Consider the following 72,089-nt stretch of genomic DNA (forward strand, 5'->3'; position numbering starts at 1 on the left):
AGGAGCATGCGGGGGTCCCCTGGAGTATGGGAGATCTGTACAGGCAGGGGAAAGGCGTTCAGAATTCACAGGAGTGCCAAAGGCAAGAAGCAATTTGTTCTAACACATCTGAGGGTGGCCATTAGGATGAGCTCAGGACAGGTGGGGTGGAGAGTTTTAGATACACACACAGTCCCATACTCCCCCATCACACTCCCCCTGCCATACACACCTTCCCATATTTCCCCCACCCCACTGCTCTGCCAACAGCAAGCAGGAGAACCAGTGAGGAAAGAGGCAGGACAAATGCAGAGATGTCCACCTGCTCTTTTTCTTTTGGTTCTCTGAGCCTGTGATGCTGAGGAGGGAAAGTCTGCCTTTGTGGGAACTTTTTAATCTTTTCTAATGATTAGTCTGAAGTGTTCAATCCATGAAGATGAGAGTGGTTCTTGGTGATTAGGAGAGACCATACAGCTATGAAAAATACAACATTCTTCCACTATTTCAGTCCAAGTCCAGTTGGTTCAATAAGAGCTGCACAGTGCATATGGGTGAGTGGTTGACAGAGTGTGTGTGGGTGGACCCGATATGGTCACAAGAGCAAGCTGCTGCTTGACCCCTCCCAAGCACACCTGTGGCTTTACCTCCAGGCTCATGCCAGGATATAGCTGTGTATCTCCCTACTGCCCGAGGGTGTTTAACAAGGATCAAAAAATACCAGATCTGTTCCCACAGGTACCTAAGATCTGTGTCCTTGCACCATCAAGGAAACCCTACACAAGCATGTGGACCTAGCATCTGTCCTTTGTGGCCCCCATGAAGAGAAAGAACAGATTAGATGGAACACAGCCCTCAACAAAGGATGTGTCATTTGATCACATGTCACTGGGGCAAAGTGAATTCTTTCTTGGGGAGACTGGATCTTCAAATTACCCTCCATGAAAAACTCAGTGTTTTTTTTTTCTTTTCTTAAATTTGTATTTGTTTGTTTTAATGTGTATGGTGTTTTGTCTACATTTATGTCTATATACCACATGCATACCCCATACCCAGTGCCTGAAGAGACCAGAAGGGAGCATCAAATTCCATAGGGTTTTATAGACAATTGTTAATTGACATGTGGGTGCTGGGAATCAAACCCAGGTCCTCTGGAAGAGCAATCAGTGAGCACTCTTAGTGACTGAGTCATCTCTCCAGCTTCTCAGTATGGATTTACACTTCTCTAGCGACTCATGGTATTGGGAATCTTTCCACATGCCCATTTGTATGTCTTTTTTGGAGAAATGTCTATTCAAGTCCTGTGACCATTTCCTAACCAAGTTATTCAGTTATTGTTCTTGCTGAGTTACTGAAGATATTTATACATTTTGAACAGTAACTTCTTACCAAGCACCCAATTAGCAAATTCTCTCTCCCATTCTGTGGATTGCCTCTTTTTGCAGTATTTTTTCCCCTTAGATTCACAGACATTTTAAATTTTTTGATGTAATCCAATTTTATTTATTTTTTTTCTTTTATTGCTTATAAGAAACAATACTTCAAGCCAATTCTATGACTCTTCTCAAAGATGCTTCTGCAAGAAAAGAGCAATAAAGTTCTGTCAAGATTATCATGATTGGTGTGCCTCAGTTTCTCAGCCTTGTTCTCACTCACTGAGCATTCCCCAGCAGGCTAGGAGTTAGCCCTCTATCCAGTCACTTGCCTTGGCAGAATCAGTACATGGGGTTAACAGAAATCCTTTCTTTGCATACTCATGCTAAAGAAAGGGTTCTTTCTATTCTTTTATCTATTGTTTTATTGTTGTTGGTTGGGTTTTATTTTGGTGGTGGTCATTTTGCTTTGTTTGTTTGTTTGGTATTTGTTTGTTTATATGGTATTTCAAGTCATATAGTCAGAAACCTTGAAAAATTAACTTCACATAAAATATCTCAGATTAACCAATGAGTGTTCCCACCTGTCCACGTCCTGTCTGTCCATTGGCTGAAACAGCTTAATTCATTAGCCAGTAAGAGAAACATATTCACGGCATACAGAAGGGCCTCTCCCATCAAATGAGCCACTTATTCAGAAGAAAGCATCCCAGCTTTACCAGACACCTCAGACTTTGATTCCTTGAATAAGAAAAGATCTTCCTAAAAAGTGAATAACTGGACTGAGGAATGAGCCAAAGCGAACACTTGGCTCCTTTTATAGACAAGCAGGTGCAAGCACCCTGTAAGTGCCAGCATCCAGGGTACCAACTGTTTTATGAGCCTTAGTTCTGATCCAGTGTCATCCACTGAGTCTTCTGCCAAAGACACACTGAGAAACCAACATTTCCCTAATCTCATTGGTAAATCAGCCACTGATGGACATTGTGAAGAAGACTGATCTTTAGAGGTCCAAATCTACTGAGTGAACTCACCGTTTTCCTTTTGTAATGGAAAAACAGATCCAGTCTAACAGAAGATGACATCAGCCACAGATTTCAGACACTGGGATGTGAGGAAGTGCTCCCAGGCAGGTACAGAAAAGCTACTGGATGCTGTCCAGGTTCCCCACCCTTCAGTGAAATTTTCCCTTCCACTGAGGCCTCACCAATGCTATGGTCCAAAAGCACTCTGAGATCCACTAGCTTCAACCCATTCCTTTGGGGGTGATAGTGCTATATTTAGTATGTTATAATTGTGGTGCCTACAAACAAGCCAAGTTAATTACAAGTTATGTAGAAACAAGGGTGACCAATGCATGGGAGACTTAGTACCACACAATTTTGTACCCCAAGTAAGGTAAGTGGTCCCAGGGGAAGTGTCTACAAGGAGGAAAGACTCAAGGCAGCCAGACTATAGAGAGACACCAACACAAAGCAAGGAACTTAGATCTAATGCCTACACACACTGACACAGATACTCATCAACAGCCCCAACATACACATACACATACACACGCACACGCACACACACACACACACACACACACAGAGAGAGAGAGAGAGAGAGAGAGAGAGAGAGAGAGAGAGAGAGAGAGAGAGAGACTGTGCTAGCTAGTTTTACACCAATTGGCACAAGCTAGAGTCTTTGGGGAAGACGGACTCTCAAATGAGAAAATGCTGCCACAAGACAGGCCTATTGGAAAAATCTGTAGTGCTTGAAGAAGAAGAAGAAGAAGAAGAAGAAGAAGAAGAAGAAGAAGAAGAAGAAGAAGAAGAAGAAGAAGAAGAAGAAGTGATGGCTGTGGGTGTGGTGCTTCCCATGAGCTGGTGGTGCTGGGTACCTGGAAAAGCAGGCTGACTGAGTAGGACAGAACAATTCAGTAAACAATGGTCCTCCATGGTCTCTGCTCTTTTCCTGCCTGCAGGTTCCTGCCCTGGAATCTGTCAGTGATAGAAGCTGGGTGAAATAAACCCTTTCCTTCCCAAGTTACTTTTGGTCATGGTGTCTTATCACAGCAAAAGAAACCTTAGACACACACAACACACTCACACCCTGATACCAATACATACACACACAGACACACAAACCCTGATAGTACCACCCACTGACCCACATTCACACACATGCCTTGATCACACACACACCCTATAGTACCACCCACCACCCACCCCCACACATGCCCGATCTCTCTCTCTCTCTCTCTCTCTCTCTCTCTCTCTCTCTCTTTCTCTTTCTCTCTCTCTCTCTCAGACACACACACACACACACACACACACACACACACACACACACACACGAATTCCACCCACTCATAATAACAAGAGACTCATTCTTCCTACCCCAGTTTAGGTTTTTGTTTTGTTTTGTTTTGTCTTGAAACATTCTCTGCCTTAAAAAAATAAAAATGAGAAATGAGGCAAAATCCCAAGTCTCCCTGAAGAATTTAGCGGTCAGCTGCTGAATTTATGATATACCACCCTCTTTGTCCCATTACAAACAAGTTTCACGTGCACCATGCAAGCAAATGCTCCCTGAGTCCCCAGGAGGAAACCTGTGCTCACTGGAGACGCTGACGGAATCTCCGTTGCAGAGCTGCCAAGCTGTGTTTGTTGCAGAATCCGAGTGCCCCCAAGACTTACGTTCATTCCCAAGAGTGGATCTGGGTCTTCCTTCTTCATGTTCCCTGGCTCATTTTCAGCACAGGTCAAGTTCAAATGCTTCCTACAGCATGGACAATGACAGGGCCATGAAGAATACCAGGTGGTTCTGATTTAGGTCTCCTCCAACAGAGAACCCAATCAATTCCAAGGTCGGAGTTCCTGTCCCTGCCTGCCAGGCCCAAGTTCCAATACCAGTGGAATGCAACTGCCCTGGTTGGGAAGCAAAATCTTGATTTCTTCTTCCCACCTACCCTTCCATAAAAAGTCACCAAGAAAAAAAATAAGCTGGCTTGAAAAAGAGACCCCAGAGATTAGTTTGGACATCGCCACCGTCTGTAAATCAGCATTTTAATGAGTTAAGTGCACATGAATCAGAAACACAAGGGTCACATTTCCTCTCAAATACTTGGGGTTGGGGGTGTACAATACACTCCCAATTTGGCCTAATCCAAAATCAGGAAGCAGGCCAGACCCTTGTCAAGCCTCCCTTGTCCTGATGTTTGAAAGCTCAACAACCAGAAACGGTTCTCCCCACAGCTCTTAGCCCTACAATAATGCAGGGAGATGGTGCACATGGCAAACCCCAGTAGCCCAAATCAATCCAGAGCAAGGATATTGATGGACAGACAGAATTGGGGGCAAACAAAAAATGAGGGCGATGAAAGGGTCTGATACGAAAACTTGAGTAAGAAACAGGCATTTACAGGAGAGCAAACATTCCAAACACCAGTTACTCACAAGCATGCCAACAGGTGACAGTGGGTCAGGGTAGCAGAGATTTAAAAGCTAGAGCAGCTTTTTCTCTGAGGACAAGATGGGTGGGAGGTTCTGGGGTCATAGCTATGACCCTGTCTCTAAGCCCAAGTGTGACTGGGTGTGTGTTTTTCTTGACTTGATTTTAGAAGCTGAATCTATTCCCTGCAGCTGAATCTTCTCCTCTTGCACAAACTCCTTTCCATCCACCAGGCAGGGAGGGAGGACTAGATGTCAAACAAGGAATCATGCCTTCTCTGAATCTGCTGGAGGGGTCAACCTGAGGACCACAGACACATTCAGGTTGGGAGAGAAGTGCCCCGGGCCAGACCTCTGTCCTCTAACTCAGGACAAAGAAGTCACAGTGAAGAAGGTCTTGATGGAAGGTTCCTGCTAGAAGCCAGACTGTCTGCAGCCCACAAGCCGCCCTTTTCCTTCATGGAGTCATGGCACAGCCAGGCTAATGCTAGTCCCTTGCCTGGAAAGATGCATTCTTTCCCTCCAGCTACCTAATGGAAACAAACACAGATGTCTTGTCCTGATGAGCATCCGACAGGACCAATATTTAGTCTCCACCAGGGAACGTTGTCCTCACCCGTTTGCAACCTCCTTCTCATGTATAACTGCCAGTTCTGGCACTGGGGAGAAAGGTAGCCGAAGAGAATCCTGGGAGGCTGCAGTGCCTGCAGGACTGGCTGAGCTGCCCTACAGGGATGGCCTAGTTGGAGACAGGCCTAAGACAGTCAGCTTTGTGCTGACCTGAACGGCGGTTTCTTCACTGGTGCTTATTTTTCTCTCTAGCCAACAACTCATCACCTTTTCCTCTCCCCCCATCTCCCACCCCTCCTCAGGAGCCTTGGAGCCTCCCCTAAGCCTGACTCAAGTCAAAAGCTGATTTGCTGCAGCTGTAGCCATTGCATATCTTAGAATGGAAGTTGCCAAACTAGGATTCTAATAGGTCCAGGTGCCAGCCTCGGTTGGGGGGAGGGTGATGGGGGTGGGGGTGGGGGTAATGTCCTTACCCCTGAGGAATCTCATATGTATATTATATGGTACTCACCTTACTTGTCCCTGGGTCACACTGTGAAACAGTCCCTTGGGTTAGGGCATGCAATGCTCCCTTCATTCAGATAATAGACTTATCATCCAGGCAAAGGGGCAAAATTACCCGTATCTGTGTAGTGTCTTTGGACACTGAGGCAGCAAAATGGAAAGTGAGGCCCTTAAGCCATAGTCTCCCTTCTCACCATCTTTCCCCAGGTCTGGATAGTGACAGTGGGCCTCTGTGCACACCATCAAACAGGTGCAGCAGAAATGGGATGATGTACAAACGCCTCCATGAGATCTGCTCTTTCTGTCTTTGGGAAGAAGAAAATCGAGTGTGTGGCTTTACGTTTTGGATTGTTGTCTCTAAGTCCTGATTACCCAGGGATTCTCAGAGACGCTCTGGCCTTGAGTTCCACCGACACTCAAAATGTAGGCTTCCTGACAGAATAGACACCAAGGCTCCTGACTCAGGCATTTGCAGGGACTGAGGCAGAAACTTCCCCAGAGTTCCCCTGAAATCCCAAGGACCAGGCCATGTGAATTCAGATACTTTCCCAGCATCCAGGCTGGATAGTTTGGGTGCTCAGGTGATGGGAAGGCCATCCTAATTAAAGCCACATGGTGGGGGTTACTGTTTAAACCTGCTGGCTCCTTTCTACTACGTCCCACCTCCTCTCTCTCCTTAAACACACACATGCAACGCTCCCTCCCTCCATTTAAGCAAACAACCCTCTCCGTGATTAAGTGCAGCCCCTTCTTATCTAAATACCACACAGATGTATGAAGACATGGGAGCCTGCTGCTCTTCCAGAGAGCTTGCCCTGATATCTTCTCCAAGGCTGCACAAAGCAGCCTTCCTTGGCCTTTGCTGACAGAAATTCAAATGCCTGCACCCTAGTAAATCAGCCCTGCTTGGCAGGCTGTCCCCCATTTGTCAGAGATAGGATTTTCCCTCCAAAGACTTCAGTCGCCCTTCCCATCTTGGCTTCCCCCACAGCAAGCATTTGAAACTGCCCAGATGTGAACAAATGGAACACAGAAAGTCCCACCTCTGTTGGCAACTTCCTGTCTTACTTCAGCTGTCCAGATAACACCTTCAGTTGGTTAGCTACAACAGCCGCTACAGTAGGAACTAGCACTCTGTTAAGGGACACAGCTTGAAATGGTAATAGAGCATTGTGCCTAGGGGGCAATGAAAGATGGGACCTTTGAGTGTCCCCAGAAGCAGACAGGAGTATATATACTCCAAGGGGATGGCAGTTTAGGGCTAGGAGTGTAGCGCCAAAGTGGACAGTTTGCCTCCTCTATGCCTCCTCCTGTTTATAGGTCTAGCTCCCAGCACTGTAAACAATTTTTTTAAAAAGTAGTGAATGATTGAAGATTAGCCCTAGATAATCTGGGTTTATAATCAGTTCTCACTCCAGTTGGTTTTGTTCTCAATTCAAAGTACAGATCATAACTTGAGTCTAGAAGAGATGGCTCCTCATAAAGATTCCCAAGACAGATTGTTCCAATGGGAGCCTCTGAGAGTTTCCCTGCCCAAAGAGTGCTTGATAGACCCAGCTCCCACTGTCCTTAGAGGTATGACGTCCATAGGTGGTGGATCACTCCTTTAATCCCAGCACTCAGGAGGCAGAGGCAGGCAGATCTCTGTAAATTCAAGGACAGCCTGGTCTACAGAGTGAGTTACACAGAGAAACCCTGTCTTGAAACTCGAGGGGGGGGGGAGGGGATGACTCCATCTTAGATCCACAGAATCAGAACCTGCACTTGTTCTCTGTGGCTTGTACTTATTAAATCTTAGTAGCGCTCTTTGAAGATCCAGATGTATCCCACTATAAAGGATAAAGCCAAGTCTCATCCCCTCTCTCTGAACCACTTTATTAACTAATATCAAAGTGGCCCATAGTACTTCAAGAGATCTTGCAGCAATGTGTGTGGAAGAGAAAAGAAGTCCCAAATAAATACCTGCTTCTCATTCCCAAGCCATGTTTGGGCTATTAGAAGGTTTTGCAAAGATGTAATGAACCAGTGTCTTGAAACAGCCAGCAAACTTACAAATTCTAAATCTGGTGTTATCTAGATTGTCAACTTCATTCAACTGTAATATGCCCAGGAGAGATAATTAGATCATGAAGAATCTGACCCAAGTAATAGTTCAATCCTTCGATGAATTAAAAATTTGAACGAGCTGTTGGGAGGGAAACTGCAGGTGGGATTCCGGTAGAAGTATGTAGGTCACTGCAGAAGTGTTCCTGGGGCTACTTCTTGCCCTGACTCCTTGTTAAGACCATTCTGTTTCCTGTGTGTTGTGAGCATTTGTTTCAGTGAAGGGGAGGTAAACTAACATATGAGACCCCATTACCACCCTTCATAATCAAAATTTCTGAGGGTAGAAGCCAGGAACTGGACGTGAGCATGCCACTCTTGGTGACCACCACACAGGTTTACAGGGAAATACATTCCCCTTCTCTCCTGTGACTTTCATCAGGCGACAGGTCCCAGTTTTTTCTTCCTCAGAAGCCAATGTGGATTTGCTGGCATGTCTGGATCCTATGTGGGAAGACAGCAAAGCCAACCTAACTTGGACCCATCTCTTGTTTCCCTTTGATAAAGAGGTCTAGCTGGTTCCTTGAAGAGAAGTGTATGCTATGCCGAATGACGTCAAGCAAGCCTGTAGTTCTTAGATTACCTAACATGCCTAAGCAGGCCCACACTCTCAGCGCTGGGGATCCTGAATGCCCCAGCACCCCCTGAAACCAAAGTATACTTCTGCACACCTGTCATCATCTCTGTGCTAATTTGTTAGAAAGAGGACAATTTGAAATGTCATGAGATGTTATGGGTCATGGAAGTTTGGATTCTGTAGGGGTGGTACCAAGCCTAAAGGAAATTCTCTCCTTAAATCACAGGAGAACCAAGAGGAAGTGCCAATATTCTACCTAGCAGTGTTTGCACTTCGGTACTTCACCAGTTAGATGAGTATGTGAAAACCCTCATTCCTCGCTTTAAAGATAGTGATGCTGTGCTTGAATAGGTGATGTTTTGATGCACATTTGAAAAAAACATTACTAGTTGTTCCAGTGTGGAGGAGCTTTTTAACCAGGGTGTACCATCCAATGGAGCTATCACTACAATAGAAGAATTCTGTAGGCAAGAGGCCCAACCCCAAAATAAACAACCGGGGATCAGCAAAGTGTGTCACTCTGGGTACAAACGCAGACCCAGCAGATAATTCAGCCTACACAGCTGGGACTCAGGGATTGTGGGTTCTAATTCTAGCCACGCCAGTGACCCAGCCATGTCACATCTTAGCCACTTCATCTGCAAAATCCCAAATGAGATCACAGCACCAGATACAAACCATTTCTTAAGTTCTAGCTGGAAATTGGAATGTGAATACTAAAATGGAAGGGGGGACGGGGCAGGCCCGGAAAGGGCATCTGAAACATGGGGCCAAAATCTTGGCAGAGCTGAAACCCACACAGCCAGCCAGACAACAGGCTGTTATAGAGAAATGGTTAGTGGGGAAGGATGGTGGGGAGATTCATGGTCCTTCCCAGGTTGCTTCCACTCTACCACACCCAGGTACCACTTAAAGGTGATGGATGATCTAGGAGCAGGAAACAACACAAGGGAATATGCAGAGTGGGAGAGTGTGGAGTGCTGGATGACAGGGAGTCGGGTAAATCACAACTCACGTTGTTATTGATTGAGTGATTTTAGTGAATACATGGCAGGAAAAGCATGGAAACAAAACACATATGGGAATTACTATTAACATATGTGATAACATCAAAACATCTGGTCAGATGTAGTTAAAAAACAACACAAATGAAATGGAATGTAAAACATCTTCACAGTATTCAAAGCTTTTTTATAAAACTTTTAGACTCTAAAAGTGGAGTCCTCACACAGGAACTAGGGCCAACAGGAATTCCATCCATGTGCTTAGGACCTGCACTGCCAGGTCAGAGCAGCCAGCATGCCAGCATCCAGATGTGGTCTCAGGTTTGCTTCTGAAACACATCTTGAAACGCTCCAGCTATGAAGGTACAACAGACCATGTAGTTACACAGAGTCTAACAAGGAAAACAGGTTCTAACTTTGGGAAATGAGATTCCTGTGATTTACACATTCATAGGAGGCCTAGAACTCTGCTTAGATCCTGCCCTTGGGAGAACATAATGCTAACCCCACCAACCATGAGAGCTGAGTGTTAATTCAGAATGCTTTAAAAGTAAAATACAATTCTTGCCTCCAAGTCTACCTTCTACGGTAACTACCGATAGTGTGCAATGGTTCAGCAGGTCTGGCCTCCTCCTCTCCCAAATGACTTTCTGAAAGCTTTCCAAGTCTGCCCCTTTCACAGGCAACAATGGTCTGAACACACAAGGCCCTCCACTATTGGAGACCAGTGAAATGAATCTGCACATCGGTTTGTTGTACCTTTTGTCGAAAAGAACAAAGGTTGGTGATCACGCAGCTTTGGGTGCATAGATAGCCTCCCTTGTTGTCCTGAACTGCTGACGTCGTGCAAACAAAACTGCTCTGTATGTGTCTAAAATCCTCACAGGTCCACAATGGAACTCTAAAGCCAGGGATTCTGAAGCTGGGGAACAGCCACTGCAGTCCACATGTCCGTTTCTGGTGAATTCTTTCTGACAGCATTGCCTCGTACCTGAGGACTCCTAACCCAGAGCTTCCCAGCACGACCCCTAGCTTGCTTTCCGTGAAACTGCTAACACACTCAGGTAAATTCATGTAGGAAATCCTCTGTCACTTGGGAGAGGGCCCTGCTGCATAGCACACTTTGCCAAAATGAGCAGACCTTCAGTGAGCCCTGAAATAGTAACTCGAGGCCCAGCTAGCTCTACACACTCATGAAATGTTTGCATTTCAGTTGGGCAATGAGAAAGTGGACTATTTCTAATCACTAATATGCATATGCATTTTTAAATCATCCAAAATTATAGACAAATCACTTAAGGTCTCTAATAATTTTATGATTAAGGTTGAAAGAATTTTTAAAAGTGTTATGATAATGGGATTACTAAACAAGAGGTTAATTAGGTCAGTATCCTACTCGGGTAGGTAACTAGATTGGCTCGCTGATTTCCAGGCTACAGTCTTCCAGAAGTTTGCAGAATTTTCCTGTTTCTGTGACAATCCAAGGCCACTAGATGACTAGTGTGACTCCTCACAATCTATGCTGCATCTGGAATTCGTATGCCAGGGGTCCTTGAGATGTGGTGGGGGAATGAACAGTCAGACTTTGGTGGAAGAAATTAACGTTCATTTCTTTTCTCTTTAGAACTACCCGGACAACAAGAGTAAGGCTGCCTAAGAGAACTGGCTTATTTACATCACTTATTAAGCATACCAACTTTGAGGAATGCCTTCGGGCACTTGGGAAACTGCCAATGGTTAACTTTGAAACCATCTCCTTGGATAGGACACTTACCCTCAAAAAAAACACTAGTGGGGGGGGTACAAAAGTAAAAGTGGAGGGGTCAGGCAGGCAGCAATTTCGAATTTCTTTTAACTATACACAATCATGTTTGAAGAAATGGATCTCCCTGGAGAAAAGCAGTCTGGGGAGCGCTGTGGATTCCATAGCTGTGCGGGATCCAGGACAGCAGAGCACTGTGGTGGTGCCAGACCCACCTCCACAGCACATGCGCAGACAGAGACACCTTCCACAGCACATGTGCCGCCAGCCCGAGGGCAGCCACCAGCTGTCTAAGAGCGTGGTCTTGGTTATCTTTCAAATGCTCAGCGTGGATTTTTCTCCATGCCTTGAAGGGTGTGTGGGGTTTTGTCACTGTTTATGTTGCTGTTGTTCTTTTGAAATGTGACAGATGAAATCACAATGTAAGGTTCCCTGTCCACCCCAACTCGTGCCCAACTGATGCACTACATTTGCTTTTTTTCCTTTCACTGTATTTTTGAAAACCGGTAATCATTGGCTTCTCAGCCTGAAATGCCTCATGTCTCTGCATGTCCTCCTCATACAAAAGCAGGCCTTTGTCACCATTGTGTCCCAAGGGACCGATAGAAATGGCCATCTGAGACCAACAGTCTCCTATAAAAGGTTGGTTGGTGCAAAAGCTGAGGATAGAACAGGCAGTGGCCTCCCATCCAGCCCCCTGTCTATCCCATTCTGTACTGGAATACCCCAGCTACTGACAGAGAGAGAGAGAGAGGAGAGAGAGAGAGAGAGAGAGAGAGAGAGAGAGAGTGTTGGGGTGGTGGTGCTCTTGTTTCTATCTAATACAGAAAAGGGGGGATTACTACCAAACCGAAAGCATCCTGGCTTGCCAATGGTCAAAATTTTCTGCCTGCAAAGGCTTAGATTACCTGAAGACTCCACAAGCAACTCCTAATGATGTCCAGAATGTACGACTTCAGCCAGCTGCTCTCGTGCACTTCTTTGCAATCCTTTTTTTTTTTTTTTTTAATTTTCTTTTTCCAAACTGGCAAACTTGTGTGCCTGTGTGTGCCTGAGACTCAGTGAAAGGATTCTGCCCTTCCTTTTGCACAGTGACTGCTGGCCCTGTTGCAGCCCTTAAAAAGCCTTCCTAATCTAAAGAGCCCTGGACATAGCTGGCTATGGCTATGTAAGGAGAAGGGAGTGGGGTCGCTGTAGGGATGGAGCCAGCTGCAATGCAAAAGCCACAACTGTAATGGGCAAGAGCAATATGTGAACCCCAAGAGCCAGGGCCATCCACTCGCCCCCACCCTCACCCCAGGTCACACTCCCTCCCCAGTCCACCCCACTATCACTTAAAAACAGACTGGAAGGTGGGGCACTCATGGGTTTTCATTTTCTTCATGAAGTTTTTGAATTCCTTGTTTTTCTTGTCCCACTTGTGAATGGCGGTCAGCAGGTACTGGCTCTTCACCTTGCGGCCCATGATGAGGAATTGGTGGCTGAGGTTGTCCAGCTGGTGGCAGGGACAGTCAGCACCATTCTTGAGGAACAGCACAAGCCGCTTCAGCTCCTTCTTCTTAATGGGCCCCAGTTTCAGGGGCTTCTTCTTCTTGGGGACGATCTTCTTGTCACCATTTTCCTTCTTCACTTCTTTGATTTTCATCCTCAGAGCTAGGATGAGGAGGGGAGGCAAAGAGAGAAGGGGAGAGGGTGAGGAAGAGAAAGTATTTAGAACAATGCCCCACCCAGTCCTACACAAAAGGAAAACAGCTGGTCACTGTGCTACCGAGCTGCAAGTGTCCCCAGGGATTGCTGCAGGACATCAAGAGGGTCTCAAATCAATTTTAGGTTTCATCATGTGAAGTGAAATAATTTTGAATTGGAAAGATAAATCTTGTCATGTTTTTCTCTCGTGTGCAGAATAGAGGTGCGAGAGAGAGAGAGAGAGAGAGAGAGAGAGAGAGAGAGAGAGAGAGAGAGATGAGGTAAGGGGGAAAGGCAGATAGCAGGGGAAAGGAAGAATAAGAGAGAATAATGGGAAGGGATATGAGCAAAGTGTAATAATACACATGCATGAACAGATCATAAAGAAGCCAATTCTTTCGTATGTCAAAAACCATAAAAGAGCGGTTGTCAAATTAATCTATACAATCTCATGTTATTGCCCCCAAACATTTAAAGAAAACAAATTGTCCTAATTTTTTATTAAAAGAAAGTTAGTGGTTTTGTTTTTATATCATCCAAAACAAGGCAGACAGAATCTGAGTGCATATTCAGCAAGGGAAATGCAGGGAGCCCTTCACACTGTATACCAGGGTGTGCTCAATATCAATGTCCAGCTTTAGCACAGGTGAAGTCGGAGTTCCTCTAACTGTCTGTCTGGGGAAGTTTGGTGTCAGGTAAGTCCCACAGATCAATCAGCCATGGACAGGTACCTCCTAGGTCTTATCAACTGAAAAGACCCATACAGAATTAAACTCCACCTTGACTCCCTAACAGCTCAGAGACAGTTTTAATGGGCACATCCAAGTGATGACCACTCCTCACATCTAATATGGTAGGAGAGTTTCTTTTATTGTCAGAACAAAGAGAAAGAAAAAAAAAAAAAAAAAAACACCTCCAACAAACCTCCCTCTTCTTTGCTCTGTGTCCATGGATTCTGTGTTACTTTTTGTTCCCCCAATATGGGTTATGGAACACAGGGCCCCACTGTATGATAGGCAAGCATCCGGCCCTGATGGACTACATCCCGGCCCTGAATAGTATTTTGAACCTATGCCCAGCTCCTTTAGTGGTAGCCACAAAGGGCTCAACGGTCAAAGACATTGGCTAAGCACACATTGCCATGCTCCTTTAAAAGCTGCCAACACCAGATATTAGATATTGAAAACGGTCTTCCGGATATCAGTTACCAGATAACCTGCACATCCTGGGAATTCTTTGGAGTGACAAGTCACTGGGCCCTCCACCATTTTTAAGTAGCTCAAGACTTGCACTGTGCTCCATGAAGAAAGCCCTGTTTCTGAAACATGCTTAGTAGCTACTGGTTCTCAAAGAGTGTGCTGTTTTGCTTTTATTCCTTTAATGGATGGATTCTAGTAACTCCATGAAGAAAAGACAATTATCTTCCCCATCAAAGAGATAAGAAAACTGACATGTGGCCAGTCAATTGGCTTGCTCGTTTGTTAGTTTAAAATTCCAACCCGTGTGCATTAATTAACCGTCCGTTATTTCAACAAATACCTAAGCTAAATCAACTGATAAGCAGGACAGGTTTGTTTTGGTTGACCTCCAGTTTTCAATCCATCACTACTGTCCCCATGGGCATGTGGCAAAATAGCACATCATATCCAGGGCACACAGCAGGAAAAAGCTGCTAGCCGCATGGCAGTATTGAAAAAAGAAAGAAAAGAACGGTGGTCTGGGGTCCCTCAAGACATGCCCAAAATAACTCATTTCTACTAGGTTCTATCCCAGAGTGACACAGGGGGTCTGGGGACCAAGCCTGCAGCATATAGGCCTGGGGGTGCAAAGGGGCTATATCCAAACCACAGTGTCATGACTAACGCACAATTGCTGGGCTGTGCCTGCTGCCTCTGTGATTTCAAAACACTTTATAATGAACCCAAAAATGTAGAATCCTCATTAACTAGATCAAGAAAATAAAGGGCTCAGATGGGCTTCTAATCCCACTTCCATTTTAGAACGGCCTATCTCAGGAAACAGCACAAGAGTCCCTCTAGCTCAGAGACTGTGCTAGTAGAAGTCACCACAGAATGTTTTGCTGGCTACAAGGCCAAACCTTTGCTCCCTTACAAGTGAATAGGAAGGGCAAAAGGAAGAGTCTAGAGAGTCTAAGTCTGTGAATTTAAAATACTCCCCCTGTTTTCTTTTTCTGATGAAAAGACATCTAGACCTTGAGACTGACTTAACTCAAGTCCCGCATAACACCCCAAGTCTGAGAAATGCTTCATGCCAAGGCTGGCAGAAAGGTCACAAGTAGATAGATCCTTGTGAGCAGACATCCCTAGCTATTGACCACCTAGCTTTCTTGGAATCCCCAGTACCCAGAACAGTAAATTGAGCCATAGCTCCCCCAGGGAATTCAAAGTATCAGCACCCCCACCCCAGTGGACCACTGCCCACTGCTTGAATCTCACACACACACACACACACCACCACCCCACCCACCCCCACCCCCCGTGAACAAAGCAACTGGAAGCCAGCAGGTGGGCGTTTGATGAATAGACATGGAGACTGCCCCTCCAAGGCCTCACCCAGACAGGCCCAAACTGGCCCACACTTACCTCAGCTCCCACTGTTGGCTTACAGACCTGGGAGTTCACTTAGGAAAAATAAAAAAGAGATTTCACTTGTTCCAGTGTAAAACTTGATGAATGAGAGAAGTTCTCAATAGGGTTGAGTGAGGGGAGCAGCCAGAAGAGACTCACCACCTGGGCCAAAGCCAAGTGAATCTCATCTCTGCCCGCCTCTGCCAAACAGGGCCAATGGGAATGGAAAATAAACCTTTCCTGTTGTTTTCATCTTAGTGTCCTTTCGAGACCTATGGATAAAAGCTTAGTCCTTAGTGGAACTATTAGGAAGTAGTGGAATGTTCATAAGGCCACGGTGAGGGGACTTGAGGTCACTAATGTATGCCTTTTGACCCAGATGGCAGGAACCCCCAAGTCTTTGGGGGCTTTCTGGTCATGAAGTCCAAGATGTGTCCTACACACAATGTGGTGCCTCACATAAGGCAACAGGCTAACTGATCAGGCACTAGCTGCCAAAACCGTTAGGCAGAAGAATCCTTTCCTGTATAAGCTGGTTGTATGAAGTATTTGCTGTGGCAACAGGAAGCTAACCCACTACTTGTTAAAGATAGGCTGCAAAGCAGTGAGACAACTCTGGTCCTTTCACAAGGTAGATGATGCCCAAGTCTAACGTAGAACCTAACTATGCCTTAAAAGTGGTCAAGTCTAATTTGCATCACCATGAGAGAGTAATACACGTACCAGCAAACAACAGGGTCTTTACTACAATAAGTGTGTCATTTACTGAATACCTACCATGTGCTGTGCTTGAGAGATAAACACAGGCCAAGTGTTCCATCTATTACAGTGGTTCTCAATCTGTGGGTCACAACCCCCCCCCATGGGGTGGGGTTTGCATATCAGATGTTTACCTTACAATTCATAACTGTAGCACAATTACAATTATGAAGTAGCAAGGAAATAATCTTATGGTTGGGGGTTACCAAGACATGAGGAACTGTATTAAAGGGTTGCAGCACTGGGAAGGCTGAGACCTGCTGATCTCCTAACTCTCGTTTACGATTCACAGTGACAGTCAAGCAGGCATTTTGAGTGTTGTATTACAGTCAAGAAGAACCAGGGCCACACAATGACAGCATAAGGCTGCAATTTGTAGGAGATGCAATCAGGATTAGAACTCATAGCCAAGCCCACAGACTGGTCTCTCTCTCTCTCTCTCTCTCTCTCTCTCTCTCTCTCTCTCTCTCTCCACCCACTTTGAGTTTAAAATGTTGTTGCTTCAGTGGAAACTATTTCTTGATTGTGCTGCTTTTAATCACAACTCAAAAAAAAAAAAATAATGTTCCTTTGTCATGACCATGTAAAGGAATTTAGTTTACATAGGTGGGGGACGGTGAAGGGAGGAGGGAAACTGATGATGGAAATGTGGTATGCATTAGGCTCTCCAGTTCTTGGCTGTTTGGCTCACTTTCTTTTTCAAGGTGGAGAAAGTAGGGAAGAAGGCACATATGGCCAGAATTGCTAACATCTTTCCACCTTCCCAGGGTTTGCTTTAAGCATGTGGATTACTTGTAATGTTTGATAGGCAATTACCTGTCCAAAGTTAATTTCTTCACATCTGTGGGTGCCTAGGCTAACTACCACTACCACCACCATGCCATGCCTGTGGCACTGAGGCAGAAGTTGGTACAAGCCCAGAATAGCCAGGAATCAATCGCCATTGCTCTCTCTCTAATCCTACCATGCTTGCTGCCAGGACACTAGAAAATTCACCCGTGGATGAGTTTACAATGCAAATGGTGGTGGCATCAAAGACCCAGGGGACAGCTGCTGGGACAGCAGCCACAGGACACAATACTATATGCACTGTCTCAGTGTTCTTATCTGTAAGATACAAGGCATAGCCTAGCTGTTGGCATGGCTTATGTCATCCCCAGCACTCCATTTACCTGTCCTGTTCGATAAACACTACATTGAAACTAACTAACTTTTGGGCTCCAGATTGCAGCCACCTTAAAACAAAGGAAGAAAAAAAAAATAAAGGAAAGCAAAACTATTCTCTTTTTTTCTTAGCAACAATTTAACATCCCCTAAGGGGAAAACATTACTCTTATCTATGCATTACTGCCAGCCCAGTAATTCAGACACTCAGAAACTTTGAAAAACTCCTAACTTGAGGTTGCAATTTGTTCTTGTTGGGTCTTTCTCAGAAATCTTAAAGCAAAACATCTCTTGGGTTTGAGTACCTCTGAGTACATTTCAGTAGACCATGAAAGCCTCATTCCACTTTCAGTCACTCAAACCATATTTTCTGCACACAAATTATCCTTCCTTGACAGCCTCCCCACAAGGCTCAGCCATATTTCTGAGGCTAAAAGGAGAATCAGAAAAGTCCTAACAATCACCCCAAGCCTGCACTTCCTTCCAAACTGCCTCTTCCTCTTGATATCCCTAGTCCACTAATAGTGTCCTTCTATACCCCTGCCCCCCACCCCACGGCCAGGTACAGCCACCAGATAGATACAAGGCAGCCACCAGCCCAGGGTCATCCAGTTAAACAGCCAATAATCTATGATTGTTGTAGGTATCTAAGAGGGAAAAGAATAAGCTGGGAAAGGTAGGAGTGTGGCTGAGTCAGAAAACACGCTTGAAACTCAACGGATTACAGGTAACAGGTGACAGACAGGTACAATGAGGGTAAAGTATAGAGGAAAGAAGAAAAAGGAGCGTCCCAAAGAAGTGCCTTTGCTGGAAATGAGGGGAAAGAGGAAAGTTGTTAGAAAAGCACCCGAGGCAAAGATGAAAAATAAACAAAATAACCCAGGCAGCTGTTTCAAATGGAGGGGACACCTCCCTATCCCAAGCGCTGAAGAATGTGTCTAAAACTGGACCGCCTAGTGATGCAGGTCACTGACATCTGTGCGAGGCCAGAATCTGAGCCAGCAGAGGTTATTCCAGAGAGCTGACAGCCAATGGGAAGGAGAGACAAAAGCATTCCCCGAAGACAGGCCCTGAATTCCTGGAATGTCTCAAAGAACGGCACCCACTGACGACTTCATGCCAAACACACTAGATGGGGGACACACACAAGTGCTCTACTCCTTCCTGTGGTCAACTGAAAATTAGTTAAAACAAAAACAAAAAAAGAAAAACACAGGGCTGAAGAGGTGGCTCGGTGGTCAAGAGCACTTGTTGCTCTTGCAGAGGACCTAGGTTTGATTCCCAGCACCCACACAATGGGTGTAACTATTGTCACAACTATCTGTAACTACAATTTCAGGGGACCCAACATCCCCTTCTGACCTCTGTGGACACTAGGCATGCACCTGGTGCCTATATGCATAAAAATTAACAAGTCTAAAAACATTAACAATAAACCAAACACATGCAAGGAAATGGTAAAGACAACAAAAGCATGCCAAGAGCATTCTGGATAGCAGAAAACAAATAGGTCAGACTGGCCTTGACAGAGAAGACAAGCTGAAACCAGCTGCTAATGGGGAGAGATGCCTGATGCTGGTAGGAGCAAGCTGGTCCCCTTAGCAGGGCCCACAGATGCTAATGGGCTGGTCTCCACGATGCAACTGTGAATTCAAGGGACTAACCTCACCACCAACCTCAGCAGCAGCCACAAGGTTTATTCTATATGGCAGGTTTGAATCAGATAGGAGGAAGTAGGCGATGTGCTGGAGATTTCACAGCGTCAAGGAGAGACTTCAAGGTAAGATGTAGGACCCTGGGGCTTGGAACACCAAATTTTGGGGCTGGTGAGATGGCTCAGCAGGGAGACAGGCTCTAATAACCCGAGTTCAATCCCTGGAGCCCATGTGGTGAAAGGAGGGAGCTGACTCCCATGAGTTGTCCTCTGACACCCTACACACACATACACATGTGACTCACACAAATAAATGCATAAATAAATAAAATGTCATAAAGATGCCTAAAAGGACACTGATCTCTGCCTCCAAGACAGAGAGTTGAATAGTTTCTCTATCTTTGAAAAATCCAGTAGCTCCAAAGAAAAGGCCATGGGGTTTTTTGACTCAAGAATCCCCACAACTGGTGCCCCAAGTGGAATGAGTTCCCACAATGGTTTTTGTTTTTGTTTTTTTCCCCTCCTTCAAAATCTCAAATGAGCTGGGCGGCGGTGACACATGCCTTTGGTACCAGCACTTGGGAGGCAGAGGCAGGTGGATCTTTGTGAGTTCAAGGCCAGCCTGGTCTACAGAGTGAGTTCCAGGACAGCCAGGGCCACAGAGAGAAACCCTATCAAAAAAAAAAAAAAAAAAAAACTCAAATGAGAGTCAACAAATCACCGGTTTAATACACAAAAAGCTTTCAACTCTATGTGTCTCAAATTCAAATGTCCGGGCAAGGATTGACAAGATTTTAAGGTAAGTCTAAATGTGAATGATAGAGGCCAAAAACATAAGAAATAAATGAGGGGGGGGGGGTCCCAGAGATAACAGAGACAAAGTAAAAAAGCATAAGAAATCTTTAAAATGTGATCATATTGGTTAAATTACCATATCATATAACGAGAACAGAAAGCTATTAAAGGAAACCTTGGCAGGACAGGACTGTGTTCAATACACGTGTTTTAAGACAGGTTTAAAGACATTTCCTGAAATCATAAACAAAGTGACAGGGAGAGAGAAGACAGGAAAAACATACAAGTAGACTGTGGACCTCAGTCTCTACTTCTGAATAAAGGGAATTACAGAAAACCTAACAAAATGGGGGTGGGGAATCAAGGAAATAATATGTCAATTTTCAGAGATGAAGAACACAAACTCTCAGGTTACACAGCACCCAGCTCAAAGGTTCAGGACACTTAGAAACATAAGGAACCAAAAGACACTGTGAGATACAGAGAGAAGAAGATCCTCCTAAGACAAAGGATCCGACATCAGGGTGGTACTGGATTCTGCAATTGCAACCCTAGGAGCCTTCGAGACAATGAAGGAAAGCCTTTAAAATCCCCAAATAGGATACTGAGCCAAACCACCAGCCAGTGCTTGAGAACAGGATATAGACATCTTCAGACATTAATGGGTTAAATACTAATCTTTCATGAGGATTCTTTTTTTTAAATGTAGAAGTTAATGAAAAGAAGTATAGGATTCAGGAAAATGAAGAGCTAACGCCAAGAAACCCCAAAGAAGGCTTTCAACATCTTCTCCATTACACTTGGCACAGTGGCATGGTTTCAGACTGAGCAGGAGGCAGGAGATAGTGCAGGAGACATATTGCTCTATAGCTAAAAGAAAGGGGGGCTGGGTTCATAACAGGAAATGAGGAACAAAGGGAATAAAACGAGGCAATTACTGTCTCACAAGAAAATGAGAGGGGATAAATGAGAGGAGACACGGTGGTGGTGCACTTTATTGCTGGGCTGCAAATAACGTTGACATAACACCAAGATATTAAACTTCATACAAGCAAAGCCAAGAGTGCTGTGTGGCTGCATTAGGAAGATGATGTAAAAGAGACTGTCTTTGGCTTTAATTGTCGAGGCATCAATAAAAAGTCTGAACAAGGAGACAAAGAAATCAACCCCTGTAGATCCTGTGCTTGCTGTAGTCTGCTAACCATCTCCAGAAATTCTACCACGAGAAAATTATCATTTCTAATTTTGTGAGACTGGGGTGGGAGGGCATTGAGGGAGAAAACTGCAGTTTTATCTCCTTATGGTCTTCTTTTTATTTTTTATTTTATTTTACGTGCATTGGTGATTTGCCTGCATATATGTCTGTGTGAGGGGATCAGATCTTAGAGTTACAGACAGTTGTGAGCTGCCATGTGGGTGCTGGGAATTGAACCTGGGTCCTCTGGAAGAGCAGTTGGTGCTCTCTTAACTGCTGTGCCATCTCTCCAGACTGTTTTGTTTTTAATTTTTTTAAAAAAGCAACTCTTTCATCCCTATTTGATTTTTAGACTATATTTTAGACACAAAATATGTACATTTTTAGAAAGCTTATGGTCTCAAGCAGAACATGAATGAGTTACAAAATGAGAGATCATAAAGGAAACAAATTATACATTTCCAATTTAAATGAAGCAACAGTTTTAGTTGGGGCTTCTTAAAGATTATTTTTATTTAGATAAAATATTTGCTTTTCAGTCATTTCTTTGTTTCTTTCTTCCTTTCTTTTTCTTCCTTCCTTTCTCCTTTCTTTCTTTTCCTTTTGCCACTGATTTGTTTTGTCCTGTCTTTTCAGGGGTGAAGGAGAGGCAACCCACACGTCTTGTCAACACTCACCATTTTCCAGATGAGAAATCCATTAGGTCAGAACATGCCTTGTTTACTTTGAACTGGGTAAGTCAAACCCTCACAGCCACGACTACCACCTGCTGCTGGCCTCTGCCCAGAACTGCAGTGCCTCCTGGAGCAAGAATGGAGGCATGGGGACAACCGACCCAATGCCTGCATGCATTCTTTCCAGCAGCACAGATGAACAATCTATAGGGGCAGACACCAAAGTACACAGCCTGGTTCCTAAGAGATTTGCTTAATCCTAAATTACTCTCTCTTTCAGAGAGGTTTCCAAATAGATGATCTGAGGAGCAGAGGTGAGCTGGTTCCAGAAGCTGACGACCTTATTGCCCCATGGTGGCCTTTCACTCACCAGAGATGGCTAGCCTCTGGTTTAGGAAGATGGGTGCAGATGGGCATCTCTGTGCACCAGCCATATTGCTAGCTTACACAGCTCCTGCCAAGTGGATCCTCCAGATAAAGAAGGGCATTCAGATAACACAGCTTCACTCAGCTATGAAAACTGCAGGGCCAGTTTTCTGCTTCCTCATAAACCTTCCACGGCCTGAGGCCAAAAGCACCTTCCCTGAACTCAACTGTGCAAAGTAGCAGCCTGGGCAAGGGCCTCAGGTGATAAGAACTGCAGCCACCTTCAGAAATGCAGCAGAGGACCTGGTCAACATGGAGAGCTAGCTTTGAGACACTGGAGCCAAATGTGTCCTACTAGCAAAGGCCTCCCAATGGTGACCTGACAGAGTCTACTATTCCCACCAGGAGCCAGTGTTGAGCATAATTAATTTGTTAGGCAAAGAAAAGAGTTGGTGCTCCATCACAAGAACTGAGACTCTATTCCCTGGCCACAAACCACACACTACATACTTCCAGACATTTCCTGACTATAGGACACATATTACATATGTACATACGTATGAAAGATTGAAAGCCCTACCCAGTTACAAAGAACAATGGGTTAAAAATTTTCGAATGAGTCTAATTGAAGTTATCCTGTTTTCTGGATCCCAGATAATTTAGAATTTAGGGAGCTGATCACAGAAAAGAAGTTCATGGCTCCCCCATACACACACCCTGCTGCCACCTCTCCCCAACACCCTGCCACCGTTCCCCCATGACCACCACACACACCCTAGCAGTTTCTGAATTAGCCCACTGCTATGTGTCTCACTTCATGTACTACGCTGCTTCCCCACTAACTTAGGCAGTGGCGGCAAAATGGAACTCTCACCCAGAGAACAAAGTCATGAATGGTGTGACTTCATCTCAGAAGCATGGCTCTGGCACCAAGAATTTGAACCCCTAAGTAGAACCAAGTACTTTCTCCTCAACATAACCACCCCTATCTACCTACCAACCAGGGGATGAAAAGTCAATCATTAGGACTGACTGAATCTTGGCTCCAACCCAGCCAATCCAGCCAAAGCAAACAGCTGTTCCCATCATGGGGTCACTGAGCTTCCAGCCCTCTCCATCCCACCTCCTGGTGGTCCCAAGAATGTCAAAGTCACAATGTCTCCTAGTCTCTTGGAAGGAAACAGTAGGAGTAGGGAATGGGATTCAGAGCCCATGAACGGGACAAGCCATGAACTCTCAACAGTGACTGTGAACACAGGTCTCAACCTGAGCATCAGAATCACTCAGAAGGCATGTTGGAGTGGATACTGCTGAGACACCCTCTGCCACCCTACCCGCTCTCATCCTCGCCCCCCCTCCCGCCATCCCCTGACACCCGTCTTCTCTCAGTTTCTGATTCAGTAGCAATGGGATAGGGCCCAAAAATTCACAACTCCCAACAAGTTCTAAAAAAGCACTGATGCTGCTGGGCTGGGGACCAGCTTGAGAGACACCCAAAGGGTTTACAAGTAAGGACTGTTTGGACCCAGCAGCATTAACAGACTCAGTGAGGTCTTTGGGGCCTTTGTCCCTTAGTCACAGCACTTGCAAAGTCAGAAAACAAAGGCTTTTCTAGCAAGAGGCAGTATATTCTGGAAGAAACATGCCCACACACAGAGTTAGCAGACCCCAGCGAACCCCACCAGCAGCTTTCCATACAGTAAGAACATGGTAAGGTGCTTCACTTCTCTCTATAAGCACTTGCAGGACAATGAGCGAATGGAGGGATGCTCTCTCAGCCCAGATACACAGGGGAGGGCCTAGGCCCTCCCCCAAATGATGTGACAGACTTTTAAGATCCCCCATGAAAGGCCTCACCCTTCCTGGGGAGTGGATGGGGGTGGGATGGGGGGGATCGGTGGGGGCCATTGGAGGATGGGAGGGAGAGGGAACTGGGATTGATATGTAAATAAAATATATATATACATATACATATATAAAAGTGACTACTTCACATTGCTTTTTGAAAGATCCGTCCATGGATCCTTTATCAACTTGTTGCAAATGTATCTTTAAAGAATAAAATCAGATATGCATAAAAATATAGATTTCAAAATTAAAAAAAGAAAAAGAACAATGAGTGAAGCAGTTTGGTGTTCCAGGCCTGCAATCTAAATCTAAACCTTCCAGTTTCCCTCTGCTGTCTTGGATATCTAACACTGAATCCCAGACCACCCAAAATGTAAATACCTCAGATAGCACAGGTGGCCCTCTCTGCTCATATTGTCCAGGGACTTCGCCTGCATTTATTCCAACCCTGCATTACATCAAACGACAGCCAAAGAATATGACCTTAGTCTAAACTCAAGGACAACTCCGAAGCAGAACACACTCCAAGCATGGTGACTTGCAGGCTCATGTCATCTCATTAAAAGACGCACCAGGACAGGTGCTGTCACCCTGGATGCTACTCCCAGAAGAAGCCATGAATCCAGTGCCTCTGAGCAATGATGGCCATAGACACACCGGCTTTCTTCCATTAGTGCCAAAGTGAGTCATTTAGACGAAGCATGTTGCATGCTTTTCCTATTTAAGCCAAAGTATCATGCAGCTCTAGGAAACTCACAGCCAGCCAGGCCCAACCCAGCCTTCCATGGCCCTCAAAGTCTGAACCTTGAATAGACATAGCTTTGCATGATAATGATCCATGAGTATGCCTTATCTCTCCTCCCCATTGTAAGTTCACAAGAACTCTGCTTGGCTACTACTGCAATGCCTTGGCTGCTGGGGGTGGGGGAGGGGCAGGGAACTGGGATTGGTATGTAAAATAAGATTGTTTTTAATTTAAATTAAAAATTAATATAAAAAAGAATTTTTTGAGCACCAAAATAAATGGTCATTGCCCTGAAGCCCACAGCCTCATTCATGAGACTAATTCTTTACACAAACACATTCTGCCCTTCTCTATGCATGTCCCAGGTCCCTAAGTTCCTGAAGAAGATACTCAGCTCTGGATACATTTCTAGATGACACACATGGGAAAGGTCAATGCATTTGTTCAGGTCCCAACTAGACAGTGGCAGAGCTGGAATTTGAACCCAGGAAGTGAAGTTCCCAAAATATACCTATCATCCAGGATTCCTGTACCCTGGATGTCTTTCTTGTCTATGGTAGAATGCTGTTTTCCAGGCCTGGGGTCAGGACAGATACCATTCCAATCTCACTGCCCCCCTTTTCTTCCAAGGGCATTCGATGTGTCAAAGGAATTAGAGGATAACACCCTTCTTATTCAACACAAACTTGTGCTAACCAAGAACAAAGACAACGTCCCAAATCCTGCATTCAAACCATTATTAATTCTGTCCCCAAACCTCCTCAGTAACTTCTACAGAAACCTCCTCAGTAACTTCTACAGTAACACACTTAGTTAAGCGTCATGTTCATTCTCATTCTGTACTGTACCCACCTACATTTGAACTTTCTGTTTTTTTGGTTTTTTTTTTTTTTTTTCAGCCCCTCCAAGGGTTTGTGCTCACAGCAGGAAGACCCTGGCAGACTGCCCTGTCTCTGGCCCTCAGCCAAACTGAGCCCTGGCCCAAAAAATACACCTTCTCCATCCATGAGAAAGTCTGGGGGGGGGAGTTTAGTAAGAAGTGGACAGAGAACACATGGATCTCTCTCACCCATCCAGAGGTCGGGGTGGGGGGGTGGGGTGGAGAGAATGTACACAGATCAGAGAGATGATAGTGTGATCCAATAGGAATGCTTGTCTCTCCGAGGTAAAAATTGGTCTTGACCTGGAATGGGTTAAGTCAAAGCCAAGAACTCAAATGTAAATCAGAGTTAGCACCAGACCTATGGCCATTCCCAGAGTTTCTCTTGACTTTCTAGCTGTTGGTGAGCTGGCCTTCACTCTGGGTAGCAAGAGATGTCAGCCTGGAGCCAAGTCTTCCGGTCCCTGCTCTCCTGTCCTGTCAATCTCTTTTCTGACACTACAAACAGAAGAGAAATTCTGAGGATTTAGGAAGTAGGTAGATAAAAGCATGGCTTCTTGCTTATCAGGACATAATCTCTCTCCCTTTGGGCCTCAGAGAGTTCAACATCACATTTACTGAGATTCAGGACATCTTCCCTTGGCTATGACACACTGTAAGTTTCCTAGGAGCTGCCCTGAGAGACTGCTGAGTGGACATCACATCCCCCCTTCTATGTCTAGGGAGACCCCTATGCAATAGGGGTAAATAGTACCAGACCTTTTCCTGGAACCCCCAAGCACCCTGCATTAAACCCTGGAGGGTTGTGTGGGAAACCCAGTGAAATCACATTGAAAAGATGCCTGCCAGACATAGAATTATTTTTGTAGCTATTCCCAAGATGTACTGAAAAATGACCAATTATCTGAGCATGATACAACAAAAATAGGAGAGGAGATGACAAAAGCCCTCCCAGATCAACAAGTGTACCTGTAATATGAGTGTTCACATGTTTGGGCACATGCATGTGTATGTAGGTACATGTACAAGTGACCATGGGTGTGTGAAGGCCTGAGGTTACTGCAGAATGGGATCTTAGGCAATCACTCTTGATCTCCTGTATTAAGTCAAAGACTATCACTGAATCTGGAGCTTGCTGGTTCAGCTAATCTAGCTAGTCAGTTTTTTCCCAGGCTTTTTCATCTCTGGGTCCCTCATAGTAAGATTACAAGTGGGCTGCCATGTTCACCCAGCTTTTGTATGAGTTCTAGGGGTCTGGACCCAAACCTCATTCGGACATAGCAGCCACTTTATTATCCACAGGGCCATCTCCCTAGCCCCAACACTCCTTTTTACAGAAGTAAAAATACAAATTCCTCCAATTTTCTTGTCCCTGATCATTAGTTCAGGCAACCCATGGTGTTAAATAGAACTTGTTCTTTGCTTATACTAACAGTTCCCATTAGCCCAACAATGTACAGCTGTCTCAGCTGAGTCAGAATGCAGTCAGTACCCATCCTGGACCACATCATCACTACCTGTTAGCAAATGAATTAAGTGTGTGAGTGCTGAAGCAAACCAACTGCTCAGGTTACCAGGAAATGGGACCTACACATACACAAGCACATCTAGACAAAGACATAGAAAGAAGCCCCTAGAAAAATCTGGGACTAACGATGACTCTAGTTTATTAGGCCAGATTTGGAAGCAGGGCCTGATGGGAGGAGGGAACTGTGGCTCCAGGTTCAGGTCAGATGAGCTTTAACATACACCAGCCACACTGGGAGAAAGCCCTGTCTTCCTAGAGGCAGTGACACAGCAGGACGGTGCAACCTGCGGATTTCCTACCATAGCCATCCCACCCAGGCTCCAGGCATGGCACCTGTGCTTTGTGACAGACAAGTATCAATAAGGACCCTCATCCTGGCATCATGGCAGCACATCAGCAGCAAAGGAAACAGATGGGCAGTGTGGCAGCTGAAAAGGCAACCCCAGGATCCATGGCCAACTGCAGGGTACAGGGACAGTTCAGATAAGAGAGTCTGAGGATGGCACAGGAAGCAACCTCCACTACCCTGGAGGTCACAGAAGCCTTGGCAAACAGTTGGAGAGTTTGAGTCAATACAGGGGATAGCATCCACGACCTGACTGCAGTGTCATGATTGCCTCTGTCCGTAAGGCAGGAACTCCTGGCGCAATCCCTGATGTTCAAGTCCAAGTAAAAAGTAGTTTCTCACTGACTAAATCTCTCTGCTTCCATGCATCCCACAGATGTCTCAAAGTAACCATGGTTTTGGATCCTCTTCTACCTACCTAGTGGTACATGGTGACTGGCCTTCAATTAGGGGGTCTAGTTGCAATTTCCCTTGAAGAAAAGATGGTTCTCTGTGGCATGTGAATGTGTTTTGGAAATGTTCTTTCTTCTTGTGCTGGGAGCAGAACCTAGGATTTTGCATATGTGAGGCATGTACTCTACAACTGAACTGCACCTCCTACCCTTGCATGTGTTCAAGGAACATGGGAAACAGGCCCAAATCCTTAGGGCAAAATGAGGTTTAAGAGGCCATATAACCAGACCTCAAACTACCACCCAGAGATGCCACGGGGCCAGAACTGCTTAAATGCTGACAGCTGCTGTGGCTACCACTGTCCATTCCCCTCAGCCTCCATGCTCTCTCCTATCATTTTCCCTTCTATATATCCAGACTCGGAAGCCCCACAGGTTCTAGTCCACTAAGGCCAGGGTACTTACTTCCTTACATATGAACAGCTCTCTGTCCGTGTGTGTTCCAGTGCCAAAACAAAATCCCAAGCCAGAAACTAAGGCCCACTCTGCACTAAAAAGGTAGAACCTAAATTCACTATCAGGTCATTTCCTGGAAGTGGTACAGCTGCAGCATAGAAGGAAAGCCAGGCTGGTGGCCCCTCTGCCAGCCTTCTCCTTACCAAGTATGGAAAGACCCTGGAAGAGCTGTCTCCTCCCATTCCGAGACCACTGAGCAGACACAGCAAGGCCATAGCCCACAGTTCCTCCTGTCTGACACAGCAAAGTCCCTGCATTTCCTTGTGGCTTATCTAGGAACTTCCCAGCCCTGACTTTTGACCAGCATTCCAGGCAAGATAGGGACCTAGGACAGACAGGACTAACTCCAGTCCAAAGGTTGGTGTCCTTGCTGAAGATTTTGTATGTGGGCCCCCATGATTTTCCAGGTTGCAAGAATGTGTGGGCCCTGGCACGGAACCTAGGTGGCACGGGAGAGTCCAGAGCAGAGTCTCCACATTATCTGAACCCCAAAGAGCATGGGAAAAGGGGGACCTTGATGGGTCGGGGGAGAGGGAAGCTTCCTTTTGCTCGTCAATTCTTGACATGGAGCAATCACTGCAAACAAGAAAACGTGCCAGGAGATACATTAAGTCTGTAAGAAAAGAAGGCTCTAGGCAAATAGCTGTCAGTCAAGGCAAAAAGTAAAACAATATATTGATTCTACTCCTAGCTCAATGAGGGGCAGCCTCATGCACAGCCTCCTCCCCACTTCCTAACACATACACGGCGGTACAACTGGAAAGACAAAAACAAAGAAAAGACTTTTAAAAAATCACCAGGAAAACTGATACCAAGAGGGACCTTGGGAGAGAGAGGCAGGACCAGATACTCAGGCTTACAAGGAGGTAGGCTGGGGGAGGAAGAGACTCCCCAGGGCCTGAGTTTCGCCGCATGTCTGCTGGACCGCTTTGCTGGCAACTGGACAACTGTTTCACGATCTGGCTATGGACGGCCTGAGCTGTCTGGTCTTCATCTGCAGGCTCAGGACTTCCAGATGTTCCTTTTGCTCAGCTAGCATCACGTTAGGTCTATTTGTGAGGTCAGGGACTAGAGAGAAACAGGGTTGGGGGGGTAGGATTCTCGAATATTGGTAGCATCTAATCAGCTCCTTAGTAAAAACCCTTGCGGTGGTTTGAATGAGATGTTCCTTATAAGTACTTGGTCCCCAGTTGGTGCCTGTTTGGAGAAGGTTAGGAGATGTGGCCTTGCTAGAGGAAGTACGTCACTAGGAGCAGGGCTTTGGAGCTTCAAAAGCCATTTTGAATTTGCTTTCTCTGTTTACTGTTTCTGGTTTGAAATATGTTCCCTAAGCTACTGCTCCAGCACCTGTTGCCTGCTCCCTCTACTCTGCCATCATGGACTCTAGCCCTCTGGAACACTGAGCCCCAAATAAACTCTTCCTTCTATAAGTTGCCTGTCATGGAGCTTTATCACAGCGATAGAAAAGGAAACCATCTTTGGTCCCCTTGAAAGGCAAAGCAGGCTCATCTGTGATCCAGCATCCTCCACCTGCTGGAAGACACACAGCAAGGGCTCTCTGCTTTACTACCCTGGGGTCTGAAGGGCTGGAAAGGACCAGGTTAATACCTTCTGGATTTCTGCCAAGTCAGACCCTAGAGGTCACAGACTAGAGGGACCCTGCCTCAGCATGCTTCCAGTAGTGGGGTGCACATTCCCCAACACAGCAGTCCATCCCAAGTTTGCTCTCTACCATGAGTCATATTCTTCCAGGGATACACACAGCAAGTCTTCCCATGCAGGAAGAGGCAACCACAGGTCCTCACCAAACTTATAACCTTCATGTACAGACAGACCTGTCCATTTTAAGGAATGATGTGGGGAAAGTAACCTCTAGGCCCTTAGGAAAGGACATAGTTACCCCAACACAGCAGCCCACTTTTCATCGAAGCTCTGTGATGAAACATCTTCACTAGCCACTGTGGACCAGACTATGCTGAAGACTAGGTCCGCATTAGACCAGAGTGTAAAAAATAAGCACAGCCTCTTGTTACTAAAAGCCGATGATCCCTAGACATGTCCTATCTGTCCAAGTGTTTGAAGATACTGCACCTTCTTTGGAGCCAACAGTTAGCACAGTTTCAAACATGCGTTTCTGAGCATCGTTTCCTCCCTAGTACTTCAGCTCTCAGGGTCACAAATTAACATTAACCCCCTCTGTGAGCCCAGAGATGTTTAGTATCAGGCTAACCTGTATTTTAATAACCTTGAAAATTATTTTTAGGCTTTCTCTGAGAAAAACATTAGCATGAATACCCTGGTTTAGATTTGACACATATGTAAAATACATTTCTTTCTTTTGTTTTCTTTTTAAGGAAGATACGGCTTACATTATGAATGCTTTAGAGGAAGATGGCCCTGCAGGGCATGCCACCCAGCCCCCACCCTAAGGAGGAAGCCTTCTGTGGGGTTACTACACAGAGCTATAACAGGGTACCTGTTTTGTAGTTTCCAGGACACTAGAGCAATGCCATGGGCTACAAACACTCCCTCAACAAGAAATGCATAACTAGTCCTGCACAGCAAGTGAGAAAACTTTGCTCAGGTAGACCTGAGCAAAGCCCCATGTGTGTAAATGTGAAGCAGAAATACTCACTTCTGAGTTCTAGACAGATAGTACTTATTCTGAGCCATGCATGGGGGCCTATACTTGTAATCCCAGCTTTGGGAGGCAGACACAGGAGGATTACTACAAGTCCGAAGCCAGCTTGGTCTACAGAAATTACCTCAGACAAGCCAGGGCTCCATAGCATGGTGCACAGAATGGTCTCAAAAAGCACAGAAATGGTTGGGGATGTAACTCAGTTACATCAGTAGAGTACGTGGCTAGGATCCAAAAAGTTCTGTTCCCAGCACTGTGTAAACTGGACACGGTGGTGCATGCCTGTAACCCTAGCACATGAGAGGTAAACACAGGAAGATGGGAAGTTTAAGGAAATCTAATGCTACACAGCAAGTTTGAGGCCAGTCTGGGATGTATGAGATCTGGTCTAGAAAGAAAGAAAGAAAGAAAGAAAGAAAGAAAGAAAGAAAGAAGGAGGGAGGGGAGGGAGGGAGAGGAGGGAGGGAGGGAGGGAGGGAGGGAGGGAGGGAGGGAGGGAGGGAGGGAGGGAGGGAGGGAGGGGAGAAGGCCGAGGATAAAGAAGAAAGAGGAAGAAGTTGAAGTGGAAGGAGGGAGAGCAGGAAAAGAAGGAGAAAGGGGAGGAGGAAATACTTAGTCTGTGCTTTCAAAGTACTTTCACACAATGTTGTGACAACCCCTCACAAGTGCCATAGATCACTGTGTGTCTGGAGACAAACAGTAAAGAGAAGGATGGGACCCATACCTGGGAGTGGCCCAAAGAACAGTCCAAGGTCAAGACACCAGCAGCCACCCAGGTGATAGCAGAGGACACTGGTCTCCAAATACACTGGCCCTCAAAATGGTCCTACCCTCCCCACTCCAACCATAGCCAGTCAGCTCTACAGCCAGGTTTCTACCTTACTTAGCTAGCCTCTGTCCCACCTTCTCAGACACTGGCCTCATGCCCTTACAAGCCTAATAGTGTTCCCAGGGGACATGGAGGTGTCAATAAGCCAGAGTTTGGCAGAACAAAATACAACATAGTTTCCAAGATGGAAAGCTCACCTCTGTAATGCTTCAGTTTGCTTAAGGAAATGAATGCAGGGATGTGAACTGGCTAGCTTAAGTCATAGTTACTCAGTTACTCAATCCTGATCTAGAATTACCTCTGATGACCCAAAAATGTGTGTACCTTAACGTCACATTTTATTTCATCTCCTAACACTGAGATGTTCAGTCTTTGTTTTGGACAGGTGAGTCCACTGAGCCACAGAGCAAGCATAGCCTGTACCAACCTGATCATTGGAATAGTTACACCCGGAATTCAGGCTTACCGACTTCTAACCCTACACGACTTTTTCCACCATGCATTTTAAATCCTGGGGGACAACGTGCAGTATGACCGTCCCTATGAATTGATGGAATCTGGTCAAAGGGATCTTGCCCACTTGAATCAGCAAATAGCAATGTGCCCCAGATGTAGGAAGGTGGCCTCTGGCTTACAAAAAGTCACCACTGCAGAAAAGGCACTTAGAAGCTCTGTGAAAGCCCTTCCAAGTAGGAAAAACAGCAGGGTGCTCTCCACAGCTTCTCTGTGAAGCAGAGAGGGAAGAGGGAAGCCCTGGACCACATGAGTGGACTCCAGGCACAGGGCAGAGCCAGGCAGGCTCCAAGAGGCAGACTGCCATTAGTTTTCACACAGCTGTGCAGCCCAGCTATACTATTAGGCAGCCGTGCTGTATACACACTTACAAACACAAGAGCCACAGGTACAGAGCCTAGACCACCATACACTGTGAGGCTGCACTGACAACTAACTACCCAGGAGACATACTTGAGTTCCCAGAATGTAAACACACACACACACACACACACACACACACACACACACACACACACACACACACACACCCTACATTCACCCCTATCCTCACCTCTTATAGCTATGGCTTCTCTCACCCTCCCCCAGAGAAACCAAGACACCTGAGCTGACCCAGTCCCTCAGCCCTGACCAGTGTCGCTACCCATGCAGCCATCACATGGTAGCTCCAGAAACTCTTTGCTGCCCACCAGAGCAACTACCAAACTCAGGAGAGAAAGGACACAGCGCTTGGACAGCTTCTAATGGCAGCTGCTCTCATTAAGGCTTAGCTCTGTGGTGACTCATAAATGATCTGATTACAGGCTCTGGCCTGCCCAGCACACCCAGCACAGAGGTTTCCCTGACCAGATTAGCAGGTGGTTCTTCCCTGAACCCATGTTCTGCCTGACAAGCTCTACCACTGCCCTGTAGGCCAGTCTTCCCTGTGGCCCTTCTCCTCCCTTAGAAGAACGCTCCCTCCCTCTTGTACAGCAGGGCCCCAACTCTTGGCTACTATTGGAATGGCAGCATTTAAGAAGGCATTATCCTATATGCCCTCTGATCTCTGGATAATGAGGTTGCAGAGGGGGGCAGGAACTGCATCTCAGTCACACTGAACAATGATTTCATGTGACTAAGCAGGGCAAGTCTGTCTTACAATGCACCCAATTCAGTCCCACAGACTCCATTAAGTCTCCATCAAGGCACTTTCTTCCCATAAGGCGTAACAGCAGTGTGGGTTACTATGACTGGGAGGAGAATATAGGCAAGATGGGGAAGCCTGAGAAGTCAAAGCTCTGCCTCAAGCTGGCCCCAGGAGCACACAAAGGCATCATAGTCCTGACATGAGCCTACCCCAAACAAGATTCCACCTCACTTCCAAGTCTTACGGGTGCCTATATGCCCAGTATGCTCCCCCTTGTCAAGACAGGTCTCCCCAGGGCTTCTCAATCCTTGCACAGATTAAAGGACAACATGCAACCTAAAAGAACTGTCTCACTCAAATCTCTCCTGCCTATACTCATTTACCTAAAGGTAAGATCTTTTGGCCAACAGAGATTTCACCTCCCTTGCCAAGAACTTGACTGGGGCAGCTTTCAGAGCCCCTGGAGAAAGGAAAAGCCTTGGACCTCTTCAGTCAGCAGGGCTGGCTCTCTAGCTAACATGCCTGGCTCACTGGAAGGACCCCTCTTCTTACATCCACCAGAGAAGCAACACAGACACTTTCATATTACAGTGGTAACTAATTCATAGCCCGTAAGGTCAGGATAACTTTAATAGGTAAATGCCAACCAACCCGAAGACAGAGCATGCCAAAGCAGCAAGAAAAGAGAGCTACCATGTGCCTTCACTTTCCCTTTAAACCTCTCCCTCGTCACCCTGACATCACCTTGACCACACCCTGACAGGTGTGGTAGGGCACACCTGTAGACAGCCCTTAGAAGGTGTGGTTACAGTGTCTCCCTACACTTCCATGTGCATGAGCAAACAAACACCTTTAGAGGGCAATTCCAAATGGAGCAGATATGGAAAGATCTTTGAAGGGATTCTTGTACTTGGTGCAAATCCAGCAGCTGGCAAAGGGATCCAGTCTGCACAGGGGTAGATGCCTTCTCTGCATAGTTAGATATGCAGAGGAAAACCCGTATACCATGTGCCTTTAAGTGGACACCTGTTAACTTGCAATCTGAAAGGCAGCCTGCTAGCCAACACCTGGCACCTAGAAGAGCCTCTCTGCACCTCTGTACCGGAGAGGAAAGGTCGTGACTCTCTCCAGCCAGAGCTGCTTCCAGATCAATTTGCCACTCCCAAGGTTAGAGGTTTCAATCTTGTCCTCCTACACCTCAGGACCTTACCCAGAGCTGATAAGTACCTCTTAATGTACCTCTAAGCCTAACCTAGGTGGAATCTCTCCTTGGGCCATGGATACAATCAAATTTGTGACTGCCTGTGGTTTGTATTTCAGCTGTTACTTCTTTAAAAAAAAAAAAAAAAAAAAAAGCCCAGTATTTTGGGAACCACAACACCCTTTAGGCCAGTGGAAGATCACAAGGACTAAGTCCTTCTCTCAATCAATCCTGGGATCTCCAAATTAAATGAGGATGCTGAAAACTCACTGCTAGACTTAAAAACAAAAAACAAAAAAACAGCAGACATTCTTCACATATTTTATCTGATTCCAGTTCTGCCGTTTCAGCACTGTTAGCTGTTGAGGTCCTAAATCCCTCTTCTTGACCTTGATCCCTGAACCCAGGAACACCCTTCTTGACTTCTTCCCCGTTCTTAATCCTTATGGGTACTCATGGAAATCCTCTGAATTCCTCTAACCCCTGTAGAAACCCCTCAGGCCTGAAAGATGAAACAGCACATAAGAAGTGAGTAGGGCATAAAGAGCGTGCTGACTGGCCTCATGTGTCAAGGCCGGGAAATGAATCCTCAGTGTGGCACTGGGACCAAAGGAAGCACAGGATGGGCACTGGAGGTTGGCAAGACCAGGATCCACATTTCACAGGTTGGTGATGCTGTTTGGAAGGAGCTGTGTGTATGAGGGTTTTATCACATTTTATCCACATCTGCTCTCATTCTGATGCTCCAGTCACTGAGATTTTCTTCATCTACAAGCCATTTCCCCAAAACTGAATGGCTATCCAGTGGAAAATACTGTAACAATGTCAGAAGCGCGAACAAAAAGATGTCCCTGAGACAGTCCCAAGAGGAAGTGTTCTGTAGAGACAGCTGGTGGGAAGACTAGATAGAGCAGGAGAAACCCCCTAATCCTGTCTGAGTGAGAAAGAATGCGGCTCAGGAAAACTGACTCCTCATTTTTCACCGGAACCGAAGTACTATTTTGGCACCTCTTCCCAGCTCACAACATCCTTTCGGAATTTGTAAATAATTTCCCTTAATTCCTGCCCTGAAGAAAGTGATCCTTTATTCACCTAAATGTAAACATCTCCTACCTGAGAATCAGACCTAAGCACTTTGAGGGCAGCCTTGCCTCGGGAGGTCTCTAGTCATGCCCCCTGAGGAACTAAGCCCGTACTGTCTCAAGAGTGAGCATCATGCATGCTGTGCTCCTGAGCCTAGACCTCACCCCCAAGGTCCTCATCAGACAGACATAGATGCCAGCTCTTCTTCAAGCCTCTTGAAGGAGTCATGTAGAGCCTACATTACAGTGCCCACTCCCACCCCCTTCTCAAAATGGTCCTTGCTAAGAGTCCTTTGTATGATCCTAAGGCTCTGGCAGCTTAGCCTGCCAGAGAAGGAGCAGCTTCCATCTCAGGCCTGCTCAAGTAGCTACTGTTAGCATTTGGACACTACCTATTCCCTGCAAATTCATGTATGAAAGCTAGGTCCCTGCTGGTGGTGTTATTTTGGAGGTCATGGGAACTTCAGGGAGTAGGGCCTAGCTAGAGAAACAGGTTATGGAGTGCAGGTCCTCAGAGGTACCTTAAAGGTCCTAGCTCCATCCTCACTTGATCTTTGGCTCCTGACTGCCACGAAGTATCTCCTCCTCCCCACATTCCCGCCACCACAATGCTAGGCCCAAGTATATGGAACCAAGTAATCATGAACTAAAACCCCTGAGTGAACTAACCTTCCTTCCTTCTGGCACATTGTTTCTGCCAGGCATTTAGTCACAAGTAGCAAAAAGTAGCTACTACGACTGTTATAAACAGTTAAGGCAACATCTTCCTCGGAAAGGACTTCTAGGCTTCCTTTCATATTTTCCCTCACTACAATCTCTCCTTTGCTCACTCTGTCACTTCAATGTGTCTTGGGCACCTGCTTCTGTACCTCTATATCCCCAAACAGATCTCTTAAAACCCTCAAACACCTGATAGCAAAGGTGGAAAGCTGGGTATCTGCAGTTGTCCCCACACACACACTAGAATTCAGACTCAGCAGAGTGTTTCAGGCCTGTGTCCCCACGCACAAGCCCTTCAATACAACCTGTCCCCTGTTAGTTTGACTCAACAAATGCCTATTTTCAAGAAACTTAAGCTGGCTGCTTCTGCTTCACCTCTTCAAAAGAGGCCATCCCGAGGCCTGCCCCTCCCAGAATCAGGAAGTCCCAAGTGCCAGCACTAAGTGGTATTCAAACCAGGAAAGCCCATGTGGCTGAGGCAGCCCCCACAGACAACCACAGTGCCAGGTCTTCTCAGGCAAGCCGGAGTGACAGCACTAGTGACAGGCGGGGCCTCTTACACGGCAAAGCCATAGTTCAAATATTTATCGTATGTGTCTGGCTTTCACACAGAATGCGCAACCTGCCAGTTACCACTGTTTACCTTGGTAGAAATTCACGGGAAATCTTAGTCTGAACAGGCCTAGAGTTTATTTTACTGCCAGAGAAACAACTTTCTTTGATAAATCATCCGTGTGACAGTGTCCCTGAGAGACTAAACAAAGATCTCAAGCATAATCTACGGCCTTTGAGAAGCCTTGCAAAGCTAATGCGTGTTTAATTGGCTGCTCTAGGCAGGTTGGGGCAGGGCAAGGGTCTGACATTTCTTTGGCCATTTGTTCTCCTTTAAGAAAAAAAAAAAATACAGATTGAAGTTTTTGGCTCATTTCGGCAAAACTGGATAAAACCTACCAGCATTTCAAGGCTCCTTTCTTCTGAATATAGCCTATTTGTGGGGCCGCGCATCGCAAGGAAGCTGTTTGAAAAGGAACTCCCGGCCTGGACTACCGCTTGAGAAAAAGGGGAGGGAGAGGGAAGCATGCCGACACAAAGGGGGCTCTCAAATCTCTCTGAAACAGACCCCAATAAATTATGAGCCGAATATATTACGGGTAAGATTTCTCAAAAGACACACTAGCTCAAAAGAAAACTCCAGTGGGCGTGCCCGGGAGCTGGTGTGGATTGGGTTATAATTGTCTGGTGGCTTCTAACTGCCTGACTGAGGAGTGTCATCAAATGCAAGTCCGGACCTCCTTAGCTTCTAGACTATATAGTGGAAGAGGTGTGGGGGAGGGGCAGCTGCTTGTCTGTATTTGGTTTTGTTAACTACAGCCCTCTGAAGCCACACAAACCTTCAAGTTTTCAAACTACTTCATAAAAGCCTTCTACTAATCAGAGAATTACCTACATATTCCCTTCCACTTCTTAATCTTTCCTTTTTTTTTGTAAGTTTTCTCTGTTTGTCCAACAAGATTAATTTCATGAGTGACAGAATTCTCCTTCCTAGACTGAGTTCCATCCTAAAATGGTTCTTTGTACTAAGTGAACATTACTATGGGGTAAATAGATTCTACAGTCCAGGAAATGGCAATTAATTAATCTACTGGATTAATTCAGTTCTCTGAACAACACCTTGTTGGAACTACCATTTGAGACAGCAGGCTCAGGGAGGTTGAGAGACTTTCTTTCGGTGGCCCAGCTTAAAGGGTTTGGATTTAATCCAAGTCTGTCTGGCTCTGTATGCTTGGCCTCTCCACCAAGAAGAAATCCAACAATGGTAGAGTACCTTTTCTGTGTGAGGCGCAAGGAGCACTCCATCCCCCTGCCACGGGGCTCCTCCACCATCTTGGCAGGACAGGAGGACGATGGGCATGCAAGAAGAGAAGGTGGCATCAGAAGGTATGAGCTAGCTTGCTGCCCAGTAAGGGAAAGCTGACAGGGTCCCAGTCCACATTGGGCAGCTTTGGGCTAACTCCTTTTTCTTGCTTTTTAGTCTATAAAGTGAGGGCATGGACTGGCTGACCTGTGAGGTTCCACCCGACTCAGCATATCTTTACAGTGACAAATTGGAACAGGTGCCCCACCCAGAACGCAAGGAAATAAGCAGCTTGAGCTGTCACCAGCCCCATATCCCAGCTTTTGCCCTATCTTTCCTTCTCCCCCACCCTCCAGAAAGGCTCCAAAAGGTGACAGTCGGGGGCAAATCCCCTTGGCTACCTTATCCATGACTGTTACATATAATAACAGTCATATACCAAAAGGAGACCTCATAAGGTAGGCCAAATTCACAGCCAAATACTGTCTGATCCCTTCCTGTGAGGCCCCTTGAGGAGTCACATTCTTCGAGAAAATGGTGTTTGCCGGGGGAATGAAGGGGAAGGGGAGAGATTATTGTTTAATGGGTACAAAGCTTTAGTGGAGATAATGAGAACTCCAGAGACAGGCCTGGTGACGTTCCCTCCACAAGGTGAGCATACTTCACACCACTGTATGAACACTTAGAAATGGCTGAGACAGTTAAGGTCCCTGTTAGGTTCCTGCCTAGGAAGCTAGGCAAGGGGTTGGACTACTCAGACCAGGGCATCTTGGCATTCAGATCGGAAGGCACTCCCAAAGACGCCTAGATGACGCTGCATGGCAAGTTCTGAATAACCCAGTCAGAACTACTCTTAACCAGGGACCAGGCATCATCCAGTCCTAAACCATGTGTGCACATACCTAAACCTATCAGACAAAGATACAAAGCAGACATACATCCCAAGCATGACGAGGGTGAAAGGTTGAAGGGAAAATTGAGTTTGGTTTAAAACTCAATTGGGTAAAAGCCATGAAGGCAGATCTGTGTGTGTGTGGGCATTCCTTAGTACCACTGGTAGGATACCACTTCATCTTATCTGTCGCTCACCAAATCTGCACCTGGGTATCAGCTACCATTTTGTAGGGGAAACTGAGGCATGGAGAATTTGAGAGGTTTACTCAGCATGCAGGGCCCACACACGGCAAAGAGACAAAGGATGTAAGTCTGCCCCAGAGGGTCCGGTGTGCTATCCTGGGGTTCACTGGTTTGAAGATGCCAACATGACGATCAACGACATTTGCCTTGCCTAACATTTTCCTGCCAGGCAAATATCAGTGACGGAGGAAGAATGTGCCACTCTCACTGGAGGGGAACACCAGCTCTTTACAGCTTTTCCTCCTGGTTCCTCAATGTGTGACCTCAGCCTCGTGATTCTCCTGCTTAGGCCCTGCCTCTGAGACCTCAGGCTAGTCCCCCAGGTCTCAAACATTCACAAGAACTCTCCAGTCTAGGTTCGAGGATGAGTAGTTGACTATATTAGCTACATGACCCTGGGAGGTTTTCTAGGCTTTGAGTTCAGCATGGTCCACAATGGATTTCTCAACCCCATGCATCAGGTAGCCTGGTTAAAATGAAATACAGACTACAAGCCATCTTAGACTGTCAGTGCTAGGATCAAAGGACCAAACTCACAATTCCCAGCACTTGGAACACTTGGCAACCATTTCAAGCTCAGGGAGTATGGATGAGATGGATGTTTGCATATTCTCAGTGCTCTCAGTTTGCTGTCTCTCTAACACTGATTCTCTTGTATCTGTTTGCTTTTGCTTTGAATGACCTAGACTAGGTCACTCCAAACCCAGCATGTTGCTTCCCTTGATTTAATAACAAATTTCACATCACACTTGGAAGAGTTGGTCTCCTTTACTTCGTGCCTGCTGTGTAGGAGACATTGTCCAGGGACCAGTCTGAGTACAAACGGGCCTTATTTTGTTCTAAGACTCGGATTTTTTTTTCACATTTTAGCAATGAAGTTATGTTTTCTTTGTCAGTGGTACAAGGCAGATAGAGCATCTATTAATCACACAGAAGGTAAATATGGCCCCAGACACAGAGCCTGCTCTCAAGCAGCTCTGCTGCTAGAATTGCCATGTTGGCAGCTGGTTCCACCCCCCACACACACACACACCCCATTTCCAAGAGGAAACCTGAAGTTTAGTTTGGAAAGTCAGAGCTGACTTTTTTTTTTTTTTTTATAAGAGAGCAAACTGCCTTGCAGTGAAGCTCAGCCCCCAACAGCCACTCAAGTCCCACAGAGGGAAGCTTGATTCTCCAACAGCCACTCAGCCAAGAAACCTTGAGAGAGTCGTGAGGCAAAGTGAGAACAGATTCATGGAGGAACAGGGACCACAGGAAATACTTCTAGGAAACATTCCCAGTGCTGACTCAGAGTTGATTTTCTTTTCCTTTCCTATTTGACTAATTTTGCTTACTGCCAAGCACAGTTGTTCTCTTTGAGGAAACCTATAAACAAACAAAGGGATGATATTCTCTCAGAGGGCAAGGAAAACTTCGGTGGTGGGGTGGGGACGGGGAGAGAACCCCTTCTTCATGAGTAGAAAACACTGGCTGAAGAAGTTGCCAGGAGAACTGGCGGGTCCCAAAAGTGAAGACGCAGGCTCAAGGGAAGTGATGCACTTCCTTGGGCAGGGTGGAAAGGCCCTGAGGGCACTCACAGAAAGTGGAAAAGAAAGTAGACTGGGTGGCTGGGGTTGGATTAGAACCCACTGGGAACTATAAATCAGATTAACATCTCCCTGAGATAAACTAACCTAGAGAGAGATGGCTGTGGGCACCAGCCATTAACAACAAAGTTATCATGGGGAAGCTTGCAGATGCTGCACTGGCCTCTTTAAGAACTAAGCACAGCACCCAGTCATCGTGTAGTAGGAAACGCAGGGAAGACTCAAGGCAGAGCAATGAGTCCTGACAGGTGCAGCAGGCAGGATGGTCACCATTTTGAGTCTGAAGCCTGATCTGATGCATTCCTGAGCATCAGCACATACTTCCTACTGCTGCTTTTACCTGTTGAGGGAAAAATGTGCTCCACACTGAGAGGGTAGAGTGCAAGAGGAGAGAGTGAATATAGTCATGCAGACGTGCCATGGGGTTGAACATGCATCCTTCAAGGGAAAGGTAGCAGGCTCCGCATGTCCGGCTCCACACTGGCTGTGGGAGTGCCAGGATGCACTGACAGAGAAGCAAAGAGAGAGAGAGCAAGTGTGTGTGCTCACCCCTAAGGAGCACACCCCTCACACAATGCTTTCCAGCAACTGATGTCTTCCCACTAGGGACACCAGGGCCACTTAATATAAAGCTTGATCCCTGGAGCGGGGAGTCAAACATTCTTTGCTGTGTGTTAGCTTGCATTGTCAAATGTCTTTGTTTTCTAACAGAATCCTATCAGTGTGGCTGACTGCCTCTCTTCCTTGAAATGAACCGAGCTAGGCAACAAGTTTCTCAACAAGGCTGCATTCTGCAGGGGACTAAGAAGGGCAGGGCTAAGCTCAGTCCCCACAGAGAGAGAAGAGAGGAAGAATCCTATTTATCGTTTTCTAAAAACCTTACAAACCAAAAGCCAAGAAACTCTCTCGTCCCTCAGAAAAGTCTAGCACACCCAATCCTCACCATGCACAGATGGGTACCTGCATGCCATAGTCCTAGCACTGTTCCTCATCTCACAGGAGGCGGGGGCAGGGGGGGGGAACTTTCAGAGAGTCAAAGTATTCCAAAGTATTCCAAGGAGGAAAGTAAATTCTCAGCTCTCTAGCTCATCAAATGTAAGGATTTGGTCAAATGAAGCCTTAGGTCTTGGAAGACCTCATGAACCAAAGAAGAAAACACTCTTAGGGTTACAAGAAGGAATCTTAAACAGGCCATCACTGCAGTCCACCAAGTCCTACTGGTTATTTACAAGGCTTTCCTTTAAGTAGTAACAGCTTGGGGGCTTGCTGGCCTGGCAGGTACCTACTGTCAAGGGGGAACAGCCAATACCAGTGAGTTGTGGTACATCCTCTGCACTTCTGTCTCCATTAGAAAGCCAAACTTACCATACTAGGTTCTTTTGAAGGCTTGCCTCTTCCAAATTTAGCTGCCACAAAGCCCCCAGAGAACAGAATTTTGGGAAGAAAATGAGAATAAGGGAATTTAACAATTTGGGGCTTGGTAAGTTCTAGACAAAGGCTCCAGACCTACACCCACTTTCTCAACAAGGCTGCACAGATGCTGGCCTTTAAATCCCTATAACCTCCACTCTGAATGAAACCTACCACTCCAGAAAAATCACTGAAGAGGGAGGCATCCAGCAAGGCATTACTTTGATGAAGAGTCCAAAGCTAGCCTGTGCTACATGGCCAGTGAAAGGCCAAGGCCAGACTAGGATACATCCAAGATTGTTTAAAAAATAAAAAGTCTTAAAAAAAATTTAAATGACAAGAAAAATAGGGTGTGACTCACACAAGCAGCAAAATGTAGCGGAAACCAAATAATGCAAATACAGACACTTGATATCAAAATTAAAATCCATCAGAAATAAATATAACTTTTTCAAAAAATGGGCATGCAATAAGCTCAGTAGCCTGACAACCTGAGTTCAATCCCCAGGAACAACATGACCAAAGTTGTTCTCTAGCCTCTGTATGCATGAGCATACACAAGTAGTTTTAAAAAAATAAATATAAACAGCCAGGCAATGGTGGTGCTCGCCTTTAATCCCAGCACTGGGAAGGCAGAGACTAGCGGATCTCTGTGAGTTCAAGGCCAGCCTGGTCTACAAAGTGAGTTCCAGGACAGCCAGGACTGTTACACAGAAGGAACCCTGTCTTGAAAAACCATAAAAATAAATAAATAAGCATCTATTCTCATTAAGGTCTCTTTGGCAAATGATTTGAACAATTCAGCTTCTGTACATATATCTGCAAACACCCTAAGAATATGTGTGCCATGACACACAAACTCCCTGGGCTTGGGAGTGCTCCCTCCCATTTGTGTGAGCTCATGGGCGCACACTACTTCACAATATCATACTCTTCCTGTACTTTATCATGTCAGGTTAATGAAAACACAGAGGAGATAACTCTAAACAGACATGAAAACTCACATCACCTACCTTTATACTTTCTCCCATAAGAAGTGAGAAATCCATTCTCAAGGACACAACCTGGAATTTTGAGCATCAAACTAAATCTGTCCTTCAGCAAAATGGGTCTAGCCTTGACCGCTGCTCTATATCCAGCAGTGGAAATCCAAGAGAGGGAGGGGGCAAACTCTAAAAGGGCACATTTCATACCGTTCTCGAAGTTCAGGAGTCATTGGGTTTTCTTGTTGGCCAGAGGGGCCATCCTAGAAGGGTCCTGAATTTGCTCCCTAGCCCAGTCTAGCCTCACTCTGGAAGCTGCAGGTGCTGATTTCGAATTCTTTTTCAACCCAGACTGACTTAGGAAGTAGGGAGAGAAATCACACTCCTGTGTCAACATCAGTGTTCTTTGCCCAGAAGGCCCTGACTAGGACCTCTGGTGAATCCGCTAAGCACAGAAATCTCCCCCTCCTGGGATGGCACCCCACCCACCCTGGGCCATTTCAGTCCAGGGTAGAGTAGTGCTGACACCTAGGGGTGAATATAAAAATCAAACCACAGAGAAAGTCAAGCCAGGGCTGCTACTGCAGCAGGTGAAGGGCACTTTACTCTCAGGCACCTGGCTTCCCCCAGTCCCCAAGTCTGCTTCCCTCTGCCATAAAAGAAGGTTCCTCCAAATCTGAGACACAGGGGCATATGTAGTCTAACTTTAATAAAAGATGGCCTATGCTCTACTCTCCCTAGACTTCCTTTTGCCTGAGAGTGAATATGAGAAGGTGGAGACAGAGGATGTAAAACTCAGACATGATGTCCCCGTGAGCTCCACCTTCAGGGGGAAACACAGGACAGGGAAAGGAGGGGAATCCAAGAGCCCTGAGTGAGGCTGAAACTCTAGCTTACCAAACTCGCTCGCACAGAGATGTTCAATGATGGCCTCGGATTTCAACTCGTTGTCACATGGAGGACACACTGTTGTACCTAAAAAAGGGAAGCAAGCAGAAACAGAAACTGTGTAAGTCACAGTGATGAGGACCCCTGGACAAGAGAGCAGGTGGGGGCCAGGTGAGCCAGGGCTAAAGGTCTGGAATTCGTGAAAGGTATCCAAAGAACGGCAATGAAGGGATCTTGAACTCAGGATCACAGGCATAAACAGATGAATGTTTTCTTCAAATATTTTGGCCTAGATATGTCGAGTGTGACGATTATTTAATTGACTGCTATCTGCAGTCGGTAGAGGCAGTCCAGGCTGCTATGAGTACCTGAAAAAAAAGAAAGCTAGCTTATACACCAAAACCGATCTTCCCCTGGTTTGTTTCTAGTTCTTCCCCTCCCCTTTATCTACCACCCCTCCAATTCCATCCCCCTTCCTACTTGCAAACTCTGAACAAGACAGCCCATCAATTTGACCAGGTCTTGGGGACCAAGAGAGGAGTCATACTCAATCACTCAAGCCCAGGGCCCTGAAGTGCCATAGAGACACTCCAGAAAGCAGGCTGTGTGTAGAGTGGGGGGATGGGAGGGGCCAGCCAGACCCACCAAATGGAGGGCAGAGCTGACCGAGAAGGAAACCCTTTAGATGATCTTTCATGAAGCACTTTGAAGAGAAGTGGGGGGGGGGGAAGCCACTGAGAGGTGACTAGGCCCCTGTGGGAAGCGGCTTCACAGGCCTCCTTGGAAAGGTAGAGAGAAAGTGTTTACAGGAGAATTGAAGTAGCTTATCATCTCCCTAAAATTCCTCCTTCTCATCACCTATCAAACAACTTAACAGTTTATTTGTGACCTAGAAAACCACAAGTACACTAAACATAGTCTATTCCTGGCATCCTGGACACTGGAGGCCAAATCCTGACTGGAGTTGAAAGGAAGTCACCCGAAGACAGTAGTCAAGGTGCGGTTTGGTGTGCTGAGCATCTGTGCTCACTGGCTTTCATTTCCTGTCACCTGTGGCTCACCAACACCATCCCTTTTCCCACCCCCTTCTCCATGGCTTAGGCTATGAAATGGGTACCCTCTTGGGTGCAGCTACTCCCCAGCCCACTCCCTCTAGGGCAGGGAACACATCTCCAGCCCATATCCACCAGTTTTCTCTCCCACATATACCATACTCTGGCAGCTGCCTTTCAAATTTGGGGGGCAGAAGCTAGCAAAACTCTTCGGGTCAGATGTTGGAAATATGTTTGTTTCACTCCCAGAGCTTGAAATTGGGTTCTGAAAGTGATGTTTCTGAATGACAACATAAAACCTCTTACTCAGAAATTTCCATCATGGTGTTTGCTTCCATGTAAAGAAAGGTAGAAAAAGGAAAGGAAGTTATAGACAGGATCATGAGACCTATAATAGGAAAAAGAACTGTGTGTTTGGGTTTCCTAGCTGTTATTATGATTGCTTTTTTTTTTAAGTAGACATTATCACACTGCAAAATTCAAGGTATAAAATGTTGAACAAAGGAGTAGCAAGGCATCCAAACATAAAGACCAAATCTTATCGGTCTCCTTCATACACCTCCAATTCTACTGGCACTCTGAGGATCTGCACCCCAACAGGACAGATGTTTCAGCCTGCAGATTCCTCCTGGCCTTCAATCGCTCTCAGTGCTGCTGCTGGTGGGGAAGGTGCAGGGTGGGAGTGGAACACCGTTTATTTTCAACATGGCTTTCCCTCTTCTCAATTTCTGCAGCCAGGAGCTGAGCAGCTTTCTCCAGAGGGAGAAGAATGTGTAATGCAATATTAATCTCTGCCCCTCATGTGTCTTTGGGGGCCCTGCAAGCCTACCTCACAGGAGGAATCTACTGAGACTTCCACTGGACAGGTAAACCAAAACATAGCTGTAAAGTGTGAAGCAAACGAATAAGACTAAGAGATTTTGTACTTTGTTAATGTCTACAAGAAAGTAGAGGGGAAAGCCAACGCTGGAATCAGGATTAAGATTACTTGTAAAATCAATGTGCACTAGGAGAGGAGAGAGTGGGAGGGAGGTGAAGGGAAAGAGATGGGGGAAGGGAAGGCAGGGAGATCGATTTTCCTTGGGCAGCTAGCTCTCTAAGGAGAGAGGAGGAGGTACCATAAGGAGCCTCTGGGAGAAGTGGGGGCTCCCTGGCCTCTCCAGCCTGTGACTACACAGCCTGGCTGACCTAATACACAACATACCTAAACAACACAACTGAACGCAATGGGCTCGTTCACACAACTCAGTGAAACCCGGCAGGGAAGGAGAACGACAATTTCCTAAGCTAGTCTAATGTATGTCCAAGATCTAGAAGTCGGTCTCCTGGGATGGATGGCACAATTCCCTTTCCTGTCACAGAAGCCAAGGTAGTGCGAGCAGCCTGTTTGAGAGAGAGGAAATCAAAGTCTTCGGCTCATTTCTCATGATCAGGCTCTTCTTTAATAACAACGAATGCCCCAGTATTCCTAAAACTGTATACTAAGATGTAATGCTGTGTTGAAATTTTGAGGTTTCAGTTTTAAGATAACAGGGTGGATGAGGACCAGAGAGTAGGCACCTGTAGGTAACTTACTATCATCTCAAAGTCCCAGGTCTTGTTCCAGGGCTACCAGTCTAAGGTTATGTGTCTTAATCTTCACTTATTCACACACAACTTAACTCTCAGCTAGCAGCGGGACAGCCCTTCAGGGCAAAGTGTGTGTAAGGGGGTTGTGCATCACATGGGACACCCTCATAATGGCAGTCTGACATTCTGGAGAGACATTGATGCCTCTCACAAAAGTCAAAATCACTTCAGAGAAAACCAGCCACAGCCACACTCCTACCAGACAACACACACACACACACACACACACACACAGAGAGAGAGAGAGAGAGAGAGAGAGAGAGAGAGAGGGGGGGGGTCTTTATTTAGCAAAGAAGTGCTCTACCTAAGCACCAGGCAAGGATGAACCAAACACATGGATTCACACAAAAGCATCCAGAAATGGGTTAGGGTGGGTGTGCCCTTTGCCCTGACAGATTTGGAGGGACTGGTTTGGGGGACCCTCAGAAACAGTGCCACTCCCTTCTGGTCCTCTTTTCTTGCCCCCAAACTTCAGCCACTTTACACAAAGCTGTTTCCCACAGGTTTGCACTTTATGCCCACCAATAACCTCAGAAAAGGGCAATCAATCAGTAGCCATGGGGAATGGAAGGAATACAAGCAAAGCTGGCCACAAGCTCTCCTGGCAGGCAGGAGTTAGGAAGGAAACTGTGGTCTGCAGGGGGTGGGGTGGGGAGGCTCAATGGGGATAGAAGAAGTCTAGGGAAATGCTCAACCCCCAGAGAGCCGTGTCAAAAGACTGCACATACCAGCCCTGAGGACAGGGGTGCCCAGGGCTACCATTTACCTTACAGGCTGGGACCCATGCCAGACGAGGGCAATCACTTTGGACCTACCTTCCTCCCCAGAATGAATAGGAGCCGTTCAAACGTCCCTCACGTCTACCCCAATCCTCACTCTGTGGCAGCCAAATGAGGCACTAAACAAGAGGCACTTGGCAGTGCAAGCCTGTAATCCCAGAGCTGAGGAGGCTGAAACAGGAGGAATTTGTGTTCAAGACCAGCCTGGGCTGCACACCAAGAGATTAAGACCCTGCCTCAGAAAGCCAAGACACTCAACACTTTAAGATAAGCTAAAGTATCCTCTTCAGAAGTGGCCTTGGGGTACCCTCTCCTGTGATAAGGGCCACTGGACAAGAGTATCTGCTATTCCTGAGCCTCATCCCACAGCAATGAACCCATTCCCAAGGAACTGGGCCAGGGCTGCTGTAGGGCTTGCTGCTTTGGGTTCTGTGCATGTTTTTGTTTTTTGTATCCAGATTCTCTCTCTCTCTCTCTCCCTCCCTCCCTCCTCCTCCTCCCTCCCTCCCTCCCTCCCTCCCTCCCTCCTCCCTCTCTCTCTCTCTCTCTCTCTCTCTCTCTCTCTCTCTCTCTCTCTCTCTCTCTCACACACACACACACACACACACACACCTTTAAATACCGGGTTCCCAGAACAAATTCTACTCCCCCAGGGTTCAGAATTTGCAGCACCCAATTTGCAGTTCCTCACCCCCCAGGAGGAGATAAACAATGAGCTAATTACATTTTTATCTTTCTAATTACCCAAGGATTTGTGTGAATGGGAGACGCAGGGGGTATGGAAGGATGGTGGACACGAGATTTTTGCATCCCCTAGATTTGCTAAATTCAAGGCTGTAGCCTGAGTTTAGAGGCGAAGAAACAGAAGTGGCTCTTTCTAAACTTCATTTCCTCAGCCAGTTCTGCAACACGAATGGAAGATAAACTAAGGAGAGGGGGTGTTTTGTTGCTGCTTGTTTTGCTTTTAGAAAAAAAAAAAAAAGACTTTCAAACTTATGAAAACAAACACAGGTTTCCCTCAGTCTGAGGTTTTTTGCAGTTTGGATGAGTTGTTTTCCTAGGGAGCAGTCTCTGTTTCGGATGTTAAGAGCTTTGGGTGGACACCCTCATTTTCTTCAAAACCTAAGGCTTAGCTTTGTTACAGGTATGGAAAACGCCAGACTGGAGCCCAGGAAGGGCAGCTCCAGGTTCACCCAACTCCCCCCGCCGTCCCCCCCCCCCCCCCGCACCTCACCCCCAGGGCCGAGGCTCCCCAGCAATCTCGAGGTACCTGGGCCAGTAGAAGGGCCAAGTGACGCCCGGACCTCCTAAAAGCTTTCGGGATCGAGTCTGCACACCTTGCGGGCTGTGGTGCACAGCTCCCTGCTATCCCCGCTGCAGCAGGGGCTCGCGGGCGTGGGAAGGAACACCCTTACCTTGGGGCTTCGAGGCTTCAGTGGCATTGGGCGGGGTCATGGCAATGCAGACGTCTCCCTCGGGGAACTTGTCACACTTGAGCATCTCGGGCCAGTAGAAGCCGAAGAACTGCATGACCGGCTCGCACGAGTCGCGCACGGCCTCGCAGAGCCAGCGGCACGGGTAGATGGGCCGGTCCAAACAGACGGGCGCGAAGAGAGAGCAGAGGAAGACCTGGGTGCCCATGTGGCAGTTCTTGTTGAGCAGAGGCACCCAGCTGCTGGCCTGCTGCTTCACCTCTGCCATGGTCTCATGCTCCAGCAGGTTGGGCAGCACCATCTTCTTGTAGCCCACGTTGTGGCACAGCCTCAGGTCCACCGGGATGTCCACGCACTGCGGAGGCTTGGTGTAGAAGCGGCCGCTCTGGTACGAGCCGATGTCCGACTGGAAGCTCACGTAGTCGTACTCGCTGGCCGAACCCGCGGCCAGCAGCGCGGCGACCAACGCCAGCAGCACTCCGGAGGTGGCCCCGCCACGGCCCCGCGCGCTGCGCCCGCTGCCCATGCTGCTCGGCGACGTCGGGGCTGCCCGCGCTGCCTTCACTCGCGCGTCCCGCTGCAAACTTCCCGGAGCCTCCGGGGACAAAGGCGCAGTGGCCGGCCCCGTCCGGCTGGCGGCCGCGCGCTGCTCCCCGAGTCTGGAGCCGATGGGGCCCTCGGAAGCCGCAGGCCGCGGCGGGACTGGAGCAGGGCAGGGAGCGCGCGGGACGGATCGAGTGCCGTCCCGGCTCGTGGAGGCGCGGCGGGCTGCGGGCGGCTGCACCTACTTGCGACGCTGCAGCCCGAGTGCGCGGTGTGCGGGTGGCCGAGCCCTGGATCTCCCGCGCGCAGCCAATCAGCTCCGCGCTGCCGGGAGCCGCTCTCCACACCGCGTCAGTCAGCCGCGCATTTAACCAATCGCGGCGCTGGCCAGAGGGATCGGTTTACTAGAACTAGACACAGGTCAACACCCCTTAAAAAGCAAAACCAAAAACTAAGCAAATACTTCGAAGAAGGCAAATGCAGAGAAAAGAGAGTAGTTGGAAGTGTGGGGTGGATAAAGACGATGTTGGACGCTGTAATGAACGTGAATCAGTTTGTTTAAAAAAAATCTTCATAATGCTTGCAAATTGATGCGATTGTGAAGACTTTTTTTTAACACGTTTTCCTAATTCCAAGCAACAGCCCAACATAACAGAAATTCTCCGCTCCGCGGTTTATTCTTTGACGCTTATGTACAGAAGCAGGCTGCTTCTCAGCTACTCGGATGGACAAACTGAACTTAGGGGCGTCTTTTAAATTCCCTAATAAAAGCCTGGGCTTTTGCAAAGACTAAGGGAAGGTGCGTCTAAAATACAACACCTTTCCGGGTGACAGGAAGCAGAACGGGAAAGGGAGGACAATACTGCTGACATGTGTTAGTTTTGGAAGACAGTTTACATTTTTAAACAATATTTTAAGACCCTACACAAGTCCCAGTCAGCTGACAACATATCTACTTACAAACATACACAATGATATGTTTGTAGATTAGAAAGCCAAAGCAAAACAAAAAACAAAACAAAAACCACAGGAGCACTTCACCGGCATGGCTGGGTGGATACTAACTGTATCAGTCAGATATACATGCTAATTCAGAGGCAGTCTAGGTCACAACCTAAGGTATATCGGCCACCCCACCACAGGCAGAAGCCAAGCAGGCAGGAATAGCCTCCCCTGCCCTCACTAGTCACTTCCTGGGAATTACTTGAGTGCCTTAAAATCAGAGAGCTAGGGGTGTGATCAAGAATGGACAGGAGAAGGTACAAGCAGTTCTTGAAGTTCTCTGCTGTGTCTGTCCTTCAGGGTGACTGGAGGGGTAGCCAAGGAGGCAGTGTGGTGCCACACCAGGTGGCAAATGGGCTACCACTCTTAGTTGCAAGGCAGGACACAGCTGGAGTTGCTGCTGGCCCAGGCAGCTTGATTATAAAGCTCTGGGGACTCTTACTTGCAACTCTATAGACCTAATTTCTTGGTTCCAAGTAAAAGCCCTGGAGCTTGCAAAGATGCAGGGATTTTTTTTTTTTAAAGCAATCACACACACACATGCAGACGATGTGTGACTCCACTGCACAACCGGGAAGCAGCTGCAGGTGGTCACCATGTCTATCCTTCCCAGGCCCAAAGACAAACAGGCAGATTTGGGTTACAGGGAAAGGTCGGGCAGAGCAAGGCTGTGGATGACCAGGGGTTAATCAAGAAACGACCTGCAATGCTGTCCTGCCTAAGGAGCTAGGAAACCACATTCTTCACAGAGAATAGAGACAGGAGACCAGGACTGGGTCTCAATTCAACCAGCAGGGCTAAAACTGTTTGCTAGAGCACCCTTTTTCTCTCCTCAGGCTAGACCCTCTTTCCAGGCTAAAGTGTCTGTTTGCTCGCTCATTGGAAAGATTAGCATTAGAAGATAAAGAGCCTTTTCCCTCTGAATCAAGGTTGAGCCCACCCCTCACTTACTTGTGTACAATTCCCCCAAATAGCTGGACTTGGGTCTACCCTCAGGTACAATGCTGGGAATGAGTGCAGGTGAGTTCACAAATCCATTCTCAGGAAGAAGTAGTCTACATCCAGTCAGCCTTGTTGACTTAGATGCCCCAGTGTTCACCTCTGTGCTTTGCCCTCTGGCATTCTGCCATGGATACAACTGTCAGTTCAGATGAGGAATGTCAGTAGTTGTGTATTTCTGAATCCTTCTAAGGTCCATATGGGAAGGAAGACAGAGTCTTGATGTCCATCCCACTTGAGATGAAAAATGTCCCTGTAGGCCACCCTGCAGGACAGTGTCAGCCAAGGCAGGCTACACATACTTTCTAGTTTTCGTATCACTAGACTGTAGGCACATTTTTCATCGGGACTGTCAGCTCCCCAATAATGACACAGAAACTTATTAATTATGAAAGCTTGGCCGATAGCTTAGGCTTGTTTCTAACTAGCTCTCATAACTTAAATTAACCCATTTCCTTTTAATCTACTTCTTTTATGTGGCTCGGTTGCCTTTACTTTGTAATGCCGGTGCTGCTTCCCTGTGTCCTTGTGTCTCCCCCTCCCAGTGTCCTCTGTGCCTGGAAATCCTGCCTAGCTATTGGCTGTTCAGCTTTTTATTAAACCAATCAGAGTGAGATATCTTTACACAGCATAATCAAATATCTCACGACACTAGATCACATGCTTTAAAATCTAATCTCCCTTTCATATACAAGAGAAAGTTCTAGAACAAGGGATGTTTAAAATGCTATTATCCTATCACAGCTCTCAGAAACCTTGGTTTCTGAGTTTGACAACTATAAATCAGGAGAAGCCCATGGCTTCCTCCTGCCCTAATAGTTTAGGTAAGCAGGGACAGCATGAAGCTTTACCCTTGCCTTTTTTTCACACAACTAGGTGCCTCTTCATGAAAACTGGGGAGCACTTTCTCTATTGCTTCACATCAGTTTAAGGGGGCATTTACCCATCTCAAAGCTGACAGGAAATCAGGGTCACTGAGGGGCTCCCAGTACCTAGCTGGTGGCTTCTTTCCACACAGAGAGCTTAAAATCGGGAGAGGAAGAACCTGCCTAGGCTGTGGCTCCTCTTCTGTTCCCTTAGCATTTCACCAGTGATTTGTAGGCCACTTCAGGAATAAGATGAGCAGACACTCACACTCTCAGATTAGCAGAGCTGCCAGGAACAGAAGGGTTACTTCCTGCCTACAGCCAGGTAGTGGTGGCTCTAGCATAAGGCAGAAAGGAGTTGGGAACCATGGTTTGTGGCTTCGGTTATGCCCCCAACACGTTTCCAGCTCCCAGGGTATGACCTGCTTCCATCTCTCTGGGTTTAACCCACTTGCCTGTGAGGAGAGCTAAGCATGCTTACTCGGCTACTTGTGACCTGATCTGCTACTTATGAAATACAGAGTGTGGCCTCTTGGCCTGGCCTAGTGGCACATGCTTTAACACCAGCACTTGGAAGGCAAAGATAGGAAGATCTCTGTGAGTTTGAGGCCAGCCAGGATGACACAGGGAAACACTGTCAAAAAATATTTTTAATTGAATTATCAGTATCCAGGACCATAAGAGGTACAGATTTGCAGTCAAGTATGAATGCCTTCACACAACACTCAATGTGAGACATTACAAAGTGTGTTGATGTTCTTACTTGGACAGGCTGCTTCTCCAGTCTACCTTGGAGTGATTAACTTTGAATTTCCTGACTCCTTTACCAATTGGCCTGCCCATCGATGGGTTTAGGAGTCTGGAATTCATCTTCAAACATCAGAGTCAGGCCTGGTTCTTTAAACCTACGACAAGGCGAGAATCCATGATGGAGAGGTCCAAAGCCCTAAAAGGGAAACTACAACTGTTATTTTGCTAAATGATCACAATGCTAAATTATCTCCCAAATACTTGTGTTTATGGCCATAACTTCCTGCTGCTCTCGATTTCATCAGAGATGCTTCTTATGCAGCAGGTGAGAGCTAGAGCAGACTCACAACTGGTCAAAACAAGTACATGACTATGCAGTGCAGCCCTGAGTAGGACAGTTGTATTACTTCCTCCAAGGCTTAGGCGGCATCTCAGAAGAGGGTACAGAAAGAATATAAGAGCCAAAGGATGGAGAGACGTACACCAAAAGGGACACCTTGTGGACATGGCATACCCAGTGCACTCATGAACTGACTGCGGCTGCACAAGGCTGAGCCCATCAACTTTTCCTCACAGATGGTGGAAGGGGCCTTTGCGGTCCTACTCCTCCCAGGGGTCTACTGGCGGCTAATGGTTGCTGAAGTAGAGGTATAATTTCCTTCAGTGTTGTAGCCACTTGTAAATAACTTCCTATAATGTGCATGCGAGCAGTTCTAATGGAATGCCATTGAGTGGATCACACACAAACAAAGACAACCAAGTAGAAAGGGGATTTACTGCAAAGAAGGATTTCAGGGGGCATGAGAGGGGGATGAGAGAGGGGAAAGTGGTGTCAGGGCCAAACGAAATCCCATTGTATACATCCCTTGGCAAGGTTCTTAGCTGGTGTAGCTGGGCATCTCAGCTGCCAACACCAGGCCTTCTTGTTTCTTTAGGACACAGCCACCCTGATGATGCAGTCCACTAGAAGTTTCTTCCTTCCCTGGAGGGGAACTTTACTCCCTGTAATACATCTCATGGGGCTGCATAGCGCTGGTTTCTATCTACACCCCATTGTGGTCCTGGGAAGACAGAATGAGCCATTTATTCCCTGGAGGGAGAGGCTGTGGACACTGTCCCTGCCTCGATGTTCAGAGGTGTGCTTCCCCACTCTCCAGAGAGTCTTTGTCAAGTTGAACTTAAACACTTGCTCATTCCTGAATACTATAATTTGTTTATAAATATATGAATTGTGGATCAAAGCTCTAAAAAGAACTAGACTTAAATCGCACAATTGGACACAAATTTGTAAAAATAGAAATTAAAAAGTCGAGTATTTCTATGATATAAACCCTGGATGACCCTTGGACTGTCTTCAGCTGCATTAGGACAACAATATGTGCCCTTCGGTGTGCTTCCGCAACTTCTCCTGCCCCCTTGGTCCCTCCCCACCTCTTTTGCTTGTCGCTTGCTTTTTTTTTTTCTCTGTGGTCCCCAGACTTACAAATAAAAACAGGATGCTGGTCAGATTTGAAACTGAGATAAACAATGAGTACTTTGTAGTGTAAGTATGCCTCATACAGTATCTGGGGACATACTTTTGCTTTAAAAATGCATTTGTTGTTTATCTAAAATCAGATTCTACTGGGTGTCCTGTATCTTTTCTTGGCAGTCCCACCTATTCCTGTCTCCAGTGATGCTTCCTATGGGCTGCTGTGCCTGGTCCTCTCTCCATCACTTCCCTCCTCTCTTCCTCCCTCCTCTCTCCTAGGCACCCAGGGCACCCATACAGCTCACAGCCACTCTCATGTCCACAATGTATAACTGCTGGTTTCTGGAAATTTGCTGCATGTCTGTGAGCTTATGGAGGGCAGGGCCTTGGTGTGCCTTGTCAACATGGGCTACATCCCAGCCCCAAGCACTGCCCCAGCTGTATATACATGGAATGTTCAGGCCCTTCCTCCTGGTACTACACATGAGGGTGGTAGAAGGCACAGACATGGTGGAGCACCACCTTTGAGCGCTGATTCTGCACTAAGATTTCTGAGAACCACAGCAGTAAGTATGAGCAGCAAGCTCATGTGGTTCCCTCCATTTCCAGGAAAGAAAAATACCTCCCAGGTCTGAATCCTACAGTGACTGATTGTTGGTGCCTTATATGAAGACCATAGAAAGCAAGTTGTCTGTATAGGCTCTCTTCTCTCCCCAGAGCCTGCCCTGTGAGCAGCAGCCTTACCCCCATTGCCATTTTCTGCCACCAAGGAGGAGGTTGCTTAGTGGAAGGTGGGAGGAGGGTCATGAGTATAACAGCTGGTTCTGGGCAAAGAGAAGTACTTCCTGAAAAGAAATTGTGCCTGAGCTCTTGGCACACAGACCCCGGGACAGTACCATGGACAACAGAAGGTAGGACACAGAAGGTGTGTGCAGAGAAGGGCATGGGTGTCTTGGGAGCTTCTGGCAGAAGCATCTAGGAATGGGGAACAGGAGCCAATAGAAGGGGGCTTCCCAGTGTGACACCTGATTCAAGGAATTACAAGGATACCACAGAGCAGGAGACACTAGCCTTAAAGAACCTGGACTGGCCATTCTTCTGATCACGGCAGGGAGAGAAAGTGAACTGGCAGGAGGCCCCTAAATCTGCCTGAACTGCACCAAGGGACAGCTCAACTCCACAGCACATGCCTCAGGGGCATGGGTTAATTTACCTCACCCTGCCATCCTCATGGAGGGTTTAACAGAGATGTTAGAGGAGGAGAACATCCTCTCCCCTCTGAAAAGCCCTCCACTGTGAATGCACTCTTCTTTACCATATGGACATCCCAGCTCCACCTAACTGACCAACACTTCAGTCCTCTACTATTTGAAGGGCACCACTCATCTGTGTAATCAGACATTTCTCTCCTTCCTGCCAGTTTATTAAATTATATATTAATTTATATAATTAATATAAACCACTCAGAGGCTTATATTAATTATAAATGTTTGGTCAATGGCTCAGGCTTATTACTAGTTAGCTCTTACATTTAAATTGACCCACATTTCTTATAAATGCTTTGCCACGTGGTTTGTGGCTTATTAACTCATGTCTTGCTTCCTCTGCAGCTGGCTGGCATCTCTCAGACTCTGTTCTTCTGTATCTCTGTGTGGATTTCTTGCCTGGCTCTAACCTGCCTTGCCAAAGGCCGAATTAGCTTTATTTATCAACCAATGAGAGCAATGTGTATTCATAGCATACAGAAAGCCATCCCACAGCACATCTGGGTTAAGGCAAGGCCTATTTCCTAACAGGCTGCCTTTTTATACTCATCCCCAGATTTCTTTGATGTGTGTTATCATATTTGGGCCTCCACAAAAGCCTCAAAGTTGCTGAGAATACAGTCTTTCAGAGGAAGACACACAGTTTCAGAGTGGTGGGACCCTTGCCAGTAGTGCAGTTCCCAAAGCACTAGAGAGCAGGGCAGTCTAGAATCAGGAAAAAGGCTTTCAGACTTTACACTAAATCTGATTGCTTTGCTAAGTTCCTAGAGAGAGAGAGAGACTGGAGCACTTGGCAGTTAGTGACATGTTACTATGAATTCACATACCCAAGTTTTCAAGAGTCTAGGAGGGGAAGGGTAACTCTGAAAAAGGAGGTGTCCTAGGTCAGGCAAGCATGTGGGGTGCTTTGCTAGTGTCTGGGCTGGGAGGACAGTGGGATGAACAGTGGATACTGCAGGACATGGAGTAGATAATTAGCAGCCACAGCAAAGGGCTAAGCCAGCACTGTCTTAGAGTGCAGGCAGCTGCCAAGAAGCCGATATGGACAACCTGTTGTCATGAGGTGGCCTGGAAGAACTCTCCTGGATAAAAAGGAGGCTTGGGATATGCCCATGAGAAGGAGAAAGTGTGTGAGACAAGCATCTATGGGATTTTGAGAGCTGTATGGATCTTCTGAGGGTGACAGTGAATGTAACTAAGCCCTATACAGCACTAGCCAATGGGACTGTACAAAGCCAAAGCCAACCCTGCAGCCAGGCAACACTGGGGCAGTTCCATGAAAGTCAGAGGCAGACATTCAGATCTCAGGCTCATGGCTGAGCTCAGGCTGCCCCCTAGGCAGGACTATGGCACCTCCCCAGAGGCACAGCTGTCATAGCATTTAGCTAAACTCACTTACTAAGCTGTCTGGAGGTCTTACAGAAAGGTTTTTAAGAACAGAAACCTTATATTTTCCTTATATTTGGGTGTGTGTATGTGTGTATGTGTATGTGTATATTTGTGTGTGTATCACAGTACTCCTTTGGAGGACAGAAACACTTTCAGGAATTGGCTGTCTCCTACTATGTGGGTACTGGAGATTAAGCTCAGGTCCATTGGACTGGGTGGCAAGTGCCTATTCCCAATGAGCTATCTCACTGGCCAGCTGAATAAACCACCTTCTTAAAATGGGTCTTATGACTCAATTCTGACCAATGACCAGTAAATAGAAGTCAGTAAGTGGGAAAGTATTGTAAAGCAGATGGCCTTGGGAGCACAAACCTTAGCTTTTCCCTCTTTCTCCTATCTGAAATTCAGATGCAGTACCAGGTAGTAGCATGAATATGAATCCCATCATACAAGGTGATAGAACAGGAAGACAGAAGGAACCTAGAGCTGCCCACCCCGGATTATTTCAGCTGAGACCTACATTATCTCATGCACACTTAATCCAAACTCAATGGGTTTTCTACTTCAGGCAACTGAAAGCAAACTAAATGTCACAGGACTTTTGGGGGACAGTTAGGAGATGTAAAGGCTGGAAGATGAATTTTACTATTTCTTAGCACCCTATCATTAAAAACATGGCCCTAGACCAGTACCAGCATCAGCTTCATCCAGAGCTGCTTAATTAGAACATTCAATTCGATGGGCTATGTAAATCCCATGTGTATTTAAGACTGAGAAGCACCACCTTGGCAACCACTCCCTATACTGGGTTTCTACTGGAGTGACCCCACCCCAATTTTATCACAGGCTGTGACAGCCTATATGTGTCACTGGCTGTGCCAGGCTGTGAGCTCACATCAAGCTGCATCCCTATATCTTGCAGCTCTGCAGAGAGTCCTGTGGAGGTCTACTTTCCCCGGAGAGAAGACTGGGCACAGTGGGGCCCATCAGCTGCCAAGAGTCCAGAGAACTAGGAGAAGGACATGAAATCACACTCTACGGTGGAAGAGCAGCAGGAAGCAGAGGCTCCTGTGGTCATCCAGCACTTTCACACCCGTCACACTCAGTGTATGTCTCTACATCAAATCCTAACAATTGCAGTGCTACAGGAGAAGCCACAGTGTCCTACCAGAAAACTATAATTTGTCCATCAAGCCCTTTTGGTCTTTAATCTTTACTGTAGCCAGACCACCAAACTGCTTAATACACAGTCTAAAGCTACGTAAATAACCATTTCCCAAACAGAGTCACTCAGCCTTGGCACGTGCTTTTCCAAGGTCTGCATTAGCTCCTCTGCTGTGAAGGGGTTTACTACAGTTTGGGTCCAAAAAATATATAACCAGTTATTCCTTAAGTCCCTGCATGATCCTCACCTGCACCCTGCAGGGCTGCTTTTATTGTTGTTGTCATGTCCTCTTGAAAGAGAAAAGTGTTCTCTTTGGAGAATGAAATGCTTGGCATCCTGCATGGATTTAGCTCATCTGAGTTCCCAACTTTGGGTATTATTTCCACCCCCATCCCATGGAAATTGTCTTCTCACAATTAATGAGGATTTCACATGGGAGTCTAATTGCTCTGTCTCTGTGGATGCAACTCAGCTATGGCTGGAGCTTTCCAAGCTCTGCTCCCCCGATTCCAGTCGTCAGTGGTCAGCAAGCATGTGTGGACCATCTGCACACACTGCCCATGGTCTTAAGCCGGGTCCTGTGGGGAAGGGAGAACCTGGAGATACACACTGTCTGATCCCCTCACCCCAGAATGCCTCCAAGTGAGGAGGAGAGATGCATGAAAAGAGAACAAGGGAAAGAGAACTCACAGAGCCATGGGAAGGGGCAGGTAGAGATGGGAAGCTGAGCCCAAGGAGATAATTCAGTCACTGTTATGGTTTGGGTCTTAAATGTCCCAAAGCCTATGTGTTAAATGTTTGGTCACCAGCCTCTACTGGGAAAGAATGGGACCTTTAGGAAATAGGCCTACTAGAAGTACTAGAAGGAAATGAGGTCACTGGGGTGGTGCCTGTGATGGGGTATTGGGTTCCCTCCTTCTGTCTCCCTCTCACCCATATGCAAACACTTTCATCATTGTGTTCACGCCTCATCAAATTGTCCTAAAAAACAAGTTTTCGTTCTGGCTCTTTATAAGTCAGGTGCCTATAAGAGCACGTTCACTGGTGATGAATGGGAGGGGTGGAAATAGGCAAGAACCAGGTAACACTGATGTCCAAAAAACGGAGAACAAGCTACACAGCAAGTGCCAGGACAGGCGCCAAAGCTATACCGAGAAACCCTGTCTCAAAAAATGGAGAGATGGCGGGGGGGGGGGGGCGGACAAGCACTGAAGAATGAGCTCATCCAGTCCTAGCCCAGGAAGTCACACCCTTAACCTGGGTCCTCTTAAGAATGACAGGGGAGCTCACAGCCACACCCTCCTTCCTTCTTTCCTCCTTTGGCTTAGTTTTCCACCAAGGAAGTTTCTGGGTGGATGGAGGCCTAGCTTTACATAGCTGAACAATAGAGGTGATGACACTCAGAGCCTCATCTGTTATACTTAAGGACCTATGTGACAAACCAGGCACCCCCCTCCAAGCCTCTCACTCTTGTCTTCTAACCTTCATGTTTCTCCTGGTCTGGGCATGACTGACCTTAGAAAAAAGATGTGCAAACCAGACCCTGAACCCATGTCTCCTGGAAGATCAATGTGTCTGATGAGTAGGGACTGCAGAGAAGGGGTTTGTGGGCTCAGCTATATAACTGGTGACTACACCCTTAAGAAATGAGGTGCAGGGCTGGAGAGGTGGCTCAGAGGTTAAGAGCATTGGCAGCTCTTCCAGAGGTCCTGAGTTCAAGTCCCAGCAACCACATGGTGGCTCACAGCCATCTATAATGAGATCTGATTCCCTCTTCTGGCTTGCCAGCAGAACACTGTATGCATAATAAATAAATCTTTAAAAAATTATTTAAAAAAAAGAAATGAGGTGCAAAGGAGGCCAGGGAGCAGACAGGGGCCATATGTCCTGTTGCACAGAAGCTACCAGCTACTTCTGGCATCCACCTGCCTTCATCCCATCCCATGCTGAAACACACTACATGCAACCCTGACTCTCTTGTTAGGGTCTCAGTCACTCTCAGCATCTCATTTTGTCCCTGCTCCATGGTTTTATGGGTATCCATCCTTTCCCCACAGTTTTCAGGGCTCTTCTTGTGTGCTGAGCAGCCCCTCTCTAGTGCTGGGGGGGTGTGCAGAGTGAAAACAGGAGTTGGGGGAGGGAGCTGGAGGAATGCAATCCTCACCCCAGCACCCACTTTGAGCTGTATGCATAATAAAATACATTAGGCCCCACTATTCAGCTTTGTCTCTTTAAGAGCAATGGTGACAACTGAGCTGATTTTTACCAAATGACCAGCTTTCTTCCATTCTGAGCAGAATGGAGCTGGCCAGACAAAGTCCCTACCCAGTGCTTCCATGGGTCTTGGCTGCTGGGCACCAGGACACAGGCTCTTTCCTGGATCCTGCACTCCAGATAGACACTGGCCATTAGGCTTCCAACTGGTAGAGACCTAGGGTCTAGAGGCAGGGAGGGGCTGCCCCTCAGAAAATGGGCAAGGCAGAGCATATTTTTAATACAAGCTATCTGACACCAGTGGACATTATTATCCCCAGCTTATTAGAAAAAACCTAATGTGGTTACTAGGAGGAAAGAATCTACCACACATCAGCCCGAAAGGTACCTGCCTCATGGAAGAGCACTGGGCTGTGTAGAGTTCAGCTTGCAGCTATTGGAACCATATGCCCTTTGACAATGTCTTCACCCCTCTTGGGTCTCAGGCACTTAGTGCGGGAGGGAACGAGGCTAGGTAGGCTCAGACCCTACAAACCTTGATGTTTGATGTTAAAAGAACGTTTCCTCTGGGGTCCCTTTACCATCTTAACTGAAAACAGTTTGAAAACTGGAAACCCAAAGCGAATGCTAGTGATCATTACAGTCATAGGCAAAGATCATTGTGGACAGAGGAAAGCCAGCACTAGAAGCAAAGCTCTCCTGGTAGAACTTTGAAAATCAATTCCTATAGCTCACAGGTCAACAGGCAGGAGGGTTACCAAGTTGGTGTGGCTGTGAGGAGAGGACAGGTCACTGTCCCTTGACTCTCTCTTCTGCCATGGATACAAGTGGCACCTTATAAACAAAACCAGGACTCACAGTCTTAGGCTCTTAGCATCTATCTTCCCTTCCTCCTTCCCTCCATCCTTCCACAAGTGGCACCTTATAAACAAAACCAGGACTCACAGTCTTAGGCTCTTAGCATCTATCTTCCCTTCCTCCTTCCCTCCATCCTTCCTTTATAGTCTTTCCTCCTCCCAGGCTCTGGGAATCTACAGTCTCATACATTCATACACTCTAAGTAAGCATCCCATTGCTCCCAGCCCCACATTTCCCCCTGGACATCACATTATCAATGTCGCTACTTTTAAGAGTATCTCCCTGGTTTTTTGGTGGCCCTGAAAATGTCATCCCAAGTGCTTAAAGATCTGACATCGAAAGCAAGGTGTGTTTGAAAAGACTCTCCGGGCTTAGACGTGGGCATCCTGACTCCAAGAGTCCTTCCCCCCTCCACCATGCCTTGCCCCTTTTCCTTGCTTTATTTTCCACATTTTCTGATTTCCTTAGGCACCACAGGTTTGCAAAACACACACACACACACACACACACACACACACACACACACACACACACACACACACACACAATGCTTCTCAAGGCTGGATGCTACTGCTAACTACTTCTACGTCCCATAGAACAGTGCTCATATACACTAAAAACTCAATAAATAATATTGTGGAATGAATAAAGGAATGCATGAATGTGAATGACTTCATGAATGTTATTTGGAGAAAACACGCTATACATATACATGTAATGTGATTTGAATTTTTCAGAAATAAACTTGAAAGGTAAAAAGGGAGAAGTGAAGAGAAAAAAAACTGTCACCTAAGATGCTGGGGAAGGGTCCCCTAAAATGTCCACTGCCTCTGGACACTTTTCTGCAATGACAGTAGGTTACTTTTGTAAATATGTAAGAGAATAAATATTAATTTTTGAAAAAGAGGATAGATTGATAGAACAGCATCAACCCAGAGTATGGGGAATAACGTGAGGCTCTTAGTCCCAATTACACAGCTTCTTAAAAATCCTACTTCATTTTAAACATTGGGTGGTTATTGCAAAAGATCTAAGGTTCACATTTTCTGGATAGGTGCCCCCATTGTCCGTTCCATGGTGCATGTGGGATCATATTCTCCATCTCCCTTCCAGACCACACAGAAGCGAATGAGGGAGAACTCTTAGGCCAACAATCAATCAGCAAATAGTTAATGAGTTCCTACTATGTGCAAGGTTGGTACAAGTTGTGTGTTCTCTCACACTCTCTGGCTCACTTTCCCGCTAGTGCACACACTCTTCTCTCATGCCACTCACTATCCCAGTCAGCTCTCCTGGCTCTCCTGCACTCTTCTTGGGCATGTAATCATTGAACCATTAGTGACCTCTCCCAATAAAAAAGGAGGAGAAGAAGAAGCTTCCAGATATCTTCCACCTGGTCTACACCTGGACAGAGAAACATAGGTTGCTGAAACTGGCTCCTAGATTCATAGACCTTGCTTGAGGTCACAGAGTAAGCTGCTGAGGTAACCAGGCCTGTGAACTCCCTTCTGGCATGCTTACTTCAGGCCCCTCTCTTCACCCTTCTGTCCCTCCTACGCATGACACCTGTGCTCCCAGGGGTATCCTGCCATAGCGAGGCCACGCCAAGAGGGAAACCCTGAGGGTCATATACCAGGGGCATGCTGGCAGATGTGTTTTCCCAGACTATAGGAATTCATCTTGTAAGAACTTGCCATACCAACACCTTTCCCATGTAGACTGGATCCTGTCCCAGGATGGGGAAAGCCTGCTTTGACTGCTACAGACAGTGCTGGGTTTTCTGCAGAGTCAAAAGGCATTCCCCCCTGGGAAAAGTCTAAGAGATCTGGGTGTCACTTGAACTGAGAAGGAGATGCAAAGTTCAGTGACTCGAATGTCTGAAGCATGTCTGTGTAGGAGGTGGGGTCTGGATAGGCTTGTGAGCATTTCCCACAATGCTACCAAAGCCCAAGTAGAAGTACATTAGCCCCTAGGGTCCAGTTTGGTCTCTCTGGAGGGCACTCGCATTGAGCATCCAGCTTTGTTCTCTACGCAAGCTGGGTCCCAAGGACCCCAGGCACATCTGAGACCTGTGTTAGCTAATGTCACCAACTGTTCCTCCTGCTTCATACACCATCCCTAGCAAATGCTGTTGATATTGCCTACCAAGAGTATCCCCAGGAAAGCTGCAGGTTTGAGATCAGCTTCCTTCTTTCCATACGGTCTACCTGTGTTCTGTGGCTTTGACTCAATGTCTTCCTTGAGGTCTGTTAAAAGGCCTCAAACCACAATGGCACCTCCTTCCTCCACCCCCAGCACTCCTATAAGGAGGATAAAATCCCCAAAGGGGCACAGAAGCAGGGGCTCCAGCTGGTCCTTGATGTGTAAAAGAAACCCTGGCTGGAGCTTTTGTATCAGTGTGTATTCTCTGAAGAGAAAAGTCCCCCACCTTTCCAAGAACACTCAATAGCTCATCGGGATCAGGTTCTACTCGTACCAGATGTTGATTCAGCCATGATGTGCAGGGCCAGGGCTGATCCATTCTCCAAAGTCACCTATTCCCAAGCCCAAGTGAGCTTCAGATTTTGTCCCAAGACTTCCCGGCTCCTGCCTTGTATCACATATCTCCACTGTCTATGCAAGCCCGATGTGACCTTCTCAGCAAGTTGGGGGGAGGGGGGTGGTAAGTAAGAAGAAACTGTAGGGATATACACATCAGGCAATTTGTCCGAAGCCCTATATCTAACAAGTAGAGGAACTGAGAACACAGGTTCCGAAAAATCGTCCTTCTTTCTTTCCTCCCTCCCTCTCTCCCTCCCCTCTCCTTTCATTCCTTCCTTCCCCTTTTGTCCTACTATACAGCCAAGGCTGGCCTAGAACTCTCAGTCCTCCTGGGTGCTGGGATTACTATCATGTACCATTATGCTCAGCTTTGTCAGAAAATCATTGGTAGACATGATGGCAGTAATGGTGGCAGAGAAAAGGAGCTCAAAAGTCCAACAAGGGGCACATCTTCTTGAGACCCATTTAATGTATCAGGTACTGTGTCACCTGACAAGAATCTCCACGCATGCTGAGCTGTGCTATGCCCCAGGACACAGACTTTGCCGGGATGCCAAAGTATCCGCTACTTGTGGGGGCCGTTATACATCTGACCCTCCTCCATGTCCTCGCCAGCAGAGGACCACAGTGCCCTCTGCCCTTTGCATGCAGCTGTGGCTGCACAGTGGGGTGATTCTTTATAGGGGGCAACAGAGGTGGACTCTTGGAACTGTTTCCCAATCTGCATGGCTTTTCCCCTTCTATGTGTCTTTCATTCCTTGCTTTTAAAAGGAAAGCAAGGTCTCCATTGTATCCTATTGTGTAGTGGCAGCCTGGCCACTGGGTTTTTTCACCCTGTCTCATTAAGATGGATGGGGCTATGGCCTTATTAATAATTGGGAAAGTTTCTCTTTGTTCCCTCTTCAGCCCTTCATTAGCCATGCTGCTCTAGGGGCTCCATATACAGCCTCATAGTATCCGGCTACCAGGGACCTGTACTGCCAAAGCCGCCTCCCTTGAGCCAGAGATTCCTGCCCTGAGGATAACTACCTTCTTACCTCTATATCTGGGCACCCCACTAGGAAAGAATGCAAGCGACCAAGAGATTGCTTTAAGGACTGCTGTACCAGACGAGTAACAAGCTGAAACCCTGGTCCAAGATCTGCCTTCTCCCTCTGTTCTGGCCCAGGCTTGCTCTCTGCTCCACTGCCTCCAGTTTCATCCATTGCACCATTTAGCAACACACACTGGTCATCATGCTGGAGGACAAGATGCCCAGCCCTTCATCACTGGCTGTCAGGACACAGGGCAAGTGTCCACTTTGTTGCCTACACGCAACAAGCAAAGCAGACAAGCTATCTGTGTCTCTTGACATTCAGTTTCTGGCAGAGCAAATCAAAAGACCCCGGACAACCACAAATGTGTCAGAAAGTAGGCAGTGCCATAGGATGGTTCTGTCTGGAGGGCTTTGATAGGAAAAGGTATTCCCAATAAGGTGACACGCAGCTTGAATCCTGAGTGGCCAGTGAGGACCTATTAATTCCCTAGGGAGAGTCTAAGTTTCAAGGGCCTGGATATCCTGTGCTTGAACAGCCAGGGACAAACAGGTGTTTATGTTTGTGGGATGACATTCGGGGGACCTAACTAGATGTCCCAGGAGGTATGGGGAGGCTCCTGGAGCTCCCAGTGAGACCAGTTGGGGCACAGGGCAGCTCATGGGACAGTGATGGGTGAGACCACTGCCTGCCTCTGTGCTTGTTGCACATTTGTGCTCCCCACTCTCGATCCTGCTGCTCAATCCAGGGTCAGGGAGAGTTCCCACACACACATACACAGGGTGGGGAATCCTTAGGGCTCCCTGGTTTTGCCTTGGAGCTACAAAGTCTTGGTGAACAGAGAAAAACAGCATGGCTGGAGCACCCAAACTAGCCATAATGCCACCAGAGACCCTGCCAACCTGCCTGTAGTTTGTTTGTAAATTGTGTGTGTGTGTGTGTGTGTGTGTGTGTGAGAGAGAGAGAGAGAGAGAGAGAGAGAGAGAGAGAGAGAGAGAGAGAGAGAGAGAGAAGGGGGGCTAGGGTAGGAGAGAGAGACTATAGTTTGCAAATGCCTTAGAATGTACTGCATCCTAGCTTCTGCTCTTAAGTCTGGGCTTCACCAGAACTGTCCTGCCTTCTCAGTAGCACAGGCTGCCTTCACACCACCTGACCTTGCTCACTGCACCCTGCTAGAAAAATGGATGTCCTCAAAAAGTACTTCAGAATTCCTTTGTGGACATAGAATCCCTTCAGCCTGAGCCCTGTCTGCCCATTAAAGGAATAAAATGTGAAATTTGTTTTCTAATATGCTACTTGATTTTCTTTAAGCCCAGATGACTTTTTTTAATGCCCTGGACTTATAAACCAAAGCTTATTTGCACAGCCAAATAAGACAAGATTCTTTCTGCTCCCAGTTTAAAGGATTCCAGCCCAAATTTCCCTCCCCCACCACTGCCCTGTCAAGAAGATTAATGCCCTTTCTCCAGTCTGTGAATGGGAGGCTGGGCCACCACTGACCTTCCAAGGAAAATGTTCCATGTTTTCTTGCATTGGAGCAAGAGAGCTGGGTGGAGTAGAAGCATGTACACACACACACACACACACACACACACACACACACACACACACACACACACTAGAACCCGCCAAAGGGAGGCTTCTATTCTCAACCAGTTTTATAACTGCATTAAAACTTATCATAACATCTAAGTGAAAGAATTAGGTTTATGGTCTGCTGTATTGGGGAGCTGCCAGGGGTAGGAGGAGATCTAAGTTCAATCTAATAGTTTTATTCCCCCAAATTTAGTGAGTATCCACAGTTGCTTCTTTTGGTCCGTATCTCAAAATTTACTGACAAGAAAGCAGAAGTGTACTCAGTGGGTACCTGCTAAGTGCATAGCATGTGCCAAGCCTATGCCCTATAAGAATGCCAAGGTGCTTGAGAAATGACCCTCCTGTAGCCAGCCAGCATGCCTCCATGCCCTGATCAGGCCTTGTCTGGTCCCCTTAAGCTTTGCTTTCCCAACTTCCAACCTGACTGGCTTTCCTCACTACTTGGTAGTTTCCTAGAGGAGCTTTTCCTCCTCATACCCAAAGCTACAGAGAAGATAGAGGCAGTCTTTGTCTGCACTCAGTCCCCACCCAGCCTCCTAGCTCTTCCTCTGTTGCATTCTTAATACAGTCATACACATTTCCAAGCACATGTCTGTAGACTAAAATGGCAAAAATTCTCAGAGCTATTTTATAAGGGGTGCTATTAATGGATTTAAATGAGATAATCATTTAAAACCAGGATGGGGCTTGCCAAATAACTCTCAGCACCTGAAGGGTTCTCATGCTGCTTACCCACAAGGCCGGTTGGAAGGGCTCTCTGAATTTCCGCAGCACAACTGAGAGAATGTCCATCTCTGACATCCTGCCCCAGTCTAGCATCAGCAGAGGCCCTGGCACATGGCCGATATGTGTTGGTTAGATGTTTATTGAAATTACTCAAGAGCTGTTCAGTTCTGGGTGTTGATCTCTATGAAGCTGGAAGCTCTGGTAAGCCCAGGAATTTGCTTGTAAGGCGGTACCAAAGACTCAACAGTTCTTGGTGTTTGCACACTCGAAGGCTGGCAACCTTGTGAGCTGTAGACAACAACAACAACAAAAATACCCATTAAGATGGCCACTCAAGGCAATGGGGCTCCTACAGTTTGGTTCACAGTCTTCACCTCCCAATCACACTCAGCTCTGCTGCCAAATATTGTTCATCTCCTGAGCAACCACAGACGCCACCATCTAGCTCCCTCTGCTCAAAAAGCTGAGTGCTGTCATCTCCATCCATGGAAATCCCTTCACCTACTTCTCCAGGTTCAAATCCTCTGCCCCGTCTAAAGGAAGAGTCTCCATTTGCATGTGATCATTTGTCCTCTGCTGTGTGGCCCTGTGGTCTTGCCGCTTTGTTGAGTGTATGCATTTAGCTTAAGCCCCCTCCTAGACTAGAAATGAATAAAGAGCAAGGCAAGAATCTTGCACAATAGGTCTATAAAGGAGGGAAACAGGAGGGTCTAGGAAGAATTAGGGAATAAAGAAAATGAATACACAAGGCTGCCATGAGATTTTTGTCAGAGTCCCACTTAGTAACCAAAGAGGGCTGGCACTCCAAAGATGGCAAGAGAGTGGCTTCTCCTGCTCCTCCTTCCCACCCTGGGCCTTCTTTTGGGGTTTTCAATACACAGGCATGAATTTATTGAGGAAACAATACGCAAAGGTCAGCTGAGGTGGCCTGCCCAGTGAAATGCTCTTGTTTGAAAGCCACTAAAAGTCAGGGACAAACTAACCTGCTGTACCCCTTCCTCTCTGACACCCCCTGAAGCGAGATGTGACCACACACAGTCCCCTCAGCCAGGGCATCAGCGGTTGTCACTAACAGTGACAAATCCTCTAACCTATACAGGCACACTGACGTCCAGCCTCCAACAGGAGCCAGGCGAGAAAAACCACTCAGACTCAGCGAGGCAGTTTGCTGGAGCAGGTCCTACTTCAGTGCACCACTAGATTTATGTTTGTTTGGTTGTTTGCTTCTTCTAATCTCCACACCTCCCTGCATTAAAAAGAGAAGCAAGAAACAAACAAAGAAAAGGAACAGTAGGAGTGTAGTGGGGAAGAGTTCCTGGAAATAAAAGCAGGGGCTGCTGGCACCTGGAATTTGGGTGACAATTTTAGAAAAATCAACACAAGTCACTGTCTGTTCCAAGTTAGCAGACATTACACTTCCCACCTCCTAGCAGCTTCTGAGCCTGGGCTTGCAAGCTGGAGATTGTCCATACTTGCTCATTGGTTGACATGATTCACAAAACCCCACACCAAGGGATCCAAAGTAATTGGTCTTATTTTGCTGCCCTTTGCCTTCACTTGTTACAGAAATGTATAGGTGGTGTGGACACTAAAGCCTCCCGGGGTCTCAGTGATCCCCAGAACACAGCACCAGCTCTGAAAGCCCAGAGATTTCTGTCCTTTTATATCCCCTTGCTCTCTGTGACCTTAACAAGTCACAGAATAGCTTAGCCTCAGGCTCTGCATCTGTAAAGTGGGGATAACAGTAACCCCTGGTTGGTTGCCATAGGAACTAACAGAGAGTCTTTGAGGAAGGGTGAAAGCACACAGTGAAGAACAGTCTGGCTAAATGGGCAAGGGACAAGGATGTCTCCTTATCCTGTCTACCTTCCAGACCATCTTACTTATCCCAGGCTTTGACCACTACTCCTGAATGCTTCTCTTTGAAGCCCACCAGGCCTCCCGAGGTTGTGTTAGCTCCTGACACTAACTGTGTGTCTGTCCCCTGCTACTGGATCTACAGCATATCCATGTATGCTCCCTTTGCTTCTAGTTGAGATCAACCCCCTTAGAAGTACCCAGGAAGGATAGAGCGGTTGGCCAGAGTTGTCACTCTGTCCCAAACACCTGTCCTCTCTAATCGCCCTTCTACCCTGGCACGATGCCAGCTCTAGCACATGCCTGAAATTTCTGATTTAATCCTCATAGCGAGGCTGTGTCACAGGAACTATTACTGTTCCCTACAGATAAGGGACTGGAGCCCAGAAAAGCAACTTTCTCAAGGTCATGCATAGTAGTTGGTGGAACCTACACTGGGCCCAGGGGGCTCTGCAACCAAGGTCTGCTCCTCTCCCTGAGCCTGCATACCCTGAGAGTGCAGACAGAGGGAGCAGCACACACTAGCATCCTGTCGGGTGCTGGGGTGCAGGGAGAAGACAGTGTTACTATTATTTCTAACAGCAAGCCTGTATAGCTTGTTTTCCAGATGAAAACTGTGTAGTGATCTCAGTTCATTGAGCCTCTCAGAGGTAACTTCAAACTCAACCAATTCTAAACACTCTGGATCCCCCAAACCTGTCGGGGCTGCTAGCCTCCAGAGACCAGGCTCAGATACACACCCGTAGTCGAATCCTCTGCCTTCATGACAGTGGTTTCTGAGAGGTAATAAGACCTCATTTACTCAAGGACCTCCCCATGACCTCCCATGTCCATGTTGAGTTCAGCCGAGCTGTGTTATCTTGGACAGCACCGCATTGGCTGGCCGGCAGATAAGTGGGGCTGCCTTTATCTAGGCTCAACTGTTTGTTGGTAAGGAACAGAGGTTGAAAGGATTATGTAGAGGCTGGGGATGGTGATTTAAGGTAGGAGATATTGATGTTCAAGGGGCTGTCAGGGGTGGGTAGAAAAACCCTGCAGAGAGGAGGGGAAGCCCAGGGAGTCGGGTGCTGGAGGTCAGATCTGAAGTCTGAATGCCAGCTCTTACACACAGAGAGCTGCTAGTGCCCTGACTCCAAAAGTGGCACTTAAAGCTGTCCCACATGCTGGGCACTCATGAGACTCTGTTAGGAATGTCAAGAACTGACTGTGAGGCAGAAATCGCTTCAAAGTATTTAGTATCTGGTGACTGCAAAGCAAATGGCCCCGAGTAACCCAGAGCTGCTGCCACTGTCACATGGCCATTCTCAATAAAGACTTACCCAGGGCACCCTTTCTTTATGATTTATCTCTTTGATGCTTTCTCCCCAGAGAGAGCACAGGTTGATTCTTCCCTGTCCCTGCCCCATCCCTTTTCAGCAGTGCGGGGACCACTGAGTCACAGAGAACTGCATCAGAGAGTCTAGACCACCCTGCAGTCACCCCCTCTACATAAACAGAGCTCATCATCCACAGATGAACCCTTGGAACCATCGGAGACTGAGGCCTTATCCTTCTAGCAGACTACTGGATGGGTGAACAGAGTGGCTCCTTGGGTATCTACAGCAGTGCAGTTACCCTTGGTCCTTCAAGAACACATGATTCTCCTGGGTTGGAGAGGTGAAGGAAGCACCTGGTTGGCCAAAACAGGTAGCACTCCTCCCTCCTATGTTCCCAGCAGGAACCTCTGTAAGTGCAGACTTCCAATGACACCCTCATTCCTCTAGTGAAGTGACCTGGTCCACCCCCCTCATCCTCAGAATCTGGAGACAATGATCTATACCTCATGTCCTCTCTTATCTAAAACAGAATCCAGGAAATGGCCATCTTCATTTGATTACAGAGACTGTAAGAGAGCAGGGCTCTCAGGAAAGTGAACGTGATAACTCACATCTATACTTTAAGTTTGGGACATCTGGGAGCTAGAAAGACTTGGTGGGAAAGGCCTTCGATAGGCCATCCAGCATAATGAGAAACTCTGTCAGTTACTCATTGACATGAACAACTTGAGCTAGAGAGGTGGCTCAGTGGATAAAGCATCTGCCTCCAAGCCTCATGAACTAGGTTCAATATATTGGATCCACGTGGTAGAAACAGGGAACCATTCTTTTGGGTTGTTCTTTAACATCCACACACATGCCATACCCACCCACCCCCCCACACACACACTAAATAAATAAATAAATAAATAAATAAATAAATAAATAAGTAAATGAAGACAAAAACCTCCAAACTTAATGACTTTACTCACACATCAGGTTGGTGGTCAGGCTGCTGCCGGGATGAAACCTCACATTTCTCACTGCTAGAAGCAGCTCAGAAGTTTTCATTGGGTGACAGTTACAGGGTTCTAAAGACAAAGAGGACAAGTGATGGTCAATCTATTTGTGTCACAGCACCAAAACAAATGACCCGGCAGAGCCCTGTCACAGAGTAGAAGAGAATGTGAATCCAAAGAGAGGACAGACTGT

The 72,089-nt window shown here is 46.8% G+C and overlaps 1 protein-coding gene and 1 pseudogene across 1 annotated transcript; both read right to left on the reverse strand.

Moving 5' to 3' along the window:
• Positions 1-4,069, reverse strand: part of LOC100754597 — a 6,070-nt pseudogene extending 2,001 nt beyond the window's left edge.
• Positions 4,070-12,633: 8,564 nt separating this feature from the next.
• Sfrp1 (secreted frizzled related protein 1) lies at positions 12,634-49,832 on the reverse strand. The gene is made up of 3 exons (XM_027395305.2): positions 49,289-49,832; positions 44,423-44,500; positions 12,634-12,956 (listed from the first exon to the last, which is right to left on the reverse strand). Exons 1-3 carry the CDS (start codon positions 49,830-49,832, stop codon positions 12,634-12,636), a joined length of 945 nt encoding a protein of 314 aa, XP_027251106.1.
• Between the last annotated feature and the right edge of the window lie 22,257 nt (positions 49,833-72,089).

The sequence above is a fragment of the Cricetulus griseus genome (assembly GCF_003668045.3).
Source record: "Cricetulus griseus strain 17A/GY chromosome 1 unlocalized genomic scaffold, alternate assembly CriGri-PICRH-1.0 chr1_1, whole genome shotgun sequence".
Classification (NCBI taxonomy): Eukaryota; Metazoa; Chordata; class Mammalia; order Rodentia; family Cricetidae; genus Cricetulus; species Cricetulus griseus.

What these genes read in the sequence shown, in the direction of transcription:
- Sfrp1 (XM_027395305.2), bottom strand. Translation starts at nt 49,832, where the DNA reads ATGGGCAGCGGGCGCAGCGCGCGGGGCCGTGGCGGGGCCACCTCCGGA. An exon ending in TGAAGCCTCGAAGCCCCAAG is followed by an intron (nt 44,501 to 49,288) that starts GTAAGGGTGTTC and finishes TCCCTTTTTTAG; the next exon opens with GTACAACAGTGTGTCCTCCA. An exon ending in TCTCTGTGCGAGCGAGTTTG is followed by an intron (nt 12,957 to 44,422) that starts GTAAGCTAGAGT and finishes TCCTCATCCTAG; the next exon opens with CTCTGAGGATGAAAATCAAA.